The 72,089-nt window shown below is 39.5% G+C and overlaps 2 protein-coding genes across 2 annotated transcripts; one reads left to right on the top strand and one right to left on the bottom strand.

The window, feature by feature from the left end:
• The first annotated feature begins 207 nt into the window (after positions 1 to 207).
• Ccdc38 (coiled-coil domain containing 38) lies at positions 208 to 38,688 on the top strand. The gene is made up of 15 exons (XM_026398326.2): positions 208 to 247; positions 6,718 to 6,818; positions 8,259 to 8,424; positions 13,890 to 13,954; positions 17,454 to 17,617; positions 17,725 to 17,805; positions 20,540 to 20,685; positions 22,734 to 22,820; positions 24,674 to 24,731; positions 28,207 to 28,276; positions 29,932 to 30,083; positions 31,141 to 31,276; positions 35,631 to 35,836; positions 37,902 to 37,995; positions 38,575 to 38,688. Exons 1-15 carry the CDS (start codon positions 208 to 210, stop codon positions 38,686 to 38,688), a joined length of 1,680 nt encoding a protein of 559 aa, XP_026254111.2.
• A 988-nt stretch (positions 38,689 to 39,676) lies between these two features.
• Snrpf (small nuclear ribonucleoprotein polypeptide F) lies at positions 39,677 to 46,188 on the bottom strand. The gene is made up of 4 exons (XM_026397856.2): positions 46,052 to 46,188; positions 44,358 to 44,483; positions 40,360 to 40,424; positions 39,677 to 39,799 (listed from the first exon to the last, which is right to left on the bottom strand). Exons 1-4 carry the CDS (start codon positions 46,052 to 46,054, stop codon positions 39,733 to 39,735), a joined length of 261 nt encoding a protein of 86 aa, XP_026253641.1. The 5' UTR covers positions 46,055 to 46,188; the 3' UTR covers positions 39,677 to 39,732.
• Between the last annotated feature and the right edge of the window lie 25,901 nt (positions 46,189 to 72,089).

A 72,089-nucleotide genomic window follows, 5' to 3' on the forward strand; every position in this document is an offset into this window, starting at 1 on the left:
AGTTTTTGCCTGGTCATTTTATTATTTCCTTGGGGTAAGTGCCTATGGTTGGAATCACTGGGTTAAAGAGTTTGTGTGTGCATTGCTTTTAAAAAGCCAGAAAGTTCATTTGAGAGTCTTGGCAGTTGGATTAAGTTCCTTTATACAATGTTCACAGAATTTTTTAAAAATGTATTTCCTTTCCTTTGAACAGGTCCAGGAGACGAAATGTCATCACATGTTTTGCCAACATCACCGAATTCTGGAGGTAAAAAGAAATCAATCAGTGAATTCTTCCTTTGTGCTTGGTCCCGTTAGGCTCCATAAGGTACTAGGAGAGTAAAGGAGGGTGCTGCACCAGAGCCTAAGGCGGAAAGAATTTATAAACTGTCTGCTGAGAACATTCTGTTTGACTTTTCGATTTTTAAAATTTCTTCAAATCAGGGGTTCCTCAAATTGTCATCATTAACTCAATTGTGTCATACGAAAGGACACAAATAACTTTACCAAATCTGCCCTCTTCTCTCCTTTACCACCCTTCTCTCTTGATCCTCCTACTTCTTTATAAATATACAAGAAGGTAGAATTTAGCAGTATAAAAGGAAATAATTTTGTTTTACTTATAATTCTGGCCAAGTTTAATGATGGGATAACACCAAGAATGTCTATAGAGAACTGTTACTCTATACACATCCTATACAGAGGACCATTTGTCACTCTGTATTTAGAATTAATAGGTGTGACTGTGAATGACAAAACATGTATATAAACCAATGGTTTAAAGGTATGATAGGGGTTTTTCATACTCTCTCAGGTAAACAGAGTCTGGGTCCATGTGGAAGTTCACATCAGGAGCTCACCTTCTAGCTCATGACTGGGCTTTATTCTTGGCCCAGTTTGACTGCTTCTGCACCAATCATTACATCCATATTCCTACCTATAAGGAAGGAAAGAGCATGCCTAGAAGATACATTCACCACTTTCACTGACATCCCCTTGTCTAGAACTCAGCCATATGGGTATTCCTAGGTCCAAAGGAGGTTGAGAAAAGTACTCTCTACTGTGGGTGCCCATATGGGATGCTAGAATTGAGGACCATATTTGTATAGAAGGAGAGAGTGTGGATATTGAGACACTACTAGTAGCCCCTGCTCCATTATCAAATTTAAAAAAAAATTTAGGAAGGGCCATTTTGGGAATTAATTCTACAGATAGATTTGCACATGTAATTAAAGGTGTATGTACAAGAATAGTCAATGCAGTATTTTTTTTTGTAAGAGCAAATGACTAGGATAAGTCATAATGTCTATGAAACAAAAATCACAGATAAGGTTAAAATGAAGGAAGAGGCAGTTTTATTCAGGTGCAGAATAGATCTGCAAATCAGCAGATACAAGTTCAGGTGAGAAACCAAGCAAGTGTTATCCAACGAGACTAGACAGAATGAGGTTTCATTGCATAAAGTCATGGGGTGGGGCCGTGGCTCAGCACTGCTGGAGACAAGGCAAGGTGTGGGCACGTCAGGTGTCAGAAACTGAAGGGAGTCAATGAAGTTTGCATTCACATATCCATGCTCTTTTAGCCAGCTTTTTTTCCATTGCTGTGCCCAAAAGACCTCCCAAGAACAATATAGAAGAGGGAAAGTTTATTTGGGGCCCTCACAATTTCAGAGGTCTCAGTCCAGACAGCAGTTTCCATTTCTTGGGGCTCCAAGTAAGGCTGAACATCATGGCGGAAGGGTGCAGTGGAGGAAAGCAGCTCAGGACATGGTCATCAGGAAGCAGAGAGAGCTCCACTTACCAGGGACAAAGAAACCCCAAAGGCGTGCCCCCAGTGACCTACTTCCTCCAGCCACTCCCCACCTTATCACAGTTACCACGCACTTAATCCATATTAATGGATTAATTCACTGATTACCTACAACTCCCACAATCCAACCATTCCACCCTCTGAATAATTCTTGCATTTTCTTACACGTGAGCTTCGGGGAGACATCACGTATCGAAACCATAACATAAGGATTGGAAAGTTGGTTCATCTTCAGTTCTTGACAGCAATCAGTGCAGAATGTTAGCAAAGTCCCAAAGTTTTATCTCACCACTCTTTAACATTTTGACTTTGTTTTATCATGTCCATTGGTGTGGGATTAGTTCATAATATGAGGGAATGAGATGCTAGTCAGCTGTCTTTTTGGATAAGATGATCATATATGTGCTAATATAAAAAGAATTTCTAAGTATTGGTAACTGAAAAAATAAGATGCAGAATACTAGAGTAGTATATATATTGGATGATGCCTTTTTAAAAAAAATTTTTTTTTAGTTGTAGTTGGACACAATCTTTATTTTTATGTGGTGCTGAGGATCAAACCCATCACCTTGCATGTGCTAGGCGAGTGCTCTACCACTGAGCCATAATCCCAGCCCCTGGATGATGCCTTTTTATTAAAAAGAATCTAGATTACTGTGTCAAGAACTGCGAAGGGCGTAAGAGTTTCTCCTATTTCCAAGTTGTTAAGCTTATCTAGTTTCATGGATGCCAAGAAGAGTTACAAAACTCTTGGATCAGACACAAAGGTCTTTATTACTGACAACACAATAGGAGGCATGAGCATTAACACGTTTGGTACCAGTTCCCTGTTCCCCATGGCCCTCTTTTTAAATCAAGTAAGTTATATATTAATAATATAATATGGACCTCTGAACCCATCAGAACCCATGAAAACTGGGTTCTTAATGGTAAATTACACCATGACAAAACCTACATACCAGATCTCTTATTGTCTGTCCTTTGAGTATCCACCATGTTGACTCCTGTGTAGATTATTACTGGGGTTTTCTTATTGTCTGTTTGTAGTCTTAAAGAACATATTTTTTGCTTTGGCTTCACCTGTTTAAAAGGATAGCCTACAGACTATCATCTTTTGGAAATTACATGGTACATTGTAGTTCATGCATTTTGACAGCTGTGAATCACATCGTGTGACTATTCCATAGTTCCTTTATTGACTCCCCTGCGGGCATTTGAGTCGTTTTCAGTTTTCCATAAGGTAAGAGGCTGTGGCTTAGGTTGGAGTCTGATGCCCATTGGGAGTATAGGGTGATGAAGAAGGTTGAATGCGGTCCCCAAAAGATATGTTCATATGACAATAATATGTTCATAATAAGTTCATATGACAATATGAACTTATTTAGAAAATGAGTCTTTGCAGAAGTAATTGAGGCAGGGATCCTGAGATGAAATCATCCTGGATGGACTTAGGGTGAAATTGGCTCAGTACTTATGGAGGCTAAGTCCCATGATCTGCCATCTGCAAGGTGGAAACCCAGGAGAGTTGGTGGTGTCATTCAATCCAAGTCGGAAGCCCTGAGAACCAGGAGAACTGATGGTGTCAGTCCCATTCTGGGTTCAAGAGGAGATGCCAACTCAAACCATGAGAGGACAAGAAAGGGCCTTCTTTAGCCTCTCGTTCTGCTCAGGCCCTCAATGGATGGGATGATACCCTGCTGGTTCAAACGCTGATCTCATCTGGAAATACTCTCACAGACACACTCAGAAACACAGTTTGATCTAGGCACTCCTGAGTGCTGTCAATCCACAAAATTAGGTATCAAAACCACCCAGCCCCAGGTTCCCTTGGGGTCCTCAATCTCGTCACCCTCTGCTAGGCTCTAGCCTGTTAGCCATTCTCCTTCCTCCTCCTGCTGTCCTCAATCCCAGATGCTGGACCTCCCTCAGTTGTCTCTACTCCACAGATTACAAAGGCCTAGAATGTCACGTGCTTCCGTGACATCTCTGAGCCTCCCTGCACTTCCAAAGGCCAAACCACAAGCCCCTCTGCTCTTGCCAGGTATGAACCCCACCCAGAGGGAAGGACTCTCCACCCATCTAGTTCCTCTACCAGCTGGACCGGCCACACTCCTCTGAGTCTTCAACCTAATTTCACTTCTCTGCCAACCCTCAGAATGACTCAAACAAGTTGGCCACATCCAGCCTGGAACTGGGGGACACTCCCCACTCTTGTGACTACAAAGCCCTGCTGTTTCACTTACTCCTGAACTCGTCCTACGTGACCTTGGGTTGTAGACCAGGGCCGTGCTGATGACTAATCAGCCGCCTTCAGTCTTTGCCTGTCAAGTGCAGGGCGTCCTGTTTTCTAGGCTCCGAGATCCCTCCTTCCCTGAACCGGCCACACTCTGTGTTGAACCCAGGACCTCCACTCTGTGATTTTTCCCTCTCCCTGATAAAAACAGAACAAAACAAAACCAGCGTGTTGGGGCTTCTGCAGTCCCAGGCACTCCCATGGCCTCCACCGCATCCCTTGGACAATGGCCCTTTCTCAGGTAGCTTTGATGCTCCCGTTCACAGCACATTACCGCCACCTGGGGGCTCTCAGTGTATCCCAAAGCTGATGTTCTGGACCAATTAAGCCAGAATTCCTGGGGAACCAGAGTGATTCAGAGCCAGAACCAGAGGTTCTTCATAGGTCCTTAGCCTGCTGGGAAGTTTTGGAGATTTTTTTTTTTTTTGGTGAGGTAGAGATAGAAGGGTAAGGGGTATGGAGTAAGGGGTGGGTCACCCTCTCTTTTTCTCTCTGATTTAAGATATCAACTCCAAGCTGCCAGCATTCCTGGTCTTGGTTTTTGGTTTTTAAAGATCAGAATTTCAGCCAGGTGTGATTATGCATGTCATTCCAGCTACTAGGGAGGCTGAGGCAGGGGGATTACAAGTTGGAGGACAGCCTGGGCAACTTAGCAAGACTTGGTCTCAAAATAAAATTTTTAAAAGGGCTGGGGATGTAGCACAGTGGTTGTAGAACACCCCTGGGTTCCATCCCCAGCACCACAATAAATAAATTAATACATAAATAGATATTTTAAAAACCCCCAAGATTTCTGTCCCCTGCATCACACCTCCAAGCAATAAAAATAAGGACAGAGAAGGAAGGGTTTTTGCTCTTTCAGATTCGATAAATAAAATGTAAAATTCCATTCAGAGATATAGTTGATTTTTCTATTTTTAATGGTCAGCCTTCTTTTTCATTAAGTATATAAGTTCATGGTTTTTAGTGTTTTCATAGGTATGTGCAGCCATCACCATGGCCAATTTTAGAATGTTTCATCACCTTAAAAATAAACCCTGCATCCTTTGACCTCCAGATTCTACCCCCTGTCCCTGCACCATCCCTAGCAAGACTGATCTCTTCTCCATGGATGTGCCTCTTCTGTTCATTTCATATAAGTGGAAAGATACCCTATGTGGTTCTTTGGTACCTGCTTCTTTTGTTTAACATATGTTTCCGAGGTTTATCCCTGTTGTAGTGTATGTTGTACTTCATCCCTTTTCAAGCCTAAATAATATTCCCATTGTATGGATATACCACATTTTGTTTATCATTTTTCAGCGTTGGATGCTTGGGTTGTTTCCATCTTTTGGCTCTTATGAATAATACTGCTTGAAACATTTATGTACAAGTTTTTTGTTGTTTGTTTTGTTTTTGGTACCGAGGACTAAACCCAGAGGTATTTTACCACTCAGCTACATCTCCAGCCCTTTTTAAAATTTCCGATTTTGAGACAGGATCTTGCTAAGTTGCTTAGGGCCTTGATAAGTTGCTGAGGTTGGCCTTGAACTTGCAATACTCCTGCCTCGGCCTCTGGAGTCTCTGGGATTGAATCAGAGACATGCAGCACTGTGCCCAGCTTCATATACAAGTTTTTGTGTCAACATGTTTTCCTTTCTTTCGGGTGTATACCGAATGTTAGAATTAGTGAGGTGTATGGCAACTGTTTGACATTTTTAGAAACTACCAGAGTATGTTCCAGAATGACTGCATTGGCTGGGTACAGTGATGCATGCCTGTAACCCCAGCTCCTCTGGAGGCTGAGACAGGAGGATCACGAGTTCAAAGTCAGCCTCAGCAACAGTGAGGTGCTAAGTAACTCAGTGAGACCATGTCTCTAAATAAAATTCAAAATAGGGCTGGGGATGTGGCTCAGTGGTCAAGTGCCCCCGAGTTCAATCCCTAGTACCCCCTACACACACACACAAAAAATAAACCCAGAAATGGCTGCACCATGTTACATTTGAGGGTCCAGTTTCTCCACATCCTCACCAGCACTTGTTAACATCTGACTTTCTTTCTAAGACAATCTAATTTGGACTGAGGGTCTTCCTAATGGGAGTGGTGGGGCAATGGTAACAGTAGTTGTGCCTGTAGGATAGGAAGAAATAGTATATTCATCTCAAAATATGATCTCATGATTCTGCTAAATGCCTGTTTTAATTTTTTGTAACTGGGGATTGAACCCACGGGTGCTTAATCCCCGAGCCACGTCCCTAACCTTTTTTATGTTTCTTTTGACAAAGGGTCTTACTAGGACCTCTCTAAGTTGCTGAAGCTGGCTTTGAACTTGCAATCCTCCTGTCTCAGCTTCTAGAGTCTTTGGGATCATAGTTGCGCAACCACCGTACCAGCAAGGTCTCTCTGTTTTATCAACTCATTCCCCAAGCCCGTGTGCTTGGTGCCATGGGAAACAGAGGATCTGGGGATCTTGCCCAAGAGATCTGGGCCCTTCATGTCCAATTCCAGCTCAGGGAGGCAATTTCTGTCTGCATTCCACTTTCTTAGAGACTCCTGCATCCCACTCACTCTACCCCATTTGGTAGGAGCCTTATAGTTCTGGTAAACAGAGGAAAAATAATAAATCTTTATTTCTATTTCTTTCTTTCATTCAGAAAAAGCAAAAGATGAATCAGTCAAAAAGGACAGACCATATAAGGTCTTTTTCAAAGATCTCTTTCTTTTCAAAGAAAATGAAATGGAAGCAAAGAAAAGGGTAAGCTTTTATTAAAAATCACAATCCCAATTAATGTTATAATCATATCCTCTTATTCATCATTCTTATGAATTTTTATGGTGTCAGATATGAGGACTTACATGGTGTGTGCCCCATACTGTCCTGGGGAGACACCCAGCACAAGGCAGGGATCTGCAAAGATCGCCACCCAATGGCAGAAGACAGGTGTTACAATCCAGTATGGCAACTATAAAGTACCCTACTCCAACAACACCCACGTTTTTCACATTTTTGCATTTCTAAAATTGGAATGCAGCTTCCATAGATAGGATGTCATTGGCCATACATAAAATAATAGTGCTTCTTTTTTGGCACTAGGCATTGAACCCAGGGGCACTTAACCACTGAGCCACACCCCTAGCCCTTTTTGTATTTTATTTAGAGACAGTGTCTCAATGAGTTGCTTAGGGCCTTGCTAAATTGCTGAGGCTGGCTTTGAATTGTGATCCTCCTGCCTCAGTCTTCCAAGCCTCTGGGATTACAGGTATGTGCCACTACACCCAGCTAATGCTTTCTTAAAATAAATGGCATCCTAGAGTTGACAGGCTACTGTAACAGAGGCGTCAAAGGAAACACAGACAAAGGTCTGCCCACCTTTACCGGTGAGAAGAGAGAACAGGGTGGTGGTGATGTGTAGGCAAAGACTTCACTGAAATAACAGGAGCAGAGTCTCCAAGAAGAAGTCAAAATTGGCTGAGCTGACAAGATATGTGGACAGACAATATATGTGTTGGGGAGTGGGGAGGAGGAAGACGGGATAAAAGTGGAGGAGGGGGTACCATTTCAGAATGATCTGGTATAGAGCTATGCCAGTGTGTGCCTTGCAGTGTTGCTCTCACTGTGTGTGTGGTCACAGCTAGAATTTCAGATTTACTTTCCTTCCTCCTGGAGCAAAGGTTGACAAAAGGACTTTCTTTACCTTTGTTAGAATGAAAAAATATCTAGAAATGCTTGACAACTGGTTCATCTGTGTGTGATGGTTTCCCGCAGGTGTTATATATAGTTGTGTTGAACTTCTCCCAAAATTAAATTGAGAAAATATGGGTGAAATCTGAAGCCTAAAAAAAATTTTTTTAAATGTCCACTTGGGACTTCTATTTTTCTCTCAGGTTTTCAATTTCATGGACTCAACACTTTGGGCAAGATAAAACTGTGAAGATATATAAATAAATGCAGAAGGACATTTCCCAGTTCTTCATATTTGTGAAACACAATTTAATAAAAATTAATTTTTAAATATATTTATACTCAGTTTTCTATAGGAAGGAAATTATGCATTCCTTCAAAGATAAGAATTGAGGGTTGCTGGTTTAATGTTAATATCATTTATTACAAATGACATTTTTATATATGATCTCTATTTGAAAACAAGATTACTTGGATACATTAAAAATTCTTCTAAACTTTGCACTTGGGCAGGAAAAAATTTTGAACCGTAGCATGAAAGTCTACCAAAAGTCTACTTTTTCATCCCGAATGAAGAGTCGTTCACACCTGAGCCAAATAGCTCTTCTTTCTGACAGAGGTGATGGCTCATTTGAAAAATTTGGGTTGGATCCAATTCTTATTCTCAGATTAACAGAAGGTAAGTCTAAGTTACTCTTTGATTCCGAATATTGTTTTGAATATTGTTGATTTCAGAGTTGGGTGCTTCTCTGGAGGTGAGAAAAAACAGAAAGTATGCTAACTTATAATTAAGGGAAAGTCTCTGTAAAAGGGGGTTGAGAATTGGGAGAGAAGCTATTTTTAAACAGGAAAGCATATTTTTCCAAGAAGACTGATTCTCATTTTCATGGCTCTCAGGAAGATAGTCACTGCCAAAATAATACAGTATTAAAGTTGGCAAAGGTGCCAGCCATTCATACTGAGTTTTATTTGTGGAAATACAGAAACTTTCTAAGAATGGAGTAGCTGTAGAATTCATATATTCAGAATCAGGAAGCTAATAGAATTTAATAAGTATGCCTGTTGTTTCAAAAACATAACTGGGTTTAATGGCCTTTGAAGGTAACATATTAAAATACTCCAAAATGGTAATAATTGTTTTATGAAAGAAGGCAATCTGGGTATCAAAAATGACATGAATATTCCATACTTATTAGATCAAGAAGTGCCTAATGATTTATGATTGAGTCATAATATCTTTTCCCATAAATGAATCTTTTTTCCAATTTTTTAAATTAAAAAAATATAAGGAAGGAAGAATGGACAGACAGACCCATATCAAGTGCCCAGGATTTGCTGTGGTAACTTAAAATGTTTTTCCTCTGGCTCCCAAAGTCTTTTCAGTTTCCAAAATTATGAAAAGAAAATCTTTTTTAAAAAAGATTTTTTTAGAACTTTATTTTATTCATTTACTTTTTTATGTGGTGCTGAAGATCGAACCCAGCGTCTCACACGTGCCAGGCAAGCGCTCTACCACTGAACTACAACCCCAGCCCCTGAAAAGAAAATCTTGAGAGAATAAGAAAAATATTTAGAAAAGGACTCTGAATTCAGTAATCAAAACAGAAGTCATGTGCCTTAGTCAGCTTCCTAGGGCTGTGGCTGAAATACCAGACAAGAACAGCTTTCTGAGGAGGGAAAGTTCATTTTGGCTCAGAGTTTCAGAGACCCAGGCCATGGTGAGCTGACTCCAAGACTCTGGGCCCAAGGTGAGGCAGAACATCATGGAAGATGGGTGTGGCAAAGGGAAGCTTCTCAGGGTCACGGTGGCCAGGGAGCAGAGAGAGCAAGGGGAAGGGCCTACCGAGAAGATGTAACCTTCAGGAGCACACCCCAGTGACCCACCTCCTCCAGCCGCACCCACCTGCCTACAGTTATCACCAGGATGGACTGGTTAGGTGACAGCTCTCACCATCAAATCATTTACCTCTGAAAATTCCTGCATTAACACCCGAGCTTTTGGGGACACCTCATATCCAAACCGTAAAACCAAGCGAAATGGTTTAGAAAATTTGATAGGTGCACATGGAATTGTGTGACATGGTGGCACGTGGTGCCAGAGACTTCACCACAAGTTCTAGGGCATGTCTGGATCTCACCTGGTATTTCAGAATTAGCCTCTGTAGAATGGTGAACCCAGGTCCTCAAGGCATTTAAAATGACAGGTGGCATAGAAAGAATTCTGCCTGAAGTGAGGGATTTCAAGAATCCTTGTTGCCACTGTGGAAGTTTCGGGATAACTAGGGAAGCATAGCGGAGGAGACAACCTGGGTGCCCACCATTATTGTTTCACAAAGACGTCGCTGGTGTCTTGGAAGTAAATGCCACAGGGTAAATGACACTTCAAAAAACGGAAACAGTGAAATTAGTGTCGTCCAGGGCAATCTGGGCTCCCTCAGCCATGGAAGCAGGGTTATCCATTTGTGCTGGTTATACAGATAAAACATTGGGACATTGTCCCTTAAATCTCCCTCTGACTCTTATTTCCAGTCAGGAGTCGATTTGAATGAAACTGCTATGTATTCTTCAACCTCACATTCCCTGCCTGAATTCAGATTGAAAACACACTTACTTGAGAGTAAAGTTAGCCAGCGACCCCATTCATTTTATTTCCACGTACTCAGTACTAAGAGCAAAGTGCTAAGTCACCAGCAAAGGAAGTCCACAGGCAACTCGGTGTCATGGACAGCTCATCTGCCTACATGGCAGAAGTGCCATTTCCTCTCTGTGCGACTGGCAGCCTGAGTTTGGTTTTACCATCAAACAGCAGTCCTGAATGGCTTGTCTCAGGGGCTTTCAGACTGCTCTTCACATCCCCAGTGAGTGAGGGAGGTGCTCTGGGGTCGAGAGACACACTGCTACCTTGAGGAGGGCTTTATCACCTAAGTTCTCTTGCTTGGAAGATCTGTCTGATAGCTAGAGTAGCCAAAATGGGAAACCTACAATTATGAGTCTTATTAGATTAGAAGGATAAAATTCCAGCGGCCCAGCCAGCCAGTCACCACCACGTTCAGGTAGACTGAGCTTATTTCTGAAAAGTTGATAGGATATTCAAATTTATTTTCAATCGGGCTGACCCATCCTAAGTGACCAAATGAAAGCGATAGTGAGCACTTTCATTCTTTGTTTTTTTCTTCTTCCCATTAAAAATGTCCAAGTATGGGCTGAGGTTGTGGCTCAGTGGTAGAGCACTTGCCTAGCATGTGTGAGGTCCTGGGTTTCAATCCTCAGCACTATGTAAAAATAAAGGTACTGTGTTCAACTACAACTAAAAAAAAAAGAAAGAAAGAAAAAAAAAGAGTGGATAAGACTCTTAAAAAAATAATTTAAAAAACCACACTACACAGAAAGTAATTTCAGAAAGTGGATACGGGATGGCTCTTTGACCTTAGGGGTCATGCTGAATATATTGAACCTGAGTCTAATTGAATAAATATGAGGGTCTGAGCACCATGTTACGTAACATTACAAGGATGAAATATGCCAGATTCATTATGTGGAAAATTCCACAGGATAATCTGCCTGGTTTCTTGAACAAATGAATTGTATGGAAAAAATGGTGGAAAGGGGGATCCCCCTTTCCACCTGAGGTGGGGGATCACATTAAGGAATTGGCTTTGTGAAGTGTGAAAGTGGTATGATGGTCATGTTTTAAAATTACCTGGTCAGGAGGAGTACATACTGGGTATTCAAGGGATGAAATGATCCAAGAGTGTTGATTTTCTTTAAAATATTCCAGTGAGGGGAAGAACTGAGGAGGGGAGCGACAGATGAGACTGGCAAATCGTTGATAAGGTTAAGGTAGCTGACAGGTCCAAGGGGGCTCATTAGATGACTCCCGAGTTTTATGAATGTTGGTGATTTCCCTTATGTAAAGTTTTAAAAAAATACATTGAAAAAGATAATTGTGCATTAAGCACTGATGACTTTGATATGCATTTTATTTATTCCTCAACAAAATGCTGTTAGATAGTTTGGCCTCCTCTCCTCTTTGCATAGGATGAAAGTGGCTTAGTGAGGTTGAGTCACCCAGAATTTCTGGTGAATCAGAATTCAAATCAAGGCCTGGTGCCCACGTCCTACTGGGCGATGGAATTTGGGTTTCCTCTGCGTGGAGTGAGCTATCTGCAACATAAAGCTAAGAAAAGAAGGTGGTGGGGAAAAACACACACACACACACACACACACACATACACACTACACAGAAAGTAATTTCAGAAAGTGGGGATGGGATGGCTCTTTGACCTTAGGGGTCAAGCTTCCACACTGGGAAGAGAGCTCAAGAGCCCCACATTTGCTTTATTATATATGGGGGAAACTTCAAAGGTTTTCCATAGAATGTTCTTCTGCCAAATAAGGTAGGAAGTGGGCTGTCCAGGCCCAATGGGTTACACCCAATTCCAGAGCTAGGAGAGCAGTCTCCCTAGCCAAGCTAGGTCACACACATTGCATAATCCACTAAGTGGGAGGAGCCACAAAATAACTTGCAATTCCAAACCAAAATCTCCTTGGCTTAAGGCCGAGTGAAGACACTAAATAGTTTAGGGGTGGCTCCAAAGTTTGTTGTTTGTTATCACCCAACTAATGCTAATTGATGACTGCAATAATCATCATGGCCATCAGTGTTGACCTTAAAAAGTTAAATGATTCCCCATTCCAATTGTATTGTTTTTAACAGCAGCTAACAATTGTTGGGATGTTACTGTATGTTTCATGATCCATTGCTTCATTTCCTTCTCCCAGCACCATTATGAAATAGTCACAGTTGTACTTAAGTTATGCTTTGGTAATAAGCCACTTCTAAATTTCAGTGACTTCCAGTCCCAGCGGTTTAGTTCTCATTCACTTTTTAAGTTTGATATTTATTTTCCCCTGGATCTTCCACTATAAAAACAATCGATCAGTTGTCCTTCTGCTGTAGGAACAAACATCCTGTCTAGGATGTTACTGGGGTTGCAGCAAAGGGGGAAAGAGAAATGGGTGGTGGTTCCTGAACCTTCTGCTTGGAAGCAACATAGAACATGTCCATGCCCATTCCATGGCCAAATCGAGTCAAGGACGAACCTGACATCAAAAGGGCAGGGGATAATCCCTCATAGAGAAGCAGCTGATATTTGGGTAATAGAATCTACCACAATTAGTATCCTCATTGGACAGATGAGGAAACTGAGGCATAGACAGGGTGAGGACTTTATTCATGTTCCCCCCAGCTAGTTAGAGATGGGTGAATGGGACCCCAGGAAGAGATTAGGCCTCCTGATGCTGCACAGGCTCAGTGGTCATTCAGGAAATGTTTTATTTCCACTTCCACTTATGTTATATTGAGAGACTTTATTCTGTGTCATGTTTAGTTGTGTGTTTCTTTTTATGAAACAAACATTATTGAAATGCAGGATATGTATAAATTTGCAAAATGAAGAAAACTTGAAGGGAAATTTTTGGTATTTTCCATTTTATTATATTTTGTATTTAATTGATTTTATTTTTTTAAATATACAACAGTGGAATGCATTATAATTCTTATTATACCTATAGAGCACAATTTTTCATATCTTTGTATATAAAGGATATTTTTTATTTTAGTTTGCTAAATAGTTGTTATCCTGTTCTTTTCTGATATAAATTTGGTTTGTGGTCCCCAAAAACATTTTGCCTGAGAACTCTGTATCTCTGAATTGTCCATGCATTAAGATTTAAACCAATTTAGTCTTATTCAGTACAACCCAGGCTTGGGAGACATATCCTGGGAGACACATCCCCGACTCTGCTGCTGGTGAGCTGTGTGATCTGGGACAAGACTTTTGACAACTTTCAGACTTAGGACACAGACAGGATGAGATAGCAATAAATACCTCATTTGGATAATTGTCAGGATTCAATGATATATTTAAAGTGTTTAATAAAGTTCCCAGACCATGATTGGGCATAAAATAAATGGTAATTACTATTATTATTATTACTATTATTAATTTTCTTTTTTGGAAGTTATAGTTTAAGGAAAAAAAGTAACTACAGACTATATATCACAACTTAACACTTTCATTCCATACAACATCTCTGACAGATAAAGTACTAAATTCAAGTCTATTTAAATTTTCTTTACAGGTGCAGATGCGAAAAGGACTGTTCATGAATTTATTAACGACCAGAGAGACAGGTTTCTACTTGAGGTAGTAAAAATAATTTCTTTCTCCCAGTTGCCAAATAGAAGGCTTCTTGCATAGCATCACTAAATATTCACCTTATATACCTTGTATTTTGCCATTACATGTTACAAATCTATTAGCTGAAGAGATCAGTTTATTTCTATATTCATTCATTTGAAAAATGTTTGTTGAGTGCCTACTGTGTGCCAAGCAGTGAAAAACACAAAGACCCTGCTGTCAGAAAAGTCCAGAACCCTTCCAGCTTTGACTATACCCACTTTGGCCAGAAGAAAGCGCCAGGTCCCCATTGAAGAATTTCCTATAAAAATGTCAGAGGCTTTTATCCTACCATCAAAAACCCTTAGCTAGCAGGTAGATACCTGAAAACATGATTACTTAATATCTTCCTATGAATATTCATTTACCATCAATGAAGCAGAGACACCAAGCTCTTGACAAAGGGAGAATAATTACAAAAGAAATTCATTGAATGTTGTTTACGATGCAGCTGTCAAGTGTCTAATCATCTAGAGAAGATCATCTGCCTCTTCTAAAGTCTTTGATGTAGATGAGTGAATGAAAACATGTTTAACTTTTCATAATGTCACACCACACATTCTGGAACAGAAGTCACTTGGCTGCCAGCTGCAGTACACATAGAAGGTCTCCCTTGAAGTTATAAATATAACCTGATGCCTTTGTTTTGGTGAAGTGTCCCAAAGTCCCAAAGTGACTTGTAGAGTCCCCTTATCAAAAAGACTTGCATGTAGTTTAAAAAAAAAAAAATAGCTTTGCCCAAAGAAAGTCCGGCTTTGCTCTTGACTTCCAGTGATTTTAAGGGTGACGCGCAGGCCACATCTGACAGTCTTAAGATGACTATGACAGGAAAACCAACAATGTGACTTAGAGCCGGGACTGGCTGGCTCCTACTCAGGATTAGGGACCAAAGACTGATCAACCCTGTGGTCTATCAATGAGTCACGTCTACCTCATGAAGCCCCAGTGAAAACTCTGGACACTGAAGCTCAGTCGAACTTCCCTCACCAGCAACACTGTGTCTCTGTGCAGCTGCCGAGTGGGTAACACATCCTTTCCAGGGAGAGGGAATCCAGGAACCTTTGCAGTTAGAACCTCCCAGACCCTACCCGATGGGCCTCTACCTGTAGCTGACTCTAATCTGTGTTATTTCCTTGTTATAAACGGAACCCATGAGTTTTGTGAATTCCTCTGGAAAATTGCCAGGACAGAGGTGGTTTTGAGGAACTCCTTGAACTTGGCAGTTGGGGTCCGCAGTGGGGGCAATCTCCGGGTATGCCCTTGAAATTTGGAAGTCCAACTACCTCTGGGTCACTTATAATAATTTTCAAAAGCCAGATTGGTTTCATGGTTCCTTTCTTTCTTTCTTTCTTTCTTTCTTTCTTTCTTTCTTTCTTTCTTTCTTTCTTTCTTTCTTTCTTCCATCTTTTCTTCATTCCTTTTTCTGTTTGTGGCAGAATTGGGAGCTGAAATACCCATCTAAAAGACGTGTGAATGCTAACGTATCATGAATGTACTCTGATGGGCAACTTTATGGCAATAAATTTGAGAACAAAAAGATGCACACTACCAAAGCTTACTCCACAGGAAAGAAATAAACTGAGTTCTTTTATGTCCTTTAAAGAAACTGAATTTGTAGGTAAAGATATTTTCCATAGGCTTTTCAAACCCAACATTTTCAAAGCTTTGCTCCTGCGATCATCTTCCCACCCTGGCAACCTCATTTCATGTTCTCTACTCAGTAGACATCCATTCCATTTTTCCAGTTGCTCAGGCCCAAACGCTGTGGTTCTCCTTGACTCTTCTCCCAAACCACATCTTTGTTCAAGATCTAACCACAATTAGACTCTTCCGCCACCACTGTAGCCCCAGCCACCACTAAGTCTGCATGGATTGTTGTTATAGCTTCTGAACACTGGCCCACTCCTACTTTTGCTTCCTACAGTCTCTTCTCCCTGGTAGGAGGATCATGCCCCTCGTGGCTCATACCTGGAATGCCCTGATGGGTTCCTGCCTCTCTCTGAGCTTGCTCCCACCACTGACCTCTTGCTGGCTCCCTCCAGCCACAGTGGTCTACTTGCTGCTCCTGAGATGCACCTTGCCTCAAGGCCTCTCCATTGGGGGCTCTTCCTTCCAGGGGGACCATTTCTCCCTCAGATACCCTTTCTATGCCCTTGCCCTCTATATCAACTCCATTCTCCTATATCAACTCTTCCTTCTTAGAATAGACATTCCACTAAAGCCATTGTATCTATTTTGTTCACCACTCAATGTGCACCACGTAAAACAGTTCTGGCACACAATAGGCAGGCACTCTATAAATCCTTGAAGAGTAAATTAATGGATGAAATCTTTTTGTTATAAACTTGGAGGGTCTTATTATTGGTTGTGACTTCCCAAAATTAACTCATTTCTTTCTTTTCTTTTTTTTTTTTTTTTTTTTTTGGTACTGGGGATTGAACCCAGGGGTGCTTAACACTGAGCCACATTCCCATCTCTTTTTTATATATTTTATTAGAGACAGGGTCTCACTGAGTTGCTAAGTGCCTCACTAGATTGCTAAGTCTGGCTTTGAACTCGAGATCCTCCTGCCTCAGCCTTCCGAGCCACTGGGATTATAAGCGTGTGCCACCGTTCCTGACAAATTAATTCATTTCTGTATTTGAAGTTCATGGATATTATCACATATGTGGCTTTGTTTTATAATCTGTTTTTCATGTATGGATTAGAAACCCAAGTGTATTATTATATTCTGTACCAAAAAAAAAAAGTAGATGTCAAATCGTACTTGGGGAATCCAAGCAGGCCCCTTGGGTCTGGTGAAGCAGCATGGAGAAAGGCATGTCTGGCACGGTGGGGTTGACAGTGCTTCCTCCCAAGGTCCTTCCTATTGGTGGAGAAGCTGGTAGCCTTGTGGATTCAGACAGACCAGTTTCCTGATGTCCAGTAAGAATTGGAGGATAAAATGCTAAGAATAATAGATGGCACTGCTCTTTGGAGAGATAGGCAGCTATTTTTGATTTATGGTGCATAGCTATTTTGGCACATTACAGTCCTTTCATAAAAGTGAAAAGAATTTGGGGGCTGGGGATGTGGCTCAAGCGGTAGTGCGCTCGCCTGGCATGCGTGCGGCCCGGGTTCGATCCTCAGCACCACATACCAACAAAGATGTTGTGTCCGCCAAAAACTGAAAAATAAATATTAAAAAAAAAATTTTTTTAAAGTGAAAATAATTTCTCTCCCTTGTGACAGTTCCTCAAAGTTCATGGCTTTGAATTTGTAATCCTCCGGCCCAAGCTTCCTGACCTGCTGGGATTACCCTTCATGAGATAAAAGCTCTTGTCCCCAGATTTGGGCACAATATCACTTCTAATACAAATGCTCACTTACTGCATAACTTATCCCCCCCTTTATCGTGAGACTGTCGAAATGTATTTGAAATGTGTGCTAATGTTCTTGACGAACTTTCTGTTTTCCATATTCCTAGTATTCTCTGTCAGCCAAAAGAAGCACAATTAATAAGTTTGAAAAACACATAGCAACGAAGGAAAGACAACTTAGAACGGCAGAAATTAAGCTGGAACATGACGCAATGGCCTTTGAAGAGTTCCTTCGAGAAAATGATCAGAGATCTGTAGATGCTCTTAAAATGTTAGTGCCTTCACTCTGGCCAAATACCTCTCCCCACTTTGTTTGTCTTAGTTTCTCAGAATACAGCACGACCCCCAACCAACCAACAACTCTCTGTTACTTTTCAGTGCAGCACAAGAAACTATAAACAAACTTCAAATGACAGCAGAGCTAAAGAAAGCCAGCATGGAGGTGCAGGCGGTGAAGAGGTGAGGGCAGGCTCTAGCTTCTCATTATCCAGTTCTCACCTCCCACTGGAACCTGCTCATGTCTGGCTAGGACCTGAGTGGGAGCAACCCCTGTCTGCTGATGATGTAATAAGTGTGAACAGGTTTAAAATCAGTAACCTGTCTCTGCCTGGGCATCAGTACTTGGCCACTCTCTGAAAAGGTTCTCTAACTTGTAGACACAGAAATAAAGAAATTAGTTGAAAAGAAGCAAACCGATGTTAGAAGTAAACAATAAATCATCTTCTAAGTGCCCTTTCTTTTAGTCATCTTAGAACATATTTCCCGACATTTTAATACCTCCAAAATTAGGATTCATTTTACAATTGCCCTACAATTATAATTGGTAGTGTTTTTTATATATTTGTACTTTTTTTTTTTTGAGTACTGAGGATTAAACTCAGGGCACATGGCCACTGAGCCACATCCTCAGTCCTATTTTGTGTTTTATTTAGAGACTCAGGGTCTCACTGAGTTGCTTAGCACCTTGCTGTTGCTGAGGCTGGCTTTGAACTTGCAATCCTCCTGTCTCAGCCTCCCAGGCCACTGGGTGTACTTATTCCTAGTAGAATCTAGTATTGCTGTTAAAAATCAAGATCTGTAATAAAGAAAAAAAAAACTACAGGAGCAGGAGTTGGGATTAATTAATATTATTGCACAGTCCACTTTTTAATTTTTTTTCTTTTTAGTTATACATGACTGTAGAATGTATTTTGACATATTATACTTTTTTTTTTTTTTTGGTATCAGGGATTGAACCCACCAGTGCTTTACTATTGAACCACATTCCCAGCCTATTTTATTTTCATTTTTTATTTTGAGACAGGATCTTGCTAAGCTGCTCAGGGGCTCACTAAATTACTGAGGCTGGCTTTGAATTTGTAATCCTCCTGCCTAAACTTCCTAAACTGCTGGGATTACCCATCTACTACTCTTTCTTTGAATATACTACTCTTTCTTTGTATGTTTCCTTGTATAGTAGAAGAAACTTGCTTGAACTAATTTTAAACATCAAAAAATATTTCTGTCACCATCCTGGGACACTAATTTCACGATCCAGGAGACACTATGGTTTGAGAATCAAGTAACACTAAAACTTGTTTTTTTTTTCTTTTTAAAACAATTTTTTTTTAGTTGTAGATGGACACAATACCTTTATTTTATTTGTTATTTCTATGTGGTGCTGAGGATCGAACCCAGTGTCTCATGCATGCCAGGCAAGTGCTCTACCCCTGAGCTACAACCCCCGCCCCTGTTTTTTTCTTTTTCATAACTGGATGTTCCTATCTCCTCTGAGACCTCATCCTAGACTTGTAACATCCTAGAAGTTCTTGGGAGGAGGGCAATAACTATTTAAAGTGCCTCAAATGAAATGGATGGTAGCTTCTTTGAGACCAAGTGAGCAACAAAATATGTGTTTCAAACACATTCTTGTTACAACAGCCTCTTCTGTTTTAGAAACCTAAAGTTGAAGGTGCTCCAAGATGGAGAATTCCCTTCCCTCCTTCACCCTGCAGAGTAATTAGAAAATTCTGCACATTTCAAGGATGTTTGTAGAAGCAGAGCAGCAGCCAGCCGCTATGTTTGCATTTATGCAAATGGCCACCCAGTGACACTCTCCAAACACTCTGCCAAAGCACTTTCTTATTGCTTCTGTGTCTCTTCATTCTAGAAAGGTGCACAAGATCATGGAGACAAGCTTGGGACAGAGCCAGGGATGCAGGTCCTCTTCTCTTTTGGGGCAAGATGGCCTGAGGAGGTCTTCCACCAAGCTGGGCTGGGACATGTTTACAATTGTTTACGTGTCAGCCAGTTTCCACACTGTGTTCTTTTTGGCACATCTGGGAGGATTTCTATCCACAGAGTGGTCAAGGAAAGGGATCCCATCATCTTCCAACTGCTGAAACATAAGCTAGCCATTTACTCATCCTTGAATACCACTCTCACACCAGAGCTGAAGGATGTTTCTCTCTGACAGATAAAGAATGGAAGCTAAGGATATTGATAAGATGCAATATCAATAAGGGTGCCCCTCGGGGTCTGAATAAGGAAGATGCAGAAAGATTCTCTCTTTTCACGCAGGCTGTCCTTCCTTATTTTAAGTATTTTCTGCTTGTCCCATGTTGGTGTAAAGCAATGTGAAGCTGGAGCTTGCAGTTCAGGTGTCTAGGTATTGTTGGTCATTGGAGTCAGACAGACCTAGGTTTGAGCACTAGATGACTTTGCAAGTCATCCATTTCTCCTTTAGAAAGTTGGTGATAATAATACCTACCCTTAAGAACTTACTGGAGGGTGAAATTTTGTCTGTAGTGCATCCCATGAGTTGCCTTTTAAAGTGTAAATACACTTTCTTTCCCTTATGTAAGTGCCATTTTGTTGTTGTTGTTGTTGTTAGCTTCTGTCTAAAACTTAATATAGTAAGTAGAGAGTTTCCCAAGTGTTTTACAACAGAGAAAAATTGTTTCCCACAACAGAGAAAAATTGTCATCAGCTTAGAGAGAATCTCTGGGCACATTCCATTCAGGTGACATTCCCACCAGTTTCTTTCTTCTCATATCTTATTGAAGCTTATATTTTTATGGCCATGTGTACAGTTTTTGACAAGTACATTATTAGTCAGCTACATAATCAAGATAATGAATTTTATGAAATATTTTTAATGTATATGCTTTGACCCAGATACACATAACCATATCTTTGTTTTCTTTTGAGTTAGTGAAATAGCAAAAACAGAATTCCTCCTTAGAGAGTACATGAAATACGGATTCTTTCTACTGAAATTGTCTCCAAAACAGTGGCAAATTCAGCAAGCCCTAAAAAGTTCATCAAAAAATAATACCGTCATTCCAAAATCAATAAAAAGTAAGTTACTTTTTTTTTTTTTTTTGTACCAGGGATTGAACCCAGAGGCACCTAACCACTGAGCCATATCCCCAGCCCTTTTTGTATTTTATTTCGAGACAAGGTCTTGCTGAGTTGCTTAAGGCCTTGCTAAGTTGTTGAGACTGACTCTGAACTTCAAATCCTCTTGCTTCCACCTCCCAAGCCACTGGGATTACAGGTGTGTGCCACCGCACCTGTCACATATTCTTATTTTAATTAAGTCAGTATTTTTTATTCTAAAATGTTCTGCTTCAATATTTGTGTTTGTTTAAATAGTTGGGATTTTAGAAACAAAATCTGGACAAGGATTCCCATTATCTTTGTTACAATATATTGTTAATTTATTATCCAGGAGACACTATGGTTTGAGAATCAAGTAACACTAAAACTTGGTTTTTTTCCTTTTTTTAAAAAAATATTTTTTTTAGTTGTAGAGGAAACAGGTTAATTTCAGATATAAAGCAATAAAAATAGATACATGGAAAAAAGAGAAAATATATTATTTGCAGATGATATGATAACATAGAAAATCTCCCCAAATTTTTCAAAAACTGTTTATGACTAAAGAATTCTATAAAGTAGGTGAATATAAAGTCAATTACACATATTATTCTAAATAGACTAACTTGAATGATTAGAGACTATACAAGAAAATTGTATCCAAGAAAGCAACTATAAATTTAATGTGTGTGACCTGGAAATTTGATAAATAGAAAACTGTCATATTTTTGGACAGCAAGACTAATATTCTAGAGTCATAGATTTTCCTGAAACAAATGTATACATTTCATGGAATTACAATTAAAATGTTACCACAGATTTAACCCAGGGAGTTGGGTTTGGGGGCAGAGAGAGCTTTCCACGATAATTCTGAGGTTCATCTAGAAAAAAAAATGTTTTGAGTTATGAAGATAACGAAGCCAGAAGAAGTGGTGCATGCCTGTAATCCCAGTGACTCGGGAGCCTGAGGCAGGAGGATGGCAATTTCAAGTTTAACCTGGGCAATTTAGCAAGACCCTGTCTCAAATAAAAAGGGATGTATTTCAGTGGTAAAGTGCCCCTGGGTCCCCCCAGTACACAGTGGGGTGGGGGTGGGGGGACCATGAATGGAGGGGTTTACCAATCCTTTAAAACATAGCCACAGAGTCAGTAATTCAATAGCATGCGGTTGGTATTAGGAGGTCAGCTTCAACGGCCCAGAAATAGACCCCATAATATAGAGGAATTTAATAGCTGATGGAAGTGGAACCACTAATCCCAATGGAAGACTTGCGCTTCCAGCAACATTAGAGTAACCAGGACCAGACTTACCCTCCCACCTGAAAAAAGGTTTCAGAAACTGGATAAACAATAGAAATCAGCGTTTTCAGACACTGGCTATCAAGCAGCAAAGCAGGGTGCTCCCTGTGTGGCCATCCAGGTGGCCACACAAGGAAGGGGGTGGGGGTCAGCTGGAGCAAAACTACACACCAGGGAGAACTCCTTGTGCTGAGAGCTGATTGTTACACACTTCCCAGCACTGGAGCCCGCTCTGCTCAGTTCCCAAGTCCCTCACTGTGCCAAGTGTGAGTAAGTGAGATGGCTTGTGTAGTGCTGAGCCAGGTGAGGATGCGGAGTTAAAGCTTTGACCAAGACAGACGACAAACAGAAAAGAAAATGGAGAATTATTTGCGTTCAACAGCTTGGGATGTAACCCTTTAGACTTGTCATCTCAATAGAGGGTGCTCAGAGCCCTGTGGGTCTCTCTGTCCAGAGGTGTCTCTTAGCTAACCCTGGGATTTCAGGGTTTATAGACTGACATTGGAAATGGCGATCTCCTAGTGTCCCAAAGGTCTGTTCTCACCCCTTTTTCTACTCCAGAGACCAGCCCTTACCATTTGCAGAATATGTTTACCAGTTATAATGTCACCATATAATGTTTCTGTCCCTGGAAATTTTGATAATAACTGTACCTTCACACTGAGACAAAGATCTGATTCACAGAAATGTCTCTCCCCTTCTTCCTCCTTTTTACTTTCCATATCTAGAATCCTCCATCAGTTCCAGTAAAAGAGACAGCTTTGATATGGAGACGATGACTTCAGATGACTATTCTATGGGAAGAGGGAGCCTAGGTAAAAGTCAAGATGTGCGACTTCACTCCCCAAAGTAAAAACCAGAGAATGTGTCCCCCTCGAAATGGAAAGTGGAGGGTGTTGTCTCCATCACCCCTTATCCTTTCATTGCTTCAGGAGTTCTGTTCTATCTGAGGTTATCACAAAACTCAGAAAGGTGCCCACGTGAACCATTCACCCCCTGCCTGACCCCCACGCGAGGTCTTCCTAGGTGGGCCCCCTCATTCCTCGGGTGCAGGTCTGCCTTTTGATAATAAGAGGCCCCTTCCCGGGGCACAGAAAACCAAGCTGGTTGCAACCAAGTGACTGCCTTTGGCCAGTGACTTGGGGGAAGTCACTCAATGCTACCATGTCTTAGTTGTCTCCAAGAACTCTTTCAGTCCCCTTCTGGGGAAGTGGCTTTCCTCTCTCCTTACTCCACCATAGCTGCAGGCCAGAAATTTGGCTCCAGGGTTTTAAGATTGTTTAACGTGGTGGCCAACATTTGAGAATCAGCAGATACAATAAAAACATCTGGATTTCTAGATTCTCTAGAAAACCACAAGTCCAGAGTCAAGTTGGGAAATTCCCCACGACATCAGTTCTCCCTCTCGGGAGGCCCTAGTCCCCACCAGACCCTCTTTCCTCCGGTACCTGTCCCTGCACTGTGTGACCCCTCAGTACTGACTGACTCTTCCTTTTCTCCTTTATACTGGTCCCAACCAGCAGGTATGTTTAGTGGTCAGGGTCAAGTCGATTTGCCTGCCCAGAAATGACCCTGGTTTGAGCCGGATGCCTTGTGCATTCCTTCTGCTGATTGGAAAAGGCAATTCTTTTGGCTCAGGAGGCCAGTTTGCACCTCCATTATTTAAGACATGTTACTTTGCCTGTTGGGGAATCTGGAGTAGGGCGTTGGGGTCGGGGAGAAGTAGGTGATGGTATCAGTGTTCTCCACCCTTTGAAATCTTGACTATAGATGTCACTAAGTTTAAATAACACCACTTAACAGTTTTAATATTTTTAGTAATATATGTTCAGGTATTACCTTAAAAGCGAAGACGTTAATTTATAATGGTGGTGGGATCCTTCTGCCACTCCCCCCGACCCACCATTTTTTATTCTTTCCTTTACTCACCATGGAGGCAAAAACTTTTTAAGACCTGACAAGAAGATGAATGTGACAAAATGGGGCAAAAGTCCCAACGTGTGACATACTTTAAAGACATTTGGGAGAGTCTTTATAGGGAAGGTCACATTTGAACTGGGTTTTGAAGAATGAATAGGAGCTTGCCAGGTGGGAAAAGAGAGGCCTTTCATGACTTCAAGGGAGAATAGCAGGAAGAGTGACTAAGGGGCAGAGAGATTTGGGGCTAGTGAATGAAGAGACTCATTTTGGCCACTTCTTAATTTGAAACCAGAGTTGGGCCCAAACCTTGATATGGGGGAACAAGTGTGCACAGGTGCCTTGTCTGTGACTGTGGGGAAGGGTGTCCCTCCACAGGATATTACGAAGCACACATCACTTTTATATAAAACTAGAAGCATGATGAACATTTCATAATTTCTGTGGCTTTCTGTAGTTGTACCCTACTTCTGACAACCCACTTCCCCTCCATCCCAGCCCCTGTGCCTTTAATTTAATACTTAGGCTTGGAGCCCCATTTCAGTAGAATAAAAGAGCTCCATTTTCTATAAGATGATCATTCTGATAATAAAATCATGTTTTTGTTTTTTTTTTAAAAAAAGAAGTAACGGGCATATCTGTGCAGAAAACGGAGACCTTCCACCAAGTGAAAAAACTCATTTCTAATTGCATGTTATTTCTTTCCCCTCGACCACCAACGGCACGGACTTCACCTGACCATTCTGGACAGGAAAGCCACGCAAGAAGTCCACCCTCAACTCAGAACCTAAGAAATCACCCTGGACAAAGTACAGTACCTACTTGATGAACTCTCTTGGAAACGGGGCATTGTTTTTGAAAATAACCATTTAGCCTTCCCTCAACATAGAGACCACGTATGATATATCTATTGAGCGACCTGGGGCCCCAACAATAAATAAAAGACAATCTAGTTCCCATCTAGGGAGGAGAACAGACCAGAACTTGATTGTCACTCACGGGGCATGTGACAGGGCCACTAGATGGGGAGGCAGAGTGCCACAGGCATGCCAAGGGAGCACTGGAGCAGGGGACAGGTGAGACCCTGGGGCAGGGGCAGGGGCAGTGAGTGCCCTCCAGAATGGCAGCAGCTAAACTGAGTCCCTGAGAGGAGGAAGAGGAGTTGATGAAGTCAAGCTCCCGGAGGGCAGGCCTTTCCAGCCCAGGTGACAGAATGGCCGAGCCCCAGGGTAAAAGGCAGAGAGAGTGGGGGGGTAGATGGGCACCGCACCATGAGTAGCGGGAATGCCATCCTAAGGAGTGGGCCTTTGTCCCACGGGCCCTGGGGAGCCACTGAGAGTTTGAAGCAAGAGTGTGGCACAGATTCAACCAGCTTTGCGTTTTAGAGAGATGGATGTGGTGGGATCATGGAGAATGAAATGGTGGGGGCAGAGATAGAGGTAGCAGGGCCAGTGGGAAGCCTGTTGTCACAATTCAGATAAGAGACATGGCAGTGGGAATGAAGGACAGGCTGGGACAGACACTGGCAGGACTCTGAGAGGTGCCTAAAGATTGAAGAAGTGTGTGGAAGAGGATGACTAAGGATACTCCCAGGTTTCCTGCATGGTCACTGGACACACGGCCTGCACTCAGTGATACTGGGAGCACAGGAGGAGCCGCAGGCCTGGAGAGGGAGAGGAGGGTGGGATTTTTGAATGTGTTGGTTGTAGCTCCTTTGGGGACAGTCAGGTGGATATTGATGTCCAATTGGAGGACAGACATTGAAGACAAGAGCTCAAGAAAAAGACCTTGAGATGAGGGAGTCGTGAGAGCATTAGCAATAGTTGGATCCATGGCAGAGAATGAGGTCAGCCCTGATGGGTTCATTAAGAGGGGAAGAAAGCTGAGGAGCGACAGAGGTTTATTTATGTAGGAGAGGAACCCCCAAAGGCCACAAGCTTCTGAGAAGTGAGAAGAGATTGATTAGAAAGTGGTGTTCCAGGAAAAAAAAAAAAAAAAAAGGAGAAGTGTACAGTCTATGGAATGGTTTTGCCAAGGACATTTCCCAAATAGTCATCTTACTACCATGGACCGTCCTCTGTTTCCTCACACCTCTCAAAGGACGGCTCCAGGGCTGGGGCTGCGGCTCAGTGGCAGAGCACTTGCCTAGCATGTGTGAGGTGCTGGGTTCGATCCTTAGCGCCACGTGAAAATAAACAAACAAAATAGAGGTGTGCTGTCCATCTACAACTACCAAAAGAGGGGAGGAGGGGCAGTTCCAGGTGGGTTTGCTGTCCCAATTTTCTTTGCAGCATGAGCAAAGCACATTATTAATTTTTTCCTATCCCATCCTTCAATCATGTTCTTTCTGTGGGCTGCCTCCATGATTCTGGGCTCCCACACTACAGATGTCAGGGGTCTCTTCTCGCGTCTGTTGGCTCCCACAGCTCTTCCTGCCCTTGCCTCACTCATTTCATTCTTACACGTTCCCTAAGCTGCTGCCCTGCACTCTTCTGTGTTCTTTTCCCACCACCACAGCTTCCACCAGATGTGAGCTACCTAGATCACAGCCACCCGACCCCTCCCCAATCCTGTCGCGTTCGTATTCCTGTTATTTTCAATTCATTTTTCTTGGAGGATTTTTTTCCCCTTTTCCAAATCACATAAGTATTCTCTAAGGATGTATCTCACTGCCCATCCCCCTAACCAGTATTTCTCACCCTGATCAGAAGAAATAGATATTTTGGTGGGGTTATTAGGGATTGAACCCAGGGGTGCTTAACCACTGAGCCACATCCCCAGGCCTTTCTATTTTTCATTTTAAAAAGTTTTTATTTATTCCTTTCTGTTATACATGACAGCAGAATGTATTTTGACTTATCATACATACATGGCCTATAACTTCCCATTCTTATGGTTGTACACGATGTGGAGCTACCCTGGTCGTGTATTCATATATGAATATAGGAAAGTTAGGTCTGATTCTTTTCCATTCCCATCTTCTCTCTCTTTCTCTCATTCCCTCCCCCTCCAATCTGGTGAACATCCACCTCCCCACCCTACACCCCACCCTGCTTATTTTCAGACATCATTCGCATATCAAAGAGAACATTCGGCCTTTGGTTTTGGGGGATTGGCTTATTTCACTTGGCATGATAGTCTTCAATTCCATTTATTAAGCGGCAAATGCCATAATTTCAATCTTCTTTATGGCTGAGTAATATTCCATTGTGTATATGTACCACTTATTTTTTATTTTGACACAGTGTCTCACTAATTTGCTTGGGGCTTTGCTAAGTTGCTGAAGCCGGTCTACAACTTGCAATCCTATTGCTCAGCCTTCCGAGTCCCTGAGATTACAGGCATGTGCCACCATACCTGGTGATCAGAAAATATTTTAAAAAATAAAATCTGCTCTTCAAGCAGAGTGAAGGGATGGGTAAGAGAAGACAATGCAGAATGAATTCTTTAAAAGTCATGTTATGTTCATCAACAAATATACCCCAGGGGATTTCACCTTTATGCATAAATAAAAAGAAGCAAATATAAATAAATAGATGAGCAAAAAGAAATCTAGTGGAGAAAGAAGGACAGAGGAGTGAAGGGAGGACGGGGGAAGAAAAGGGGGAAATCATGAAATGAAATGGAATTCCATGCATGTAGGAGTTTATTGGGATGAACCCAACTACTACATATCACTATAAAGCTCTATTTTTTTAAAAAAATCTGCTCTTAAAAAGATAGTTGTCTTTGGGCTACTCAACAAACTGTGATACAAGTTTTGTTTTGAGTACCAGAGCACACGTTTCAAAACTATATTTCAAAATCCTCTGTTGGTCCTATTGGATATAACAGAACAGATCTGGCAATGTAGGTGGGCATGTGTTTCTTTTTTAGAAGTTACTTCATAGATGCAACTCAAATAATTGGTACCCTATAGTACAGGGCCTCCCTGAATTTGTGAGCCTGACTGAGACTGAGTCTAATGTTCTTTGCATACTCCTAGAATCCACTGATTCCTGCAATAATCAGTTCCCTCGAAGGCTAAAGAGGGGGTTGGGGTTGTGGCTCTGCGGTAGGCACTTGCCTTGCATATGTGAAGCACTGGGTTTGATCCTCAGCACCACATAAATAAATAAAATAAAGGTATAGTGTTATGTACAACTTAAAAAAAAAAGGCTAAACAGGCTATTGAAATGAACTATGTTACAGTTAGGTTTCAAAGACAATTGAGAAATGAAAGCAAAGCCGTTGATAAAAAAAAAAAAATGATATCAGACATTTTCTTCTTTTTGTCTTTGGCAGCCGGCCTGACAGTATCAGCTCTGAAGACAGTCTGGAGTTCTTTCTAGATGAAGACATTGACTTGGATCTGGTAACAGATGACATTTCTTGATTTATGGGTCATGTCTTGTAAAACATACAGACGCCCATTTCTTCTTTGGGAATTAGAATTTTCTATCCCATACATTTTCCAGAAGGAAATAGAATGTTGAAACCATTCTTCAATTGAATATATGGTCTATCCTTGACATTAGACCATCTATGAGAAATAAAATGTGCATCAGAAGGTATGCACCAGGCCCTGGGTTCAATCCCCAGCACCACAAAAAAAAAAAAAAAAAAAAAGGAAGAATAAGGTAATAATTTAGGGGGAGATATATAATTTACAACCTTTCTGTGAAACAGATTCTTTCTGATCATTTATCATTTTATTCGGGCTTCAGCTATATTGGGTAGCTAAACCACAAAATAAATAGGCTTTCAACAAAATACTTCTGCAAAATTGATTTTGAGCTTACTTCATCTAAAATAGAACCACAGAAACTCAAAAGGAATTAAAATAAAAATCACCATTCTTTGTTATACCTAACACACCCCCGGTCCTCCTTTCTGTGTTGGAGGTGGGTACCAGGGATTGAATCCAAGGGTGCACTTAACCACTGAACCACATCCCCAGCCCTTTTCATGTTTTTGTTTTGAGACAGGCTCTCCTTAAGTTGCTCAGGGCCTCACTAAGTTACTGAGGCTGACTTTGAACCTGCAATCCTCCATCAGTTTTAAAAACTGTGTTTAAAAACACATGACATGGAATTTAGCATCTGGACCCCTTTAAAGTGCACAGTCCTGTCGTGCTAGCTACATGTGCATTGTACAACAAACCTCTAGAACTTTTTCATCTTGCAGAACTGAAACTCCAAACCCATTGAACCACCTCCCTTTCCACTCTCCCCCAACCCCTGGCAACCATCATTCTTTCTGAGAGATTGGCTGCTTTAGATACCTCATATAAGTGGAATTACATAGCGTTTGTTGTTCTGTGACTGGGCTATTTCACTTAGCATAATGTCCCCAACATTCATCCATGTTGTAGTGTAGGACAGGCTTTCCCTCTTTTTTAAGGATGAATAATTTTCCTTTGTATATATATACATTTCCCTTTTTCCCTTGTCCATTCATCCATCCATGGGCATATCCGCCTCTTAGCTGTTGTAAATAATGTTAAACATGGATGTGCAGATATCCAAGTCATCTGTGTAAAAAAAGTAATATATACATATATATATATATTCTTTAAAAAAGTGATATTTACTTAAAGTAATATATACTTAATCCTAAAATTTTGGAAAATATAAAACAATTATAATGTGGGAAGAAAGTGACTTTCACTTAGCCTCCCATTTGCTCTCTTCTATTCCTTCTCCCTTGCCTGGCCTTGGCCTCCTTCTTTTTTTTCCTTGACCCTCCTCCTCTCTCCCTTTCCCTAATGGCTCTCATCTCTCCCACAACACCCAAATGTCCTCTTCCTGAGACCCAGCTCTCCCTTGGAGATAACATGAGGCACCTACTATTCTCTACCTGTGTCTCCCTCACAATCAGAACAGTCGCCACAGTTTGGCTCCTGACTGTCCCCTAGAGGCCCTGTGTTGAGGACTGGTCCCCAGCCTGGGGAGCAGTGGGGTGTGGTGGGGCCTGGGAGAGGGGGCCACTTTGGTAAGTGAATCCTATTTTCTGTGGTTGCTTGGTCAGGAGCCAGAGCTTTATTTCAAGGAACCGGAAGAGTTACTTCAGGTCCTCACAGAACTGGAAGAGCAGAATCTTACTTTGGTCCAATATTCCCAAGATGTAGATGAAAATCTTGAAGATGTAAAAAAAAGAGAAAAAGTCATACATGATAAGGTGTAAGTCATTCAAAACAAGTGGGTTTAAATTTCCATTAAAATTTCTGCCCAGAGGCTTCATGCGGGCTGGTCCTCACGGCTCCTTGGATTTGGGCTGGGTTATTCATAGTAGTTCACCTTGTGGGCATAAAGAGCAGAGGCTGGTTACACAGAGCAGACTGGCTTTTGCAACATTTTGTCCCGACTTCCTTTCACTTGTCAAAGTACTTTTCCTTCTAATAATAAAAATAGTTTAGGACACCAAAAACAATTAAAATGGTACCTGCTGCCTTATTTTGCCCCGTATAGTTTTCACCTTATCATCTGACGAGCCCTCATTTCCTTAATCAAATCATGTTTTGGATGCTAATTAATGCATTTTCTCTGGCTGAGATTCAGCAGCATTTAATAATTATTTAATATTTAATATTGTACCATTTCATAGTATGTTATCAATATGCCAGGGCTGTTCTAGAGGGATTTATGTCAGAAGAGGGAGATAGATGTAATAACTCACAAAATTCTTTCCTACCCTAAAATTTTATATTATGATGGTTTTGAAAAAGAGCTTCAGGTCCGAGAGAATAGACCTTTATATCTACCTATTATAAAAATATGCGGAACCTTCTTGGAACAGTTTTCTGGGCCTGGAGATGATAATCTTTTTAAATGACAGGTCACACTGCAGTTAGCTTCAGAACAAATGCATTTGTTCAGAAGTAAGAAGCTAAGAACAGGTGAGCCAGGGGTTGCTCTTGCCATGTCTCCCCAGCTGTGCTGAAGGTCTCAGGTTTGAAGATACTTGCACAGCAGGTGACACTGCAGCTTGGGCTCTGCCACCCTCTATTTGTAGGACCAGAGGAAAACCAGAAATGAGAAAATGCCTTTCTGGAAAGCAGCATTTAAATGAGCATTTCTTTTCCTCCTTGAACCTTGCTGTGTGTACTTCAGCAAAGTCTTCAGTTTGCTTGCTAGGCACAGGATATTGACACATGATTCAGAATAAGTGTCAAAGCCCCTGTTGGTTATCTCACCAACCCACAAGTTACAGACCAGGCTCTTTCTTCTTTTGCAATAGAAATAGCAACATTGACTTCCTGGTGGAGCACAAGGAAATGCTTAAGGCTAACTGTGTGAGAGAAGAGGAAAAAGCAGCAGAATTGGAACTGAGGTCCAGGCTCTTTAGTTTTGGAGAATTTAATTCGGAAGCTCAGGTAATCGTTCTTACCCTATGGTGATTTTATTTTGTAATTATCTTGCCCGTATATGATAGCCAATTTACTAGGTAGGAATCATTCCAATTGGCATTGAATTTCCCTTAAAACATTGCTCTAATTATTACAAAATATGACATCGAGGTTTTCCCTATAGATAACATTTCTTTATGTCAGAGCATATACGTAACAAAGTAGTTCACTGCCCATGATCACTTTGGTGGCAATTCAAGGAGCAAATGTATCTAATAGAGGAATAGAAAATTGGCCCAACACTGAGCCTGTAACAGAATTCAGCCTCTCTGGTGTTGAATAGAAAAGCTCATCATCACAGCACATCATCACAGCACCTGTGACACATACTCATATACACTTACTTATGGACAGGTTCATCTCTCCTGACTGGCTGCAAGTCCCCAAGGGTCCTCTTATTATCCTTAGCTCAGTTCCGTGTCCCCATAAAGTCGATGCTCAATAAATGTCTGTGGAATGAGTGATTCCATTAGTTTTGAGACCCACAGCAAATTCCATCTCACATGGGTTTCCTTGTAAAAACCTCAAGTGAAATAAAAAAAAAAAAGTCAAAGCTAACACGTGGGACTAACGTCATGTCTATGTCTATGAATCGATTTTCAGACAGAAATAGATTTGGGGAAACTGCATCAGAAATAGGTGACTATCCTTCCCAACCTACAGGTGGGCAGGGTTACAGAAGTGAAAACTGTTCATGGCTTCTTCACACATACATTCCCGAGGGTGTTACAGTGTCGTGAGCTAAGGGGAGATGAGGTCATCCTGGCTAGAGCAAGAGCAGTAGTGATGGCCACCTTCCAGTTCCTTATGTCTTTTATTAGCCATTTTTTATGGTGGTAAAATAAACATGAACTCCAAAATAAATGTGAACACAAATGGCACTAAGTATATCCTCATTGTGTAGCTATCACCACTATTTTCAGAAATTTTTCATCATTTCAATATAAAATTTAACACCTTAACCATTTTAAAATGTATGATTTGGGCTGGGGCTGTAGCTCGGTGGCAGAGCACTCACCTTAGTATGTGTGAGGCACTGGGTTTGATCCTCAGCACCATATAAAAATAAACAAATAAAATAAAGGCATTCTGTCCATTTACAACTACAAAATTTTTTTTAAATGTATAGTTCGGTAGTGTTTAGTACATCCCCACTATTTTATAACCCATCTCCAGAACTCTTTCATTTTGCTAAAATGAAATGCTATACTCATTAACCACTGACTTCCCATTGCTCACCCCCCCCCCAGACCCTGGCAATACCATTCTCCTTTGTCTCTATAAATTGACACTTTAGGGACCTCATAAAGTGGAAAGGCACAATATCTGTCCTTTGGTGTGAGCCTATTTCTCATTGTGTAATGTTTTCTAGGTTCCTTCATGTAGCATGTACATTTCCTTTTAAGCCTGAAAAATGATCCATTGTATCTACATATTTTGTTTCCCCATTCATCTTTTGATGGACACTTGGGTCCCTTCCACTCTTCAACTGTGTGAAGTAATTCTAAAGCTGAGGGGCATACAAAAAGTTTGATAAATGTGAGATCTACCCCACCCCCACCCCAAGGCAACCCTTTCCATCAAAGTTGAAGGCAACTATGAAAAAAGAGGCATTTTCAATACTCAACACTGAGGCAACCAGATCCCTAGAAAGAGCAGGGAGAATTGGTCTGAAAATTACTCTTTAGGATTATCCATAACATTTTGGTCTCAAGTATAAATTTGACATCCATATCAGATTTTATTATGAGACTAATAATCCTAGTCTCCCAGAGGCAGAAGTATGGGGTTTGGAAGAGGAGGCAGAACAGGAAAGTTGAAAGGGAAATTCCTTCCTTAGAATTCTCCTATTTCTCCAACCCCATTCTGTCAGATCTCAAAATGTACAAAACACAATGAATAAATATAGTAGCACATCATTTTTTCCCAGTCAGGGGTCCTGGAGCATGCCTGTAATCCCAGCTACTCAGGAGCCTGAGGCAGCCTCCTGAACACAAGTTCTAGGCCAGCCTAGGCAACATAGGCCCTAAGCAACTTAATGAGACCATGTCGCAAAATAAAAAATAAAAAGGGCTGAGGATGTAACTGGGTGGTAAAGTGCTCGCCTAGTATGTGCAGCCCTGGGTTCAATCCCCAGTACCACAAAGCAGCACACCTAATTTTGATATTCATAAGTTAAAGTTACTTTGAAGCTATAACTGTAAAATGAATATTTTATTCTTTCAAAACTGCCAAATTAACTGTGCTCGAGCCACTAACATTTTTTCCTTGATTCCATTTTATTTTTAAAATGAAAATTTAAGTACAACATAACATTTAAAAGTGCATAAATCATCAGTGTGCTTTCCAAGGAACCTCCTGTCCCCCAATCCCCCATGTCCTCCTCCAAGGTACTCTGTGCTGGGCCTGCCATCTGGTGGCAGTTCCAGGAATCTGGCTTACATGTCATTTTTGTCACCCGTTGGCATTTCTGCCTTGTATTCTTTCTTTGGACCTTTGGCTCTGTTGGGCCAGGCCCTCAATCTCTTTTTCATATATAATTTATCTTCCTAATCTCATTCCCTTTTATTTATTAATGCTGTTCTTGTTTTTTTAAGAAGTTTTTTCTTGTCTTTTCTTTTTCTGTTTGATAAGGGAACTTAAAAAAAAAAGTGAGAGGAAAAAGATACCCTGAAATGTCTCTGTCCATCTGTTTCTTAAATTTGTAGGGGGTCTCATTTAGAAATGTCTATCAACCATTATTCTCCTATTAAAGTTGCTTTTTCTCAAAACATATCCAATATATATTTTAAAATACCATGGTTTTTTTGTTCTAATGATTTATATTCAAAGAATTTTTTAAAATATCATTTTTAGTTGTAGATAGGCACAATACTTTTATTTTATTTATCTTTATGTGGTGCTGAGGATTGAACCTAGTGCCTCACACGTGCTAGGCAAGTGCTCTGCCACTGAGCTACAACCCCAGCCCCAGCAAGAATGTTTGCTCATGTGCAGTGGTTAGTATTTCAGTCCCATACGCTATCTTTTTTTCCTTTTATATTTTTCTGTATGTCTCCAAAGTTTTTAAATGGAATGTGATGTTATATAAACAGGAAACATTATTTTAGGGAGTGGGAAAAAGGGGACTTTATAGAAAACAGAACTTTTTTTGCTTCTTTTACATTTTGTATTTCTCCAAGTTTTCTATAAAGACCATTTTTAATATAAATAAGAAATAAGTATTTAGAGAGGGGGAAAAAAGAGCTTTATGGTCAACAGGACCATGGAAGGGATCACTGAACTAGGAGGTGGGAGAGACAAGCTGTTAAGGTCCAGTTTAGTTCAGTTCTTTGCCTCAATGCTGGTGGCTGTGCAGGGAACTTGCATTTCCAGGAGGGGTTTTGCAGGGCTCCAGGAGCCACGTCTGACTTGAGTGTGTCATTTGTTTTTGGCTTTATGGTGATTCTCATCTTCTTGAGCAGAAGTGAGATTTGGGGCAGGAGGCTACCTAGAGAGTGGTTTACCTTGCCCAGCAGTTTCTTGAGGTCCCAGGTTAATGGTGGAGAAGGAGGAGGACAGTTATCTTATGGTCCTAAAACAAGTTACCAACCAACTCAAGCATCTATCTCTACCAACAGTTAAAATGGCACAGTGGTGAAGTACAGGGATCAGCAAGGTTTGGCCTAAGTTTATTTAGACTGGAATATGGCAATGGCTTCCCAATGACAAGCATAGAAATTAATCTCCTAAAAGAGCTCTGGTAGGCCAGCAGCCTAGGAATCTGTTTTGCTTGTGAGAGAGAATGCATTCATTTACTCAGCAAACATTAAGTGTATAGTGCTGTGCATAGTGCTGTGCACAGTGCTGTTTTAAATACAAGCGTAAGTATAAGAAGTTGCTCCTGTCTTTGCTTGTAGTCTAGAAGGGGGAGATAAGGTATATACAAATAAACTGTCAGAATGATTATAGTTTTAGCAATTAAAATAGAATGATAGAATAAAATGCATGTGGCAAAATGAATGATTACTTTTTATATCTAACTGTATTTTGAGAAAATCCAAAGTGTTGCTATGATGATCTGACTATATATTGTGATATAAATATCCTTGCTGCGTTTTCTCACTGATCTAGGTCATATTAACATTTTCCTTTATAAAAAGGAAACACTGAGGGACTGGGGTGTGTAGAACATACCTTTTAGTCCCCAACACCAATAAAACTACATACTAGTATATGAAGGGTTTTTCATTGTAACATAGTAAAACGGAATTTGATTTTATCAAATGAGCAACCAAATAGTGATGTGATGTTTCCTGCTTTCTTTTCTTTTCAATCTCAGGAAAAACTGATAGATTCACTTAGTAAAAAAATTAATCAAGTATATAAAGTCTGCATTGGAGATGCTGAGGTTGGCAGCCTGAATGCAGTTCAAAAGCTGGTCAAAGTAGAGTCTCGACTGGTGGAACTGAGCGACCTCATCGAATCCATCCCCAAAGAAAGTGTGGATGCAATCGAGAGGATAAAACAGAAGGAGAGGCGACAAAAGTATAGTCACTGCCTATGAGTATATTGTTAATGAGAGACTGCTTTTGCTTGGATTGCACATTGAGCAAATCTCAGATGGCAAGGATGCCACACAGAGATGCACTGGAGGGGTCAAATCCAGCCTTACCAGCCTCACAGAACTATTATTTGGTGTGGGGGACACTTACATCACATATTCTTAGGAAATAGATGTTCTTATTACCAATGGTAATGAGCACTGTGAAGGAAAGAGGCCCGGGGAACGGTTTGGGATGAGCAAGTGGGTCCCTTCGGCATGGAAACACGAATCTTCACAGAAATCTGCACAGGAAGTACTCATTTCTTTAGAGCTGTCATGTGGAAGAACTGTACTTGTGGTAAAGGACACAAGGCACAGAATTAGGAGCCTTTCATTGGAAAACTGTAGGAAGATAATTTAAGAAAGATTGCTTGAAAAAGTCAGAGCCAGCCACACAAGTAGGGTTTCCCTCAGTGCATAACTGCCAACACTTACCCAGTAACTCATTTATTCCTCAAAACAACCTCATGAGGCCTGTCCCTGAAACCCCCAACCCCCTATCCAATTGGGGCCTTTCAAGAAAACACACTTATTTACAGATTTCTACACCAAGTTAGATAAGAATTTTAAGTACATACTGTGGATGCATTGATTATTATAGCATTATTGCCTGTGATGGTGGCATGTAGGAATGTTTATAAGTGGGATAATGTTCATGTAGCAAAAAGCACACTAGGAGGCAGAATGGTACTACCACTCCAAGCATGGCCATGAAGCCTGGCTGTTGGGTTCAGTTCAGATCCAACTGTTTACAATGTTGCGATATTAGGCAGGCAGTATATTCTGTTTAGATTGTTTATCTGTCAAATGGCAGTAATAATGGTACTTATAGGGTTGATGTGAGAATCAATCCATACAAAAGCAGCAAACATGCTTGGCACATAGTAAGCTCTCTAATATAGTCATTAATATTAGATTTTTTCTACTATGTACTACATTACTGGTGTATGGGGAATATTGTTTCACCCATATAAAAGTGAAGTCTAGAATATATTAAGGTGAACCTAATGAGATCCTATTGAATATAAAGCAAACATGAAAATCTAAATGGAGGATCACTTTCTGTAAGGTGACCTCACTATGCATGTTCTCTACAGTAGCAAATGTATTCTCTTTAAAGTGCAATTACAATTTATTTACAGCAGTGATACACAAATCAAATTCCAATTATTTTCATTTGTATTAATAATGATTTTACTTGATTTTCTCCATGGTTTCAAAGTACCTAGCATAACACCCAACTCTGGATTAAAAAGTGTTTTGTATATCAAGTTTATATACAGATATATCAGTATATCGTCTTACACTTTGGATACAATCATACAAGTTCATAAAGCAACTAGCACTTGGTGCCTATTCTGCACCAAGCTGTGTACTAGACTATTTCTATTTGAATCTTTTTTCACACAAAAACTCAAGAGAGTAAGATAAATAACATTTATTGGTCTTATTTCAAGAATATCACACTTTTGTGGTGTACATCAAATTATATACACTTGTGATCTATATAGTCTTCTTGATGTTATACTTAAGTAAAAAGGTTTTAAAAGATAGACAAGGGATAGCTGGAAGTTAATTTAAGTGGCTATGGTTCAGAAAGTGCTGCAATAATAGTGGAATGCTGAGAATGCTTGGCTTTTAGACTGAGGTCTAGGTAGATTTTACTTGTTCCATAATGAGGAAATGGAATTTCTTCCCACTTGTAAATAGGATTTCTTCTTCATATCTACCTGAACATTCAAAAGCCATTTTTTTTAATTGATAGTTGTTGATGGACCTTTATTTTATTCATTTATTTATATGTGGTGCTGAGAACAGAACCCAGTGCCTCACGAGTGCAAGGAAAGGGCTCTACCACTGAGCCACAACCCTAGCCCACCAAAAGTCATTGTTATGGGAATCTCATATTTAGACAATTCATTGCCAAATAGTAATTATGTATATATCTTTACTTTCTGCGGACTTTAGAGTACTTTATACAAGAATGTTCTTCCCTTCCTGTGACAGGTTGCGTGAAGAGAAAATGAGAGAAAAACAAAAGTACCAAGAAGAAAGGCTAAAAGCTGCTCTGGAAAGAGCTGTAGCACAACCAAAGAAAAAGGTTTGTGTTTTGATGTTAACAAGTCCAGCTGTATCAGTATGTGAATGCCTCTGTGGTACAAAAATAAAATACCTGACTCTTCTAATTTATCCAGGCTGAATTCCAGTGAAATTATCTTTCTTGCTCTCAGTTTCAATTCATCTCACTCTGGTGTTTAAGATAGTATTCAGTTTTCTGAAATTTTTGTTCAAAAAGATTTCTAAATGATGGGCAAGAAAGCAATCTTGTCTAACCACGGAGGAAGCATGAAGTGCTATGGCACTTAGTTAAAAATGAAATGTTGGCCTCCAACATGGTACTTTTTCTAGGATGGCCATATTGGAACCACATGCTGTTTGATGGCTTTACCCAAATCTCCCCACTTCCCTATAAATCCTTATCACTTTGACTTCTGCATTCTGCTACTAATTTTGCCTAACATGCTGAACATCCATTATGTTATGAATGCCTTTTAACTATGATTATTTAGCATTTTAAACCACAGTATTCCAATATAAATCTAGTTTATATTAGCATTTTACGTTTTCAACAGAAAATGGTTATGCTACAGAACATTAAGTAGTTTTTCTTTTGTTTCAGATGGGAAGACGACTTACCTTTCGTTCACAACCTCCATCTGGTAGCAAACATGATCTAATTTTCATCAAAGATACAAGAACGAAATCACTGGAGGAAGAATATTTTTTTGGTTGAATAGGAGCAGTAAGACATTTTATTACCAGAATGTTTTACATAAATTTTATAGATTTTGGCTTTCATTAATGGCAAATCTTGTCCCACATAATGTCCTAATCAATTCAAGGAAGGTAGGGTCATATTCTGTAGGATATGGTAGTAGGAATGAGAGTTTTTGTAGCTTTTTATTATTCATATTGTTTTATATAGCTAAACATATCTATATTTTTTGAGTTGTCTCAGTTGAAGATACATATCCCAAATTAGTTAGTTGAATTACTTTTAAAGTATAATAATGGCTTGTTTCTGACAAAATGAGAATTTAAATGATGTATTTTCTCAACATACCTATAGGGAAGCACATAGCATACTGTTATTACTACAGAATATACATTTAACAATGTAAAACTAAAACAAATGAGAAGTTTTGAGGGGTTTAAAACTCAAGCGAAATCTACTAGATTATGGTCTCAGAATATAACCATGAGACTGATTTTTGTTTCATATGAATTTCTGTTCAGAAAACTTTATTCTCTTAAATGAACAAAGCATATGCCTCCCACCTAAATGTCAGATCACGATTTCTGTTGTGCCCTATCTCCAGTCATTGTAATTTTCAGATGATGTTTCAAGTTCAACTGTAATACGTGCATTATTTAGCTTACACTGATACAGAATTAACACTGTTTTATTAAATAATAGTCTATATTAAGAAAATGTTTAACTTTACACATTAAGTGGATCAAAAACTTTGCTTTAAAAGGTCCATTAATATATAACAAGAAAAGGGCTGAAATTCACTTTCATAAAAAATTCTGAAGTATATAAATAATTATCCCTTATAGAAGAAAATAGTATTGGGCTTATAGAAGAAAACCAACTTGGAATATAAAGTTTGGTGGCTTTTTAAAGCATTAGTTCTGTGAATCAACTTTCAACTATTTCAACATTTGAGCTTCGCATGTAAATATCTGCATATAAATAGTTCACAAGTCAAGCTGAAAAACAAAAACAAGTCTTTATTGTCTAGAAATATACATAAAGAAATCCCCATGAAAGTTGCTATTCTCTCATCTCCCCATCTTCTTCCTCTTCTTCAACACCTCTGATATAAAGGACATTATTACACCTGTAAACAGAAACAGTTCATTTAGTCGTTTCAACCAAAAATTGTATGATCTGAAATACTGTTGCTAGATTTTTTCATTATAAAAATACTACATGCTAAATTTACTATGATTCTTGCTCTTTAAAAAAAAAAATTTACTTAGATTTGTTAAAAAGCCTGCTTAATTATGGTACTTATATTTTTTACCATGTGTTTGTCTTAATGACATTTTCATAAAATAATTATTAGAATTTGGAGGCTTGCTAGTACTAGAAAATGAGTACACCAAAAATCTTTTAGCAACCAGACTTAACTAAAATTCAAAACTAAGTTCCTGCAACTAAAGTCAATGAAAAAGATTACATCTATGAGCCAGTAAATGTAATATTAACACTAGAAAAAACTTAAGGATGAATAGCTCCGAAGTATTTAAATCTTACCTTTGACAAATTTTAACAACATCAAAGTCTAGTTGTAGAATATTATGTTAAATTAAGTGATTAAAACAAAGTAATTCAAATTGAGGTGCTAATTCTAATGCTCACCACTAACTCCTTACATATACTACTGCTGTTTATTACCTTATTAAAACTTCACCAAGATGTCCAGACAATGCTCCATCTATGTACTCTTCTGTATTTGCAAGCTTAAATAAAAAGAAATATATTAGTTTAGTTGCATAGGAGGAAAACTGTAACACACCTAATACTGGTGAGAGAACTTATTAACCTAGACCTTTCTATGCCAACAACTCAAATTTACCTATAATTAGAAGATGGCCTTTTTATCACTACTGTACTTTTTGGTTTCTCTATAAACAGTCAATAAAATTAACCTTCATGAATGTGGAACTAATATGTAATAAAGCTTGTTTCAACAGAAGTTGTTAAAACTTTCAAGTTATGTAGTATTTCTTTCTATTAAATATCAAGAGTATAATCAAAGAAGGCACTCTCCAATTTATAAATAAGTTGTAATTTAAAAGTTTTCAGAAAATTTAGTTCTAAAGTAGCAGACATTAACTCTTCTCAGAGTAATAACATTATAAATCATACTGAGATGTTCAAATGGGTATACAAATGCTGTGGTTAATACAACCAAAGAATTGAGTAAGAATTTTGAAAATATTTTTATTTACAGGGAAAAACAAGTTGTTGAGATTAAAGAGTTGAGTTAGGAATATCCTTTGCAGTTATTTCGGGGAACTCTTATTTCTAATTTTAAATCAAAATTCTTAGATTTTTTTTCTACTTATAGGTTATATACTTTACTTGTAATTAAAAAAAAAAAAAATCACCACCAGGGCCAACTAAAGCTCACTAAAGGAATAAGAACGGAGAGAAGAAGTTTCCTCTACAAGTGGCCAAGGGAAAGAAAAATGGGGTTTTAAGAGAATGTGTAGCAAGGGATTTAAGACATTTTAATGAATTAATCCTATTGCTAGATATTACTGCCTCTCTTGTAGAAACAAAAAGCAACAAATAACCCCCTATACTCAGAGAATATGGTTTCATTTGAACCATATGGCTGTTGAGACAATTCATTTATACATAACAGTTATCAGAAATAATTAAGAGCTCTGGGTATGGTGGCACCTGCCTATAATCCCAGAGGCTGGGGAAGCAGGAGGATCGTGAGTTCAAAGCCAGCCTCAACAAAAGCACGGTGCTAAGCAACTTAGTGAGATGCTATCTCTAAATAAAATATAAAATAGGGCTGAGGATGTGGTTCAGTGGTCGAATGCCCCTGAGTTCAACCCCTGGTACCCTCCCCCCAAAATATTGAGAGCAATTTTTTAAAAAGATGATTATTTTTATCGTATTCTCCAACATTTAGTTTCTATATTACACAACAATGCTCCAAAGGCTTTCCATCATTTAGTAAATTCAAAGCCCTTACAGCTGCTTACAAGGCTATCTATTGCTACTATTCCAACCTAACTTTCTTTCTCTGCTCTGACATTATTACTGTACTTTGAATACAACAAACACACCCTTGCCTACAGGAGATTTGCTCTTGGCTCAAACTGGGATGCTCTTTCCCTAGCTATTTGAGTTGCCAATTCTGATCTTGGCTTCTTTCACTTCCCCAGAGACACTATCCTATCTAACACTGCATGCTCTGTCACCCTTTTTCTGCTTTTTCTTTATAGTGTCTATAATACCTGATATTATATCATATTACATTATCATCTCTCACCACTAAAACAAACTTTTGAGAATAGGGACTTTGTTTTATTTATTGGTACATTTACAATATCAGAAAAATAATGGGTACTCAATAAAATTTTTAGTGAGTGAATAAACTCAAAAGCTGATATCAACATGGTTCAAATTCATGTTTCTAGCAGGCTCACTAGGAAGCTACATTAAGTCCAAGACCAAATATTAAATGATGATATTATTTATTCTTTTCTAATGAGTATAGTTTCTGTAACATAAAACACTCTTTTAAATTGTACAACTCAGTTGTTTTCAGTATATTCACAAAGTTGTGCAACAAACATCACTAATTCCAGAATGTTTCATCATAATGGGTATGCTTTTTGGACTTTTCTATAGCTTTGGTAAATGACTCCCATTTCAAGAGTTTTCCAGACCAAATCATGCTCTATAAGAACTCTGAGGCTCTTACCATCACCTATTCAGATGGTATATGTTTAAGGAAAACCTTAGCTCTGCCTACCTAAGTACTCCTGCTAGGACTATTTACAAGAATAGAATACTTAGGGTTAGGGATATGGCTTAGTACTTAGACTCACCACATCTAAGACACATTCAAAAACCTGGTTGGAAACTACAGCTAAATAACATATGACAAAAAATAAAAAAGACACAATTAGGCATTTCTCCAAAGATAAACAAATGGCCAATAAACACATGAAAAAGTGCCCCAAAAGAAATGCAAATCATAATGGAAATCATTTCATATCCATTAAGATAGCTATAGACGAACATATATATATACATATAAATGTACTTATACAGATATGCATATCAGTGTACACACACACAAAAAATAAACCTCATAAAATTAATAGGTGGCAAGGATATGGATAAACTCAAACCCCTATACAGAGTTGATAAGAATGCAAAACCATGCATGCAGCTGCTGTGGCAAACAATATGATAATTCCTCTAGAAATTAAACATAAATTCCACTTCTGGATGTGTACCCAAAAAAACAAGACTTGAATAGATATTTATACATCCAGTTCACAGTTCAAAACAGCCAAAGGTGAAAATATCCGAGGTATCCATCAATAGGTCAGAGAATTAAAATGTGATATATCCATACAGTGGACTATTAGTCACAAAAAATGGATGGACCCTGAATGTATTATGCTAAATGAAACAAGCCAAACAGAAAATGACACATACATTTGTCCCTTGGAATCTACAGAGGTGGTTCCAGAATCCACCTGCCATCCACCTGAGGATGCCTAAGTCCCATACATAAGCTTAGTATTTGCATATAACAGGCATATCCTCCATATATTCTGCATATCTTACATATACCTTAAGTCACCTCTAGATTACTTATAATACCTCACACAATGTAAATGCTATGTAAATAGTTATTATACTCTGTTGTTTGTGGAATAATGACAAGGAAAAATGTCTGTACATAATCAGTACAGAATCAATTTTCCCCCCAAATATTTTCAGTCTGCAGTTGACTGAATCTGCAAACATAGATAATGAAACCCAGAGATACAGAGGGCTGACTAAATTGTATAAAGACAGTGGTTAGCAGGGGCTGGGTAGGGGGACAGAGGAATGAAGGGTTATTTTTTGACGGGTACAGATGAAAAAGTCCTAGATATAGATGATGGTGATAGCTATATAACAATGAATGTATTTAATGCCACTTGATTATATATTTGAAAATGCTTAAAGTGGCTAATTTTTGATATATATTTTATTGCAATTAAAAAATTAATTGAGGTTGTGGCTCAGTGGTAGAGTACTTGCTTAGCATGTGAGAAGCACTAGGTACAAATAAATGAATAAAATAATGGTCCATCATCTAAAAAAATATTTTAAAAAAATTAAATTACAAAAAAAAAAAAAAAACCCTGGCTGAATCATTTATGGAAAGTAATTTAACAGACAAGTATTCAGGTTATCAATTCCCCTGGCTGATCCATATTTTCCATGAAGAAGTGCTTTTATTGGTTTACTTTGGTGTTGTGCCTTTAGCCCTTATTAAAAGTTTGAAGAATTTCACTTTAAAATTTTATTTCAGAGCTAAGAGAAATTTTGCTTCCTCCAGTAAACTAGTGTGCTTCCCTAATAGTACTAATTCAAATGTCAAAGTGCTTCTCACTTTGTAACTATTAAGAGTAAAATCTGTGGCTGAATTTTGATTTAATCCCATGTCTTTCACCTAGTATATCACAGACATTCTCCCTAACCTTTACTTTATTCTTGAATTTTGCTTATGTTTGTCGATTTAATTCTAAGTACTCTTATTAGTCACATCAGAAATAAGGCAAAGAAATTTAGAAACTTCTTGAGAAATAAGGCAAAGAAAATTATAAATAAAATTTTATGAACTTTATAACTCTTTAGCTTACCTGCATGTTCATATACCCATCTACAGATACCAGGTAGCCCTTGTATTCCATTCCCCACTTGAGTTTCACCATCACTGGCTTTCCTGTTAATCCATTGAGGAAAGGTTTGGGATTGAGGGGTAAACTCTGTGCAAAGAACAAAAAAAAAAAAAAAAAAGGATTTAACTGATTCTTTTCCCTTAGCTCAGCTTCCATCATCTACTCTACAAATTATCGTTATTTCATATATCCACATGAAGCAGACTCTTGAATTCCTATTTTCATTTGTATTTATTGAAAAGCATCAGGAAAATTTAAATATCCAGTTAGCCAATTTCACCTTCAAATCATCAAATAAAAATATTCATTAGGTGCTTAAGAAACAATGAATACCTGCAATATTCCTGTTCCAAGCTCTAAAGAAACAAAGTAACAGCACTAAACACACACAAAGACAGAGTCCTTGCCCTCTTGGGGTGGTGGTAAAGATAAACAGTTATATTGAATATTGCAATGTGCCGTACATATACATAAATCATATATATATTGCAATGTTGTGCACAAGGGTACCAAACCAATCCAGGGATGAAAAGAAATGTAAAGAGTGCCCAGAATAAGTTATGAGGTTATTTCCAGGGGGGGAAAGTCCTGTTCCAGACAAGGAAGGCCACCTTTGTAAAAGTAGGGAAGTCAAACAAGCTAATCTCAAGAAGACATAATATGGTATTGTCAGTGAAAGCTTCCAATACAAGACTTCAGAAGAAATCGAGGGGGCAGATTGTGCTTGATAGCCTTTCACTTTAATTCTGGGAGCTAATTTGACTTTCTATCTTTAGTAGTGTTTCTTAATGCAATCGCTTTAAAGTTCACTTATTCTACAAACCACTAGTACTCCCAGTGAACTCAGACAGCCTCTCATCATTTTACCCATCATCTCCATAAAACCTAGCTACTAAACCCTCATGTTCAGCGTGATCTCAGAGGACCTGCGCAGTAACCTACTAAAGAGTCTCCAATTTAATATTCATGAAGCCAGTATTTTAAAAGTATATATCAAATAATGTATCTCTGTTTTAAATGCTTCAATGACTTCCACTTGCTCTCGGAGTGGAATCAAACCTCTTAATATGATCCAAGAGGTCCTCATAACTCTTATTCTTGTAGGCAATAGTAGCTTTCTGACAGTTCTTCTACTTGGTCAAGCTATGCTCAGGCCGTAGTGCCTATGCTCCTTTTCCCTGTGCTGGGCACACTCTTCCTCCTGCTACCCAGGTTAAATTTCACCTTCTAAGGAGGCCACTCCTGACCAGCCAATGTAACCACTCAAAGCATTCTGTCTGCTTCCTTCTTAGCGCTTACTTTAATCGCAACGATATTTTTCTGCACAGACTGGAATTCCCAGTATCAAGGAATGAAAGCGGATTCCGGGGTACTGCAGGTGAGAAGTAAAAACCCGCTTCCGTTTTACCAGGACCCTGTAATCCCAACCAACCAGAATTGCTCACACCCGGATGCAAAGGGGCAGGAGGAAGCAGGGGATCTCGTTGGGGAAGGGCATAGCAAGGAGGGCGTGCATCTGCACCCCCAGAGCAGGGAGAAAAAGCGGGCAACCCGGTGCGCGGAGCATCACGCGGATGAATGGAAAGCGCGCGAAACACCACCGGGCCCGGCGAGGCTGATCGCCCTCCCTCTCGGGCAGTTCTCTTGCTCCTTACCATCGCGAATACCGGCGAATGCTGCTGGCTACTCGCCGCCGACCGAGCTGTAACCCGTCCCTCGTGACTGGAGCAGCTAACCGAGGGCCAGAACCACGGAGCTCCGGGAGAAATGGCCGCCAAATAGCATCGCAACCTTTCACCTCTCACCACGGTCCTCCGGATGCTCTGATTGGGCGAAAAGAAATGCGTGCTGATTGGAGGAGGTGGCGGCAGTGTCTCCTAGCAACCTGCGACGAGGCGTAGGTGGCCGGCGGAGGGCGGAGTGGAATTCCGCTGGGTCCGGGAGACCGCTGGGCGTTCGCGTTGGCCACCCTGCGTGGAGTGGGCGGCTGGGAGGTGCTGTGCTCCCCGTGGAGCGGACGTGATCTCTCGTCAGCTGAGCTAATGACGGCTTACTCTGTCCTCTTACAACCGAGAGCTAGTTCCGGGCTCGCGAGTTCCTACTTCATCTCCCCCAGAATCCGTGTGTTGGGGGGCGCCTCTGCCACGGTCCTCCGTCTCCCCGAAAGTTCTCCACACTAGAATGCCCACTTGGCCATTTTTAAGGTGGGAGGAGCAAGACTAGACAAGGGGAGGTGAGACGCACCGAGGAGGGTCGGGCACAGACTTGGTTGCAGACGAGTCTAGAACGCGGTGTGACGGGCTCCGGGTGGTTCTTTTGCTTCGCCAGCTGAGAGCCGGCGCGGTCTGTGGACCTGCGTTTGTAATTCAGGACCTGGGAATATTGCACTACCAGGAGTAAGGTATCAATTACGCTTGTCTTTCCCATAATCTTAGGGTTTCGGGCAATTGACTCACTTGATCTGAAATGCAGTGCCATTCTTGGAGAACGCTGCCTTGGGGGAATATCGCTTTTTTGCACCTTTAAGGAGATAGATTGAGCAGTGAGCCATCAGTGTTTTTTTCTGGAGGCATTACAGAGCAGAAAGACTTTGGAGGCAACGTGTTGGGTAGTGTCCTAACTCCCTGAGGTTTTGTTCCTCAGCTGTATCCTGGCTCTAAAAAGTAACGCCATCCTCAAAGTGTTGTGAAAATTAAATAATGTAAAGGCGATTAAAACTGCTCGGCTAAGGGCTCAGTAGGTGTTGTTATTTTAATATTGTCCCTATAAATTTTGGAGAAGACTGACAAGACACAGTAATTTTTAGTCTACACCAGTTTTTGAAAATGTTTACCCTAAGGTTCAGTGGATTTTTCTCTTAGTGTCAGTCATTCATAAATCTTCAGCCTTTTTATGGATTTTAGTGCCTACTCTTTCCCAACAGTTTGGAAACCTTTCTGAGGAAAAGGGAACCAAAACGTATTGAGTACCTCCCATGTTCTGTTAGGATATTTCATGTAATTTATCGTATTTAAATCCTCATGGTAGACAGGCACAGTGATGCATGCCTATATTTCCAGCTATCCGGGAAGCTGAGGGCTGTGGTAGGAGGATGGCGAGTTCAAGGCTAAGCTGGACTACTTAGCAAGACCCCTTCTCAAAATGAAACAAAAAGGACCAGTGACGTGGTTCAGTGGTAGAGTGTTTGCCTAGTGTGTATGAGGCCCTGGGTTCAATCCTGCACCACTAAAAAGAAAACAAAACAACAACAAAAACGCTTACAGTATTTCAAGGTAGGTATTATTATCCCCATTTTGTAGGTGAGACAGGTTTAGAGAGGTTACATATTCTTGCTGAAAGATACTAGAAGGTAAAATAGCTCCAATACCTACAACTTTTCTTTACACCAATATTGTCTCACCCCCAAAGATGTTTAAGAACAAATGAAGAGAAATGCAAATGTTAATATAGAATGGTAAAGATAGAGTTTAGAGTTTTCTTTTTGAATTCATCGTCTTCCTTTTATTTATTCTCATAATCTCAGCATCTTATTGTTCTATGATTATGGTCAGAATTAATCAGAGTAGGTTTAAGGGGAGAAAAACTCAAGATTTGTGTGTTTTCTGTCTGGTAGAAGTTTTGTGCATATTATGTCAAACCCGAACGATGGTAGTATTTTTTATTCAAAAAATTAAGACTCAGAAATACATTTTCTTCTGCAGATCATATAGCCACTAGCCCTAGATTAGAATTCAAGTCTTTTTGCTGTTTAAAACCCACTGCACCACTGTATAGAGACAATCATGCCTTAAAGGAAACCTGGTGTTATGGTTAGAAGCCAAGACTGTCTGAAATTAAATCCTGGCCATGTGTGAGTTGTCTCTGCTCCAGTTTCCTCATTAGTAGACATAATAATGGTGGCACCTATCTTACAGGGCTGCTGGGTAGCATGCAGTATTTGTAGTGCTGTGTCTCCTGATGCTGAGCAGTTTCAGTAACTAGGCATGGGCAAGCAAGCAGATCCATGGACCACCACAGCGTAACCAGGGGGACTGCTGCATTCCCACCGGAAGAGGGACCTGCCTACTTTCTGTTTGTTGTTCAAAAAGTTCTGGGTCCTTGGCTCTGGTTCCCAGCTCTGGTGGAACCTCTATCTGGGTAACATCCTTCTGGGCTCATCATTTTACCCAGGGCACTTGGGGGCAACATAAGAATGATAATGCCCCTGCCCTTTGTTGTGCTATGTTACAAACTGTCTTGCTCTGACTCAATGAATCTCAGCGTCTACTTTTGGCACCTGTAGAGGGGTTTATTCCTTGCCACTTAAAGTTCCTGGCTCTTTTTCGTAGGATTGACATGAAATGAAAAACATTACATAATATATACAAAGCATTTAGTACACTATCTGGTTGGAGTTGGTGTTTAATAAATCTTTGTTCCCTCCTACATGTATATTCAATCAGAATCTAACCACAATCCCCCCAAAACTCTGGTGTAAGTAATGTGAAACCTGTATAAAAATAGCACCTTATTTATTTATTTATTTTAGATCTCTATAAAATGGACCTAAAGGAAAAGTATTAAAAAGTAATCTCCTTAGTCCAGAATTTTCCATGGAAACAGAACCATTGCCAGTCCTGGCCTTTAAGTGTGCTCCAATGATTAAGTCAGCATTGATCAATCAGTGAATGTTTTAACCCTAGAGACACCTAGTCTAAACATCTGGTTTTGTATATAATGAAATGGCATGAATTAGACCTAGGACTTTCCTAGGTCCTAGAATTCATGCATTTCTCATTACACCAAGTTACCTTTTTATCATCCAATTTATTCTACAAAGGATTTTGTTTTAATCAGCTTTTTCTTTTTTTAAATTACATCATGTATTTTATAAAACATTGTCATATAGGATTTAATCAGCAAAGCAAAACTGCAATGAATGTTTGTTTAGTCAGTTTTTTCTTTTGTTGTTGTTCTTTTTAGATACACACGATATTTTGACATATTATGCGTACATGACTCCATACATAACTTACTCTAGTTAGGATTCCAATCTTGTGGTGGTACCTAATGTGGAGTTTCACTGGTCACGTATTCATATATGAACATGAGAAATGCCCAATTCATTCTACTGTCTTTCCTATTCCCATCTCCCGTTCCCTTCATTCCCCTTTTTCTAATTTCTATTCTACCCCACCCCGGCCCAACTTATTTTGTATTAGCATCTGCATATTAGAGATAACATTTGTCCTTTGGGAATTGGCTTATTTCATTTAGTATAATATTCTCCAGATCCATCCATTTACCAGCAAAATCATAAAGCCATTCTTTTTTGTGGCTGAGTAATATTTCATTGTGTATACATATCACATTTTGTTTATCCATTCATCTGTTGAAGGGCACCTAGGTTGGTTCCTTAGCTTAGCTATTGTGAATTGAGCTGCTATAAATATTGATGTGGCTGCATCACTGCAGTATGCTGATTTTAAGTCCTTTGGGTATATACTGAGGAGTGGGATAACTGGGTCAAATTGTGGTTCCATTACAAGTTTTCTGAGGAATCTCCCATACTGCTTTTCAAAGTGGTTGCACCAATTTGCAGTCCCACCAGGAATGTATGGGTGTACCCTTTTCCTCACATCCTCGCCAACATTTAGAGACTTGTGTTCTTCATAATTTCTATTCTGACTGGAGTGAGATGGAATCTCAGTGTAGTTTTAATTTGCATTTCTCTAGTTGCTAGAGATGTTGAACATTTTTTCATGGATTTGTGACCATTAGTATTTCATCTTCTGTGGGAAGTGCCTCTTCAGTTCCTTTGCCCATTTATTGATTGGGTTATTTGGGGGTTTTTTGGGGGGGAGGTTGGTGTTAAATTTTTTGAGTTCTTTAAATTTCCTAGAGATGAATGCTTTATCTGAGGTGCAAGTGGCAAAGATTTTCTCCCATTCTATAGGCTCTCTCTTCGTATTCTTGATTGTTTCCTTTGCTGTGAAAGAGACTTTCTAGTTTGATACCATCCCATTTATTGATTCTTGATTTTACTTCTTGTGCTTTGGGAATATTGTTGAGGAAGTCAGTTCCTACGCTGTTAGTCAGCTTTTTCATTGCTGTGGCTTAAACTCCAACAAGAACAATTTAGGGCTTGGGATGTGGCTCAAGTGGTAGTGTGCTGGCCTGGCATGTGTGAGGCACTGAGTTCGATCCTCAGCACCACATAAAAATAAAATAAAGATATGGTGTCCACCTACAACTAAAAAATAAATGTTTTTTTTTTAAAAAGAACAATTTAAATGAGGGCTCATGGTTTCAGAGGTCTCAGTCCTTAGATGGCTGCCTCCATTGTTCTGGGCCAAACATCATGGGGGAAGTGAGCAGAGAGAGATGGGAGGAGAAGGAGCCACGGAGAAGATGGACCCTGCCAGGGCATGCCCCCAGTGAGCCACCTCCTCTAGTCACACCTGCCTAGAGTTAGCACCCAAGTGGTCCATTCAAACTAGGGCGGACTGGTTATCTTATAATCATTTCATCTCTGACCATTCCTTCATTAACAGGAGCTTTTGGGGGACACCTCATATCTAAACCATAACAGATCTGAAGTGACTTATTGAAAAAAACATTAAAAAGAAATCATGAAGAATGAAAGGAAAGTAACAGAGCCACATATAAAGTTATAGTACAGAAACCCACCCACAAAAAGTGGAGTGTCTTGTACACTTGCTAGAGATTGCACATTTGTCTCTGAGAAGTCTGACTGGCTGTGTGATTCACAATTTCTTTCCCATTTTTACACTTCCAATCATTCAGGGAAAACATGGTTGCTTCTATTCCTCTGATCTGAGAGAAATCATTCCTATGGTGGCAGAACCCCTGTGATCTCTATAAAATGGACCTTAAGGAAAAATTTAAACGTGAATGCTGTATGGCAGGCACAATCCCAGGGCCATGAGAGTGAGGCCAAAAGGTAAGACCAGGAGGAAGGAAGCAAATACTAGGTTTTACATTTCTGGGCTGGCCACTGCTTCTTCAAAGTGACACAGCCATTTGCTTGGCATGTGGGACTCTTTGGACAGAATTGATAGAAATATGCTTGGGGAAAACATCAGAGAGAGACATGCAGTGGGAATTTATCTGCCAGACCCCTCTGGCCCCCACTGGTTCAGTTGTGGGGAGTTACCTCCTCCACACCAAGGTGGAGCTGGGAAAATCAGACCCCAGACCTTATAGTTGCTGGAGTCGTAGGAGCCAGAGGTGTCAGTTTGAGGTGGAGGAAGCTTGGGCCACAGTGTACTGCGGAGGCAGCTGGGGGAGAATCAGCAGCCAAGAACCAGGGACACAGGTGAGGCTGAGGAAATCTGAGTTGACACGTAAAATGTGTTTACATGCTGGTTACATGAAAAGAACAGTATATAATATAAGGGAGCAAAAGATGTTCCTAAAACATTGTTCTAGAATATTTAATATGTTATATGATTGTTTTATGAGATAGAGAGCAGAATGGTTAATAGTGCTGGTTCTGGGGCTAAAACTGAATCTAAGTTGGAATCCAAACTATAACACTTACTGCTTGTGGGAACTGGGGTAAGTTATTAGCCCTCACTCCACTTTTTTTCTCACTGCGTAGGGTTAATTGTTCCTTTTCCCCTGAGTGGTAATGAATGATAGGAATTAATAGAAAGCTTTTCCTCTCCCTACTCTGAACATTTTAGGGCATAACAGTCTCAAAGCCATTAGGAAGAGCCATTCAAACTAGGCATGCGTGCTGGGAGACACAGGTGGTCCAAGTTGGGTGAGGAGGAGGGCATCCACAGGAGGGGGCAACCCAGTGTGGGTGTCAGAGCCTGAGCTGGAGGAGGGAAATGTCCAATGTCGTGGGTGGTCCAGTGTGGAATCTGGTGCTTGAGGAGGTGAGGTTGGGAGCCATGCAGTTGTGTTAGTCAGATTTTCATTGCTGTTACCAAAATACCAAACAAGAACAACTTTGAGGAGGGAAAGTTTATTTTGGCTCTCAGTTTCAGAGATTTAATCCATGGTGGGCTGACTGCATTGCTCTGTGCCAAGATAAGGCAGATCATCATGACAAGAAGGCACATACAAAAAGGCTGCATACTTCATGGCAAGGTCAGGGGAAGGAGTTGCAGGGAAGCAAAACCTTAGCATTCCTAGTGACCCACCTCCGCCTGCCATACCCCACCTGGCTGTAGTTACCACCCACTCAGTCCATTCAAACTAGGATGGACTGATCACTCTCCTAATCCAATCATTTCACCTCTGAATAGTCTTACTTTAACATAGAAGCTTTGGAGGGACACGTCATATCCAAACAGGTCAAGGGGCAGCCTCACTCCCAGAGACCAAGCAGGGTGAAGCATCCCCCAGACGGGGATCTGACATAGACTGTTGGAGCCTGAGTGGGGCAGAAAGGGTGTCCACATCAGGGTGAAGGGTGTGGCCCCTGTGGTGCTTAAGGGAAGTGAGGAGGATGCCTATGCAGAAGGATGACCTGGCTCATCCAATTGGGGTGAGGAGGGCATGCAGGAGAAGGGCAGTGGCAGGAGCACTAATCAAAGGAAAAAAAAATTAGAACCAAGAATTAGAACCAAGCATCTAAATACCAGAGAAGGGATTGCAAACATGAAAAAAGAGAAAACTAGAAAAATGATGTGATGTTGGATGGGGATTGAAGATATTGGAATTAACCCAAAGTATAGGTATAGAAAAACTTAGAGATATGGGTAAGTGTGTCTTAGTATTAATTAGAGCCATCCTAGCGGGTGTATCTGCTAGGTATCTTGTGGTTTGATGTGCATTTCCCAAAGGTCTAATGATGTTAAATATCCTTCCATGTATTTGTTGGCCATTAGTACTATATTTTCTTTGGAGAAATATCCACTCCAATCCTGCATACATGTTTATATATTCTATTTTAGAGCACTTGGATATATTCCCTAATTAAAAATTAAACTAAACATTTTAAAAAAGAAAAGTCATTTCACTTGCTGTGGTTCGCCTAGATCAGAGTTTTCAACTTCAGTACTACTTTTGGTAAAATAACTCATTATGTGAGTAGTCATGTGGATTGGAGCCTGCTTGGCAGCATCTCTGGTCTCTACCTACTAGCTATCAGTTGCAACCCCTTTCCCCCAAAGTTATGACAACCCAAAATAACAAATGTCCCATAGGGGATACAGTTGTCTACTGGAGATCAATTGTTTATAAACAAACCCCCAGACCTGGTTCACTTAGCAGGAATTGAGGCTTTGCAAGTTACTTTATTAAAAAACAAACAACTAACAAATTGTACATTTATTTTAATATAGATTGTATAGACTGATTAAAACTTCAATTGAAACTTCATGCTTTTTCCTTTTTATTAGATGAAATCAGTTCAAAATACAAATACTGGTTGATTATCATGAATTAGATCTGAAACCCTGATTAGAATTTGCATATGATTTATAAAATTAAGAGATTAATTTATTAATAAGTTGTATTTAACTTTTTAAAATTATAGATTCAAAGGGTAGTTTTGGGATCGAAGATGGCCAGCGTCTCATTGAGAGTTCTTCTGCCCAGAGGAGTCCAAGGCACCCTAAAATCTTAATATCTCAAATAATTAACAAATAATAAAACACAAACACTCAGAAATATATTTACAAATAGCAAAGCACCTGATAGATCTAATCCACAAGGATTCTCGAACTAGACAAAAAGAAAATAGCTCCCGTGGTTTATTTAAGGTGGTTTATTTATTTAGATCAAAGGCAGGAATAGGGTTTCAAGGGTTTCAAGGGTAGAGTCCTGATGTCTTGCAGTCATCAGGTTGATTGGTATCTTGGCAAGTTACACCCATCTCAGGTGCTTTGTGGGGTCTTAGGGTCTTAGGCAGGGCTTGAGAGGGAAGTTCACCTCCATTGCAGTCAGTCCCTGTGGGGAGTGCCCCAGGGAGTTCCTACTATGTGCCACATAGTCCACACACAGCCCACAGACAGCTCCATGACAGGGTAGATAATAAAAGAAACCTTTGGGGGTAAAAATGTCAGGAACCGCTCAACTGAACATTACTGACCAGCATTGTTGAATTTAAACTTGGTTCAGTTCTTTGCCATGTTTCCACAGGGTGGCAGTAGTGAGTTTTGAGTAAAATTTCAGATTGACACATGAGCACTTGAAAATTAATTGGTATAACTGAGGACTTCACTGATCTAACACACAAAACAAACCCCATGGATTTTTTCCCATAGTCTCCTACGCAGTATAACCTCCACTTTCCTCATCCCTCAAATGTATCCAATTAATCAGATTTTTAAAAATAAAACTCATGGTGCTGGGGCTGTAGCTCAGTGGTGGAGCGCCTGCCTTGCATGTGTGAGGCCCTAGGTTCGATCCTCAGCACCTCATAAAAATAAATAAAGATATAAAATAAATAAATAAATAAAATAAAACTCATTATTCTACTTCTTCATGTTACAGTTGCCAGCGGTATCTCCCACTTCTCCTCCTGCAAAACAAAATAGGGATCTGGATGCATTAGTGGGTGCTCACCAACAGTTGTTGGTTGCCATTACCAGCAGACCCACTCTTGGTCCTATTTAATCAGCTTTTCTATCACTGTAACCAAAAGATCTGACAAGAACATTTTTAGAGCAGGAAAAGTTTATTTGGGGACTCGTGCTTCCAAAGTCTCAGTTCATAGACCACTGACTCTCTGGCTCTGGGTCTGAGATGAGGCAGAACACCATAGCAAAAGGGTGTGGAGGAGGAAAGCACTCAGGACCTGGCAATCAGGAAGCAGGGATAAAATATAAACCCTAAAGTCATACCCCCAGTGACCCACCTCCTCCAGCCACCCTATGTGCATAGAGTTGATCCCTCTCAGAGCATTAATGCACTGATTAGGTTAAGGCTCTCATAACCAAATCATTTCACCTCTAAGCTTTCTTGAATTGTTGCACACATGAGCTTTTGGGGGACACTTCATATCTAAACCATAACATTGTCCCATAGATCACAAAGCCTGGCCCTGAACAATGGGCCGTGCTCTTTTCATAATTCCATGTACTTAGAAAAGATATTCTCTCTATGGAGAAATCTCTTTCCCTATTTACTTTCCCTGAAAAATTCCTCCTCATCTTACTTCCATGATACAGCTCAAATGGGCATTTTCTGTCTGAAGCTTTAGGGTCTTCTGTAGGTCATTAGTTGTTCTATTACATAGGCAACAGGCACTACACCAGCTACCATGTTTTAACTCATTAACTTCTGTGTTACTACTATTAGACGTTCCCTAGCACATAACAGAACTCCTAGAATATATTAGTGAATTTCTTAATTAATAAATAATTGAACTGATAGACTTGGACTTCATAAATTTGTAGCAGTTTGAACATTTTATACACACCAATATGAAATATATATATATATATATGATATTCCTAATGGATATTTAAAATAGCGAAACATCAAAAAACTATTTAAATGTCCAACAATCATGGTATAATATCTAAGAATATGATATAGATAGCTAAATGATGCAGCCTTTAAAAATATTACTGCTGAAACATTCCAAAGATTGAGCAAATGTCTATGCTATAATATTAAGTAAGCAATATTATATACAATAATATTATATACTATTTCAAGAATATTAAAATGCATATAAACTTGTGCACACAAAAAGTAGAGATAAAAATGTTAACAGTGGTTATATTAGTATAGCATGGCTTATAAATGATAAAGAAAAGAGATGATTAATAAAAGTTGATGACAGTATCAACATATAGCCGAAAATAGAATGAGTAAAAATAGCATATAAGAGAGCAAGTAAAATAATAAAAAGTAACCTAATTAGTAGAGTATTTTTTTCCAAGTGTGGCAGAGACCCCTGGTCACACTTGCTTTTCTTGCTGGGCCCAGCTGGACTATATTTCCCAGCTGCTACTGTAGTCCAGATAATAGAATGTGAAAAGTGATGTGTTCTCTATTAGACTTGAACCATCAAAAGCTTCCATGAATGACCCTCTGTGCCCTTTTCCCTCCTAACTTGATGCAGATGAGCAAGATGGCCTAGAACTTATGTGCTGAAGAAAGAAACTTGGTCCTTGGGTCACCATTTGGAGGAGAGCTTCGAACTGAATGGAAATACTCTTTCTGTACCTTTTATAAGTGAACAATTAATGTCTATTTGTATACAGCTATAGGGATTTTATATTACACCACAGTCTCTGATAGAATGTAAAAGAGCAAAATAAGTAAGCAACAAATGTGTAAGACCATAGCTGGATTACTACAGATATATCTGAAAATGTTCACCACCTTCAGAATTCTTATGGTAAATTCAGAGGAGTATTATATTCACAACGAAGGTATCAGTCCTCAGAGTTGTAGATAAGTACTAAATTAATGGTGCAGAAAATAAATACTACTTAAGCAATCAGAATCCCCTTGCCATAAGAAAAAAATAATAATAAACTGAGATAAAGCGGCCAATTCAATAACAAGGGGGTTGGTTAGCTAGATGAGAGATAAAATGGAAATTATCCATTTCATTTCAAATTGCTGTGAATATACATGGTTAGAGCTAGTAAAATTTCAAAAGACACAGGCTGGTGAGGTGGCACATGCCTGTAATCCCAGAGACTCTGGAGGCTAAGGCAGGAGGATTGCAAGTTCAGAGCCAGACCCAGCAACTCAGTGAGGACCTAAGCAACTTGGCAAGACCCTGTCTCAAAATAAAAAACAAAAAGGGCTTGGGGTTGTGGCTCAGTGGTTAAGGGCCCCTGGGTTCAATCCCTGGTACCAAAACAAAACTTAAAAAAAAAAAGTTTCAAAAGACACATAATAAAATACAAGATACTTAGTAAATTTATTATAGATAAAATTATAGACTTTGCTATACCATCCTGCCCCATAAAAGCAAATAATTCTATTTTCAATACTTTGTTTATTCTACTCTTTCAAGTAAAACCTATGAACACTTTGCTTCCTCTTGATTTTGGCTTTACCCTATCTGTCAGTCATGATTTTATGGGCTGTGGACACAAAATTTCCAAAAGGAAGGTATAATTTAGTAGAAAAAAATCTCAGGAAACAAAGAAATATTCAGCTATGATGTGCTGTAAGGTAATGAACTGGGCAAATGTATGGAGAGATGGAGGGGTGGAGATCAATACCAACTCATGTCAGGGAGATCTAATTTACCTAAATTTGCCACCAATTTGCCAAATGTCAAATAGACCCCAAACTGCCAATATCTAAAGCAGGTTTGGGGGCTGTTTACCACAGTGAGTTCACTCAGCCGCAAAGGTAGAGGCCAGCTCTAATTTTCACAGAGAGGATAATGAATGCCTTGTAATGGAAAGTCTACCAGCAAAGAGTGTTAGGTATCCTAATATGAAATACTCTCCAAGTTGCTATTCAGCTTAGCTGAACTGATAAATCCTTGCAGGAAAACAGCTGTAGCAAAATTTCTGTGGTGAAGTTGCCATGTAATGAAAATTTCCAAGGAGATCCAAACTTCAGCAAATGTGTGATTAGTAAATCGGTGCCCTCCAGAAGTCAGAGAAGGATTCCTGAAGAGGTGATGTTTAATCTGAGTCTACAAACAAGGGAAGACATAAAAGATGTCTTTAATGGCAATACTTGCACCACTCATGCAGTATTTTCTACATACTATCCTTTGTGGCAATACATGACTACATGTATTTGATATCTACACTCAGGTCCTAAAATGTAAGATGCATAAAGTTCAGTCCATGTTTACTGGTAAATGTTGGCAGAGTGTGGTGAGATGCACAAGGGTGGCCGCTGGATGACCTGTGCCTCTCTCTGGGTGGCTTGGCAATGAATCAGCGGGGCTTGGTGGCTCCCTCTTGCCTCTCCAAGTGTTCCAAGTGCCTGAGCAACTTAGCAATTGAACCAGTTCTGGGAAGCTGTGTCCCCAGCACTGGTATGTGGCTCTGCTGGGCACTGGGCACCCAAGTGAGAACTTTTTCCTTCACATGCAAGGCTCTTCTCCATGTAAGGCTGCTCTTCTGGAGCACAATCTCTGAAGGTATCTAGCCATGCCAAGCCCAGGAAATCATCTCTGGAATGCTATGCAGCTGCTGACCCTTCTGATGGCAGATTCCTGCCTGTGTAGACCTTCACTCAGTTGGGTGGTGTCTCAGCGAGTGTTTCACCTTGCTAATATGGGATGGATGAATAAACAAATTGAAGAAAATGAGCGGACTCAGCTCTGATCTAGACTGTTCTATAGGCATGCTATACAATAGAATTACAGGTGAGGAAACCAGTAAAGGTTTGAAACTGCAGTTTTAATGCTTAGTAATCTCTTCTAAACCGAAGCTTAATTGAAGATGCTACCTTTGTTGAGCATAACATATCCCCTGCTCTTTCTAGTCTCAATGCAGATGTTCATGATGCTCCTGGACAACGAAAACCTCATCAATGGTGAAAAAGTGTGTTGACTTTCTCTTTTTTGCCTCTATCTACAATTAATTAATTTCACTCCCTAGAAAATGGATGAATGAATTACTTTCATGGGAGGGAAGCACATGTTTGTGGTTTTATTTTGAAATAATTTCAAATTTACAGATATACTACAAGCATACCCTTCTTCCTGAACCATTGGGGAATAAATTGCCAATGGGATGCTCCCTCATGCCAAAATATTCCTTACAAAGAAGGACATTTTCCTATATAAAATCAAAATCAGGGAAACAAAATGACACAATGCTACCCTTTAATCCATGATCTTCAATCAAATTCCATGTGATCCCATCTATGTCCTTCAAAGTATCGCATCCAGGATCACAGGTTGTAGGGTCATTTTATCCCCTAGTCTCGTTCAGTTAGGAATATTTCCTTAATATTTCCTAGACTTTCATGACTTTTGACTTTTTTGCCGATTACCCACACCTGTTACATTGTTGAACTTCTCTCAGTTTGGGGTTATTTGATGTTTTCTTAAGATGAAATTCATTATGTATTTTTGGCAGGAATATTATTGAAGCAGTGCTGTGTTCTTGTGTCTTATCAGGTGGCATGTTTTGATTTGAACCTTTATTGGTGATAGAAACTCTGACCTCTTGATTAGGAAACTATCTGCCAGGTTTTTCCATTATGAAGTTATTCTTTTTTCTTTCTTTTTTTTTTTTTGGTAACAATATGTATTTTGTGAATGTTCTTGGAGGCTATGTACATATCTAATTTTTCATCAAACCTTGTCCACTACCTATTGGTATCCATTATGCTTCTTGTCTGAACCAGTCACCAGGATAATTGCCAAATTACTGCTGACATCCTGCGTGGGCCATGGAAATAGGGTTCCTCTTGGTGCAATGGGATGGCTGTGGAATAAAGTCTAAGAAAAATAGAGCAATGAAAAAACCTCAGGACAGGAAGTAGTTTTTAAAAAGTAGGGGCTAGCAGGTCACACGGATGGAGCTTCCACACTAAAAAAAGCAAAATGGAGCCGATGCTTGGTTTATTTATATTGGGGAATATCAAACGTTTGCCATGGAATGTTCTTTGCCACAAAAGGTAGAAGGTGGGCTGTTCAGTTCCCAATGGGTTATGCCCATCTCTGGAACTACTTTGAGGGATCTCCCTGGTCATGTGCCTTGGGTAATCTATTGAGTGGGAGGAGTCACAAATAGTTCCCAAGGTTAAACTTAAATCTCCCTGGCTTCCTCATAATGAGTGAAACCCTCAAGTAATTCACGGGTGGCTTCCTGCATCAAATAGTGACTTACTGACTCCATCGACACTGGTTAGTTTGTAATCCATTGTAAGAAAAAGATACAACCTTTCCCGCTTACTCATTTACTTATGTAATGTGGACTCAGGATCCTATTTTATTTAGTGACTTATGTTATGATTATTTATTTTGATGCTCATTACTTGTTTTGAAACAGGGTCTTGTTATGTTACCCAGGCTGGCCTTGAACTCCAAGGATCAAGCAATCCTCCTTCCTCCGCCTCCCAAATAGCAGACTACAGGAGTGTGCCCGTGTGGCTGGCTAATGATGCTCATCACTTCTTTTCAGGACTCATGGATCCCTATTTTATTACATGGATTTGTGATATGGTACTATTTATATTTGTGCCTCAGTTGTCCCATGCTTGGATGGGAGAGTCCTCTTTTAACTGTCTTTGGTGCTCCTTTGATATGTAATCATCACTTTCTGATCCAACAAGGTGCTTGGTATTGGGGTGTTGATGCTCGCAGGTCCTCTCACAAGACACCACTAGAGGATATGTGCATGTACATGTACATACATATGTAACCACATCTGTATTAGTTTCCTATCCCTATTGAAAATTCCACTTCAATTTCACATAACTCATTCTAATTTTCTCATCTGTGTTTCCCTTCATCTGCAATATTTTTACTTATTTGATCAATTCCCTCCACGTAACCAAGTTTCCATCATCATGACCACCCCCATCCCACTCCATTGGATAATATTCTCACTTGCTTGATGCCAACAGACTATCCCAAACCCCTACTCCCTTGACTCCTTGACTTTTCCATTCTTACTTGGCTCAGCCTCATCTTATGATATTTAGAGAGAATTGTTTTGAAAGAGAGAATGGGTGGAAGCAAGTTTTTTAATTTTTATTGTAATAGAAACTAATACAAAAGAAAAACATAGATGGAAAGAATTTTAATTTTTTCCAGACATCTTCTAATTGTTTCAGTACAACAGTCTAAGTAAATAGAAAGTTATTTTCATCAAATTTTATTATGTGATATTTTAATGTGAAAATTGGGAGGAAAAGTTCTTTCTGTTCTTTTCTAGGTTTCCTTTTTTTCTTTCCATTTCTATTCTATCTCATGGATGACTGAAGAGAGAGCAAAGAAATGATATCACAGGTTGATCTAATAAATAATGATAGAAAAATCAGTTGAGAAATGTGTGGTTTAAGGAAAACTCTCTTATTGAAAAATTACATATTTAGTATCTAAAGAGAAACTCAGGCCGGCTTCAGTGTAGTCCAGCTACTCGGGAGTCCCAGCTACTCGGGAGGCTAGGGTAGGATTGGGTAATATAGTGAGATAGTGAGACCCTTATGTAAAACAAAAGTTAGAAATTTATAACTTTGCTTATTAACTCTTAGGAAAGAACTTATTATAGGTTGAGTATGTCTCATCCAAAATGTTTGAGACGAGGAACACTTCAGATTTTGGAATATCTACAATTAAACATGTGTTGTTCACCCAAGATGGGATCCATCAAGGAGGCTAATCACATAACCCTTTGAGAGGTTGTGGGAATGTATTTGTTCTTAATTTTTTTTTTTTTGGTACCAGCTATTGAACCCAATTTGCTCAGGGCCCCCTGAAGTTGTTGAGGCTGGCTTTGAACTTTAGATCCTCCTGCCTCAGCCTCCTGAGTTGCTGGGATTACAGGCATGCACCACCGCACCTAGCTCCAGCAGTCTTAATATTAGAATAATAATAGTAGAAACAATATCTTTAGCTATATAAGCAATTAACGTGAACCATTTTGTTATAATCAAAATTATCAAGCAGAACTTCAGAATCCTGCAAAAAATTGGCCGCATGTATGATGTAGTCTCAGTCAGCCGTTGTCAGTCTTTACACACACACACACACACACACACACACACACACACACACACTTGTTCGTGCTTCAAAGACTTATAAGCAGACAGACTTGGACAGTAAGCAAGGGAGCTGACTTTAGCTCACTCCAAGGAATTCCCTGATTTCTGAACATTATAACAACATCCTGCACCATCGTCTCTCTCTTCTGTATCAGAGAAAGTTTCCACTTTTACACACATTCATTGAGAACTGAGTCTTCTTCTGCAGGTTAAGAAGGTGAAAGTGGGACATCTCTGAGCCACCTCCCCTTAGCGGGCGGATGAGGAAGGTGGTGAAGAGCCTATTTTCATTTGGACATAATGTGGAAGGAGTGAGTCTCAGCATGAAGAATTTTTCCCCACAGCCATTTGAAGCCTGTTTGCTGCTTCAATATTTCACAAATGCTCATCAACAAACCATTTGAAAATATTAACCATAACAGTGTCCAAGGTGGCATGGCCTTTTCCAGCAAGAATCTGGAATCTGTGAACATGAATGACACAGGCTAGCACCATCACACACTTGTTTTATGAATAATTTTGACTTAATATGTGAGCAAATATTGAGGTCTTAATCCATGACAAATAATAGGAATTCATATGAGATCAAAGGAGCTTATTTCTTCCTAAGACAATATATTTGTGGGGGAAAGGGGACATACTGTTCTTGCTTATTTTGTTCTGGATCATAATAAATCCACAGTAATATAAACGTGACTAATTTGGAATTTACGAGAATTCCATTGGAGCTGAATTTATCATTGTTCCCTGAAAAGAAAATCTTGCCAAGGAAGTTAGTTGTATAAACAAGAATGCAGAAGAAATCCCCAGTAACCAACAAAGAATATTTTCTAACTTTCAAAAGACATTCTCCTTATCAAATGTATGACTCCAATGTAAACAAAGGCCCACCGGTTCTAGTTAGATCACCTCATAAACTCATTGTGACCACTCTTTCTCATTCCTGGAGCAATGCTCTTGTAACTCAAGTTTGTTATCTTATTTGTCAAAACAAAATGACATTTGTTTTCATAGTAATGTTTTTAATCCATGAAAACAATACATGGGTAACTCAAAGAACTTAGCAAAGCCAAGAAAACACACAGGAAGAAAAACATCCCAAATCCGCATTTGATGATAAAAGCTATCAACATTTTGAATGATTTCCCTTACAGCATTATTTTCAATATGTTTTAACCATACAAGTTATCAGATGTTACTGAAGCTTTTTGGACTATTTTCACTTTGCAATATTTCCGTGGGACAACACAAGCTTTTCTACCTCCATATTTTAATAGCTGCACAAAGCTCAGGCCCACATTGTTGCATCATTTGGGGTCATCCCTTTTTTGGGCATTCAGGTTGGTCTTGACTTTTTGTAATTGCAACAGGGTTATGAATACCTTGTACATGCCTATTCCTGTGTCTCTTTGATTGTTCTCTTAGGCTAAAGTCTTTAAAAAGAAATTTAATCATAGCATATGTTCAAATAAGGACCTAGAAACCAGTGTTTTGTTAGAGCTCCCAGGTGCTATCTTTGTGCTTCTGAGAAATACTATCCCAGACTATGATTTGACCTTTGATTTTGTTTAATAGTGTCTCTGCCAGGCAGCAAATATTAATGCTTCTGATGCACAGGGTATTTATCTTTGTAGTTCTTGCTTTTTATTTTTTATACCTGATGTCATTAAAAAATTTCCCTATGTATTCTACCACCTCTTTTGTGGATAAAATCTTAGTGTTGGGATGCAGATTTTTCTTTGACAGATTATAAACATCTTTTTTTCCAACTTGTTATTACAGAACCCAAAAGAATAATTTTAGTGAAAGTTGTATAAGACATATTTTTACAATGTGTCTGTCATACAGGTGAAAAGACACTTTCGACTCATTTACTGCGTTCCAGTGTTAGAGCTTCATTTTCATTGACATTAATAACATTTGAAAGGCTATGGTTTTGTTGATACACTATAATTCAGCATCAGCAAGAGTGATTAATAATATGTGCTGTTCCAATAGAAATATTTTAACTATCATTGACTAAATTGGGAGAGAAGGGCTACTGATAAAACTACTTTGGAAGTTAAGTTGGGCGTAAGCAAAGCGATTAATTATCCCTGGGTCCAACTCAGAGATTTATAAAATCATGAGATGCTGGATCTGGAGAAGCCTCATTTGAGGCAGCACGCGATTGACTTGCTGAGTGGACACCTGTGCTGGCCTTTCTTTGGGACCAATTCCTCTCTTCAGTGTTACCGGGATGTTGCTTCATAGTCTTTCCTTCCATGCAGTCCTGTGACATAAAGCTTCCTTACGTTCTGTGTTTGCCCACATTTCTTTGTTGCCTCTTCTATTTGTCAAGACTTTTGGTTGCCTGCAACTGACATCTAAGTCCAACTAGTTTGAGCCTAAAACTCCTTAGTTTTTATTTTCATTTTTATGGCAGCAGTATACAGGCAGGCAAGGAAACTATTGTTTGAGATCATTCACTAGTAGTTGAAAGGAATTTGGAAGCAAGTCAAGAAAGAATAAAATATGGTTTGTAAGACAAAAGTAAAGTTGTTTGCTTTATTAAATGTTATTTTACTGCATGCAGAGTACTTTTGGCCTTCCTATCAAACTTAAATACTTTTCTTGCAGAAGGATTCACAATAACATAAAGCTCTCAGTCTCTGCACTGTGGGTTTTTTTTATTATTGTGGTAAAATATACAAAAAATGATATTTATCATTTAAGTTCAGTGTTGGTGAGTAGATTCACATTATCATGCAACATCACTACTAACCATCTCCAGAACTCTGCAACTATTGATACTTTGGATTGCCTAACTCTTTGTTAGGGTAGGGGTGGGCTCTATCCTGTGTTTGTAGGAATTTAGCAGCAGCCCTGGGTCTGGCCACGGCATTAGAATTCAATAGCATCCTCAACTTCTTCCCTGTGTCCTGACAATTGTAATGTCTCTAGAAGTTACCAAATGTTGTCTGGAAGACAGTCACCTGTAGTTGAGAAAACACTGATTGAAAGGGGAAGAATTTTCAGATCAACTTAACAATTTGTCCCTATGGGTCAAATTCAAATTTTATTTTTTAAGTGGTTTTATTTTGAGACACTTTTCTTTCACTTCTCACAATGGATAGACATATGCTGCAGCCAATTATCATCAATGCAGCAAACCTACTAGTCACTGACTTTTTGAAGGAGCGTAATTTGTTATCTCTGGCTACTGAATATTCTTCATGTCACTAACCTTGAGGGTGTATAGTGTGACATTAAAGCACAGATGGCTCTTCAGGGAAATGCATTTCCTGCTGTTGTCAGTCACCATGGGCTTCTCTTTGAAAATTGAATATTTCCCTGAAAATGTTAGCTAGTATGATGCTTTGACTTCAGGTTTTAGTATGTTTTACTACAAATATCCAGGGACAGATTCTTCAACTGAATACATCTCAGAGATACATTATTCAATTGATCCAAATTTTCACTGTAAATTGTGTTTTACTTTGAATAAATAAGCTAGAAAAAATTGCATTCTGAGCATTCATTAATTGGAGACGCACAACTAAGTATAACATGGCTATGTATCAGATCAGTTGAGCTTTCAGTAGTGAACAAACAGAGCATTTAATAGCCAGAATAGTAATAATGTAATTACTAAGATTGACATTGCTTCAGAATAGCTGACTAATCAGAAATAGTCTAGATTGGGAATGACTGATTACATGCCTAACTTTGTGTATTGCTGAAAATTTATTGGAAGTGTAAGGTTAAGTAGTTTATTTTTGTCTTTATCATAATTAGTACTTTTTTATGCAATGATATCAACTGACTTGCTGAAAAAATAGTGATTCTTTGTTATTCTTATAATCTTCTATTCAGAATTATTTTATCTCATCTTGATCTATATAAGCTGCACTTACAGAGAACAAGATAATATAGATAAATACTTGAAGGATATATTAACCACATACCAGGAAACATGAAATTTCACCAAACTAAATGTGATTCTGAAACCACAATTCTATACAGCAGCTAAAACAAGGGTCCCTCAGAAGTATTTTCAGGTTAAGGCACTAGACAACACTTTTTCCATGCATTAAGTAAGGAACTTACTTAAGGAACTATAGAAATGAGGCATCGAATGTTATTCCCAATGGTCCAAATAACTGATATTTATCCTTAGGTGTGGAGAACCAGTTAATACAGGAAAATCAAGAATTATTTCATACCAAATTTTAGTTCTATTATATTTAGTAATTCCCAGGCTGTATTATTATTTATGGTTGCTGCGATTCTGAAGACAAAAAATGTTAAAATATTAAGCTTGGTACCATTGCTGTTTGGTCAAGTCAATTCAGCTTTGGGAAATTTCATGTTCCCTGGTATGCAGTTAATATAGCCTTCAAATGTTTATTTACATTGTCTTGTTCATGGTAACTACCATATATGTAGGTCAAGATGAGATAAAATAATAATTCTGACCTCTCCAGGCCTTACTTTTACATTTGTCTGATGAAGGGATTAAAATAAAAATCTTGGAAACCTTCTAGCTTTAATATTATTTTCTAATAGTGTAGATTAATAACTAGAAGAATGAAGATTAAAGTAAAGAATATCCCTTGATTTATAACTATGCTTTAAATTACACAGTTTATATAAGTAGTCCTAAAATAAAGGACAGGCTAGCTTTTTGGTATAAGTAACCTTTTTTTTGTAGATAAAACTACATATATATTTTCATATATATTGAGGAGGTTAGATAGCAAAATGTAATTATTTTAAAAACTATATTCTGTACAAGATTAGCAGTTACATGAACACTCATATTCAAAGTATAGTAGAGCAACTAGAAATGTGATAAATTAAGACAGACAACAAAAAATTGATTCTGCTTTCTGTTCAATTATATAACAGGTTAGATTGTATCATTGGCCATACAGAAGATAAAATATTGGTACAAAATATTTATAATTCATTTATTCATAATTATTTAGATTTAATAAAAAGTTTTCATCTCCTTCAAGGTAACTATTATTTTGGGAGGAAATTCTAAACTGATCTTGGATTTATATATTTATAATATTTATCATAAGCATCATGATTGTCATTTATTAAACACATCTATACTGACATTTACATACATTATCTCATTTAATTCTACAGCAATTCTGTGAAGTAGGTATTATTAGCTAGAATTGCAAGTAACTTGCTTAAAGCCCCAGAGAAATAAGCCACAGAGCCAGGATCTATCTGCCTTCAAAATTTATTCCTTAGATCTTGTAACATAAACTATAGGAACTTCAGGACAAAACAAACACCATCACCACCAAAAAAACCCCCTTGATTTTAAATTTTAGTGTAGTTAATAGCCTCAGTGAAACAAGAAAAATCCTCTGTTGCAGCTTGAGTGGGAATTATCCTGAGATATGTAATTGTCAACTTCATTCCCCATACTGGTGGCCCTCTCTATATAGTTGATACTAATCAGATTCATCTGTCTCTGAATTGGTTTTGGGGGAGTGGTCAAAAGTAAGATTGAACTCTTCAATTAGGATGTCTGCTATATTGTATTTCATTCTCTGTCTGTAGGCAGACAGAGGTCCCACAGAAGGCTCTTGTGAGTTTAAAATAGGGGAAGACTTTCTTAGCTCCCTTGAATGGTAGTCCTTCACAGCCATGCTCAAAGAATGGGCATTTTCCCACGGTCCCCTGCTGATTCTGAATGAACAGATTCTCAACCTCCTGCTGACTTGTGAATATATTTTTTATTCCCATCTTTGCTCTTTACTGACAGCCTTCATAAAAACGTGCTCAGAAGACAAATGGCATGGCAGAACCTCTGACAACTCATTAAGGAAGGATACAGTAGGTTTCTGCCAAAGCGCTGCCATCCTAATGTGACATGATAGCAGAAGGAAAAGACGCTGAGAACTGTTGCCTTCTGTCAAAAGCAGCATGATGTCTCTGTGCACTGTCTTGAGGAGTTTGGTAGAGATGGCAACGTATTGATTATCTACAGCATATTGCTTTACGCCATGCTGTCCCCTCTGCATGGAATCCTTTCTCTCCCTACTCATGCAGAGCCAGCCCAAGCTAGCAGAATAGGTGTGGGTTACTGATTGTTACGAAACTACTATGTTGTCACTGTATGAGCTTTGACTTGATGGGGACCTGAGCCACAAAGAGCATGGCAATTATGAGCATGGAAACTATTGCCAAGTCCCAGCTCTGCCAATTATTTGTGTAAACTTTCAAGTTTCTCATTACATAAAATAAGGATCATAATGATACCTCTATCACGGAAGTCGATTTCTGCAAATGTTTTCAGATTGTTTTTTTCTCATTATAGGCCTACTTAGGATTTCTGCTGTTTATTCTTCTGATAGTTATAATTTATATTTTCCTCAAAATCAAGCATATCTCATTTTTATTGATTTTCATAAAGTAAAAAGTATTCAATTTGTTTATATATATATATGTGTATATGGCTATATTCTACTTCAAATTTGCATATGCATGTATTTTCTTGACTATTTTCTTCTTTCTAAACTATATCAAAATGTTCCCAGTGGCTCTATCTGGGTGATAAGATTATGAGCTATTTTCGTGTATTTCCCACATGTTCAGAAGTCAGTGTCTGTAACTTATGTATTCACAAAATATACTTGAAGCCAGGAACAGTTCAAAGGTCAAGGAGCATGGTCAGATTAGAACCAGAAAAACATATGCTGGTGAGGCCAGTTTTTACTCATGAAGTAAGAATCATAAAACCAGCATGTTTCCTTTAGTTCTCATCTGTTATAAAGAAATGGAGCCAGGTGCAGTGGCACATGCCTGTAATCCCAGCAACTTAGGAGGCTGAGGCAGGAGGAATTTGAGACCATCTTCAGCAACTTAGGCCATGAGCAGTTTAGCAAGATCCTGTCTCAAAATTTAAAAAAAAAGGGGGGGGAAGGGCTGGGGATGTGGCTCAGTGGTAAAGCACCCCTGGATTAAATCATATTTGGTTCCAAAGGCGGCAAGGGAGGTGTGGGGGGGGAGGGAGGGAGAGAGAGAGAGAGAGAGAGAGAGAGAGAGAGAGAGGGAGAGAGAGACTGAGCCACTAACCCATTTCTCTTGTTCACTTGCTCTGGTTCTCATCTTACATAAAAGTGAGGGTTCTTCTAAAAAGAGTAAATAAAAATAAAAGTGAGAGATGGTAGAATTGGAAGAAAGCACTAAGAATCATTACTATCTTATGTGGTAAGTTGGGTTTTTTGGACACACAGCATATAGTTGGTAATAAAAGGCAAACTTTTAGAGTAATAAAGGATAACTTACTGATCTGTGATGATAACACATATAGCAATAAGTGAAATATTTAAATGCATAATTGGAAGGTGGATGATTCTATAGTAGGATTATGAAAGGATTTTTAAAACTATTTTTTCCACAGTTGGAATCAAACGTAGGGTCTTGCACATGCTAGGCAGGTGCTGTACCAATGAGCTTTACTGTTTCCCAAACTATTTTTTTTTAAATATGGTAGAAGACTCCCTGTTACTACTAATATCAAATTAGAGATATGCAATCCAATTTGATTCAAAAAAGAATTTAATTGCCTACTTTAAATATTTTGTTAGAACACAAATAAAAATGCTTCAATTACCTGATTATGAACCTAAGCTACTTTCAACAGGACTTTCTATGACTAGGTTTTAATGATTAGAAAACTAGTGTACTGGATTCTAAATTGCTCTAGGATGGGAAAAGCATTTGGTCAACTTTAAACTTGAAGTGATTTGGCCAGAAACGACCACATTGCAAGTAGAATAATTCCTAGCAGGACATAGGTGTATTACAGCAAACTCTTTTCCTTATTTCACTGTTGTTAGAAAGCCTTAGAACACTGTGTGGTTTGTGTCCTCATAAGGACAACATGCTGGGCCCTTGGCTCACTGTGCCTTATTTTCTTCTAAGGAGACAGCACAAGCTTTGATTCAATATAACTTGCTTTGTTATATGATCATCTTCCCTCCTACTTGATGATTGTAGTGAAACATTTTAATTCCTTACGTCTCATCTTGGGTGTGTTCTACAATCATTTTTTATGGTTCCCATGAGGTTCCATTTCACATGAGAGATGCCACTCTGATGTGAATCTATACCAACATGACTTCAGCAGTGTACAGATGTGGTTGCTGTTTCCAACCCCTCCCTCTCAGTTACTGATTTACTCAATATCATAGGATAAAATTGTGGTGTTTTCATACATTATTCTCTTACATCATATAGAACACAAAAGTAACCCTAGCTTTTATAATTGTCATAAATTTGCTTTCCCAGAAATTTTCTATCTTCATTAAAATCTAAACTCCTGTTTAATGTCCTTTCATGTAACCTGAAGGACTCCCCTCACACAGGGCACATCTAGTGGGGACCAACTCCCTCAGCTCTTGTCACATGCTATGGCTTGAATGTGTGAATCCCTCCAAAATTCCTGTTGACAGTTCAGCCTCAATATAATATATTGAGAGCTGGTTAGGCCAGGAACCCCCAACCCCAGGGATGGGAATGTGCACATTAAGAGAACTTCTCCAGCATGTGCAAGGACCTGGTCCAGTTCCCAGCACACCCCCCCCCCCACATACACACACACACGTCCATTTGTCAAGGTGGGCGCTGTGTTTTAATTAGCTTTCTTTTGTCTCTGTGAGCAAAACACCCAACAAGAACAAGTGAGGCATTCTTCAAACTCCCGGATCCCACTTGGAGAAAAAGCTTCTCTGGGACTAATAGTTCCAGAGGTCTCAGTTCATAGATAGCTGACTCTACTGCTCTGCCCAAGGTAAGGCAGTCAGTCCATCATGGGGCAAGGGCCCAGGGGAGGAAAACTGTTCAGTTCAGGGCAGCAAAGAAGCAGAAACCTTGAGTGTAGCTATGATGAGGTCTTTCAAAGCCACAAAGATATTACGGATTTTCAGACTTGAAATGAGAAGACTGCTGAAGTATCCTGCAAATTTTAATTCCTAAACAAGTAAATATGGGTCACCATAATGTACTAAAGGAAAAAATCTTCCAGAGTTTTTTCTTCTTGTCATGAAAGTGGAAAAGTTCTTGGAAGCCCCAAAGTGAGATGACCACTGGGAGTCATGCCCAGGGTTGACTGGGTCATTTCGTGCTTTGAGCTCAGAAGGAGCCATTGTGAGGGAATTTCAAACAGTAGTTATTTAAGAGGGTAGCTGCAGCTGGGTCTGTTGTACAGGAAGCTATTGGTGGTGACCTGTCAGACTCCCAGATAGTTAGTGCATTTGGTGGTGGTTGGTGGCTGGTGGTTGTGGTCTTTGGATATTGGTTTTTGATTTGGGTTTTTAAAATATATTTTTTTGCTTTTGCTTTTTGGGTTTTTTTGGTTTTGGTTTATTATTATTTTAGCTAGCATCCTCATTCCAGCTTAAGATTCATAGAGAGCGTAGTCAGAGCAGTGTAGTGCCTTAGGGGGTGAGGCTCCTGCTATGAGCCCACCTCACGGACCATTATATGGTCCTGCAGGACATTGAGGAGGGAGGCTTTGCCCAGGTGATAGAGGTTGTGGTTGAAGGTTTTGGCAAAAGAGGTCTGGAACTTCCCCTTTCTTTCTGAACTGGTGATGATGGCAGCCTTGGACCACCGGAACGTGATCCAGCTCTTCTAGGTCATTGAGACCATGGAATATATCTACCTTATCATGGAACATGCAGAGGGGGGACAGCTATGGGACCTCATCCCGGAACCTGATGTCATGCGGAAGGAGGAGCCCACAGACTGTTCAGGTGGATCGTGCATGTGGTGCAGTACTGCCACAAGATGGATATCATGCACCTTGATTTGAAGCCAGAGAACGTGGTGGTGGATGCCAGCAGCAACGTCAAACTCATCGACTTTGGCCTGAGCACCAGATTCACAGCTGGGAAGAAGCTGAACAGGTTCTGGGGTACTCTCCTCTAAGTTGCCTCTAAAGTTGTCCATTGGAAGGAATTCAATGCCTCCCCTCAACCCCCAGACATCTGGAGCCTGGACGTCATTCTCTATTTTATGCTCACAGGGAGATGCCCATTTGTGGCAACCAGCAATAAGCAGCTGAAG

This window comes from Urocitellus parryii, chromosome 5 (genome assembly GCF_045843805.1).
Source record: "Urocitellus parryii isolate mUroPar1 chromosome 5, mUroPar1.hap1, whole genome shotgun sequence".
Lineage (NCBI taxonomy): Eukaryota > Metazoa > Chordata > Mammalia > Rodentia > Sciuridae > Urocitellus > Urocitellus parryii.

What these genes read in the sequence shown, in the direction of transcription:
- Ccdc38 (XM_026398326.2), top strand. Translation starts at nt 208, where the DNA reads ATGTCATCACATGTTTTGCCAACATCACCGAATTCTGGAG. An exon ending in GAGGTGCAGGCGGTGAAGAG is followed by an intron (nt 17,806 to 20,539) that starts GTGAGGGCAGGC and finishes CTTTTGAGTTAG; the next exon opens with TGAAATAGCAAAAACAGAAT. An exon ending in AAGACATTGACTTGGATCTG is followed by an intron (nt 28,277 to 29,931) that starts GTAACAGATGAC and finishes TTGCTTGGTCAG; the next exon opens with GAGCCAGAGCTTTATTTCAA.
- Snrpf (XM_026397856.2), bottom strand. An exon ending in ATGGGTATATGAACATGCAG is followed by an intron (nt 40,425 to 44,357) that starts GTAAGCTAAAGA and finishes TTTTTATTTAAG; the next exon opens with CTTGCAAATACAGAAGAGTA. An exon ending in CTTGGTGAAGTTTTAATAAG is followed by an intron (nt 39,800 to 40,359) that starts GTAATAAACAGC and finishes TTCTGTTTACAG; the next exon opens with GTGTAATAATGTCCTTTATA.